Source organism: Lissotriton vulgaris, unplaced genomic scaffold (genome assembly GCF_964263255.1).
Source record: "Lissotriton vulgaris unplaced genomic scaffold, aLisVul1.2 SCAFFOLD_628, whole genome shotgun sequence".
Classification (NCBI taxonomy): Eukaryota; Metazoa; Chordata; class Amphibia; order Caudata; family Salamandridae; genus Lissotriton; species Lissotriton vulgaris.
Window position 1 is genome coordinate 943883 of NW_028249533.1, and position 72089 is coordinate 1015971.

A 72089-nucleotide genomic window follows, 5' to 3' on the forward strand; every position below is an offset into this window, starting at 1 on the left:
GTGCAATATGGCTTTAGGAAAGGCATGGGTACCTTAGAGCAATGCGTAAACTTGGATCTTTTAATTAATAAATACACAGTAGCCAAAAAGGGCAATTTATTTTTATGTTTTGCCGACCTGAGCAGCGCGTTTGATTTAGTTGATCACGGTATTCTTTGGCAGGTTTTACTGGAGTTAGGGGCACCGAAAGAAATAGTCCATTTTTTGGCAAGGCTCTACGAGAAACTTTCTTGTAAAGTCCGATACGGTACCCTAGGTGAATGTACACCGTTCTTCAAAGTGTCAAGGGGCATCCGTCAAGGATGCGTATTAGCCCCCCTTTTATTTTCTCTTTTCATTAATTGTGTTGATTGCACCTTAGCTACCATACCGGCAGACGCTCCGCTGATTGGAGGTAAACCTGTCACTATTTTATTATATGCGGATGACGCCGTCCTTTTATCCCGCACTCAGTTAGGTCTATAGCGTCTCATTGACAGCTTTATGCTGTTTATACAAAATAGGAGACTCTGTGTAAACAAATCTAAGACTTATGTCATGTCGTGTGGTCAGTCAGCCAATAAACTGAAGTCCAGTTTTTACCTAGATAGTGACAAAATGTTACAAGTTAAAACATTCTGTTACCTAGGAATCACCTATGCCAAAGATGGGTCCTGGAAATCCGAGCTTGATAACATCAGGATGAAAATGATGCGAACTACTAGCAGTGTATTTCGATTTGCTTCCAAGCTCGGATCGAGAAGCATCCGAGATATGATTCACATCTATAACATACGCTGTGTCCCCTCGGCATTGTACGGGGCGGGTGTGTGGGGTCACATAGATGGCACTCCCTTACAAAAAGATGAAAATAAGTTTTAAAAAAGAGTGTTATGTGTCCCCCAATCTGCTTCTGTTCAATTAATCCACGACGAGGTTGGGGTCGAGTTTATTTCCGACTTAGCAGCCGTTCGTCCACTCTTATTGTGGCGCTCTATTTGGGCTAAGTCGGAGACTCGATTCACTCAAGAAATTATTCTTGATTGTATAGGATTGGACTTCTCATCACGCATCCTATGGCTGAAATATATCCACTTCTGGTACAAAACTCTGTTCGATATTGATGTTCTTCTTAATCCTGAACTGGTGGTTGAAATCCCAAAAAAAGAAATCAAACAAACTTTCTTAATGTACAGAAAGAAAGGGCGAGATGAAATATATGGCAAGCTGGCTACTGTGAAGTTCTATAAGGAACTTAATTTAACATCGGGGTTCCAAGCTTACCTCTCAAATGTTAGCCGTCCATCTCATCAATTTGTCTTAACCCGTGTCAGGCTGGGTATCGTACATCATCTTGTTGCGTTTCCAGTACAGAAACTCAAATCAGAAATCCCCTGCCCCTGTGACAACGTTTCATGCCAGAGTTGCTGCCATTTTTTACTATTCTGTAAATTTTATCACTTTTTAAGATTAAGGTACTTAAAACCTATTTTTACTAAATACAATATAAGGTCTTTTAAGAATGCCCTTGTGTTACTATCAACCCTAGAAAATGTGGACATTTGTTTTTTTGTAAGCCACTTTTATTTTGAAATGTACAGCTGCCAGGAAATGTATCGTATTGCCATGATTTTATATATTCCTGTCTGTACTTATTGTCTCTTTTACAGCATGCGACAAATAACTTTGCAAAATGGCTTTTATTTTTGGTTTATTGTAAAATGTACAGCTGCCAGGAAGTGCACATTGTGCGATAATTTCTTTTAATCCTGTCTGTACATGTATGCTCCCCTGATTTTTAGCATTCCTAATGGTACAGCTGCCAGGTAGTGTTTAGTACTGTTATATTATTACACCACCCACCTGTTTTTAAATTTGCTTCGCAATTCATAATGTCCCATGCTTTTGGCTTTGGGTTATTTTAAAATGTACAGTCGTCAGGATAAGTACTTTATGTGATAACTTATTTATCCCTGTCCGTACGTGTATGATCCCCGCACTTTCTAGTTTACTCTTACTTCTCCACCCATGATTTGATGCCTAGTGTTTGTTAGTATATGTTCTTTGTCCATATGAAATATTCCGGATTTCCCTTGTATTTCCCATGAATAACTTTGCACTTTATAATAATTTTAATGTAATGAATTGTTTTATCAAATTTGCTTGTATGATTTGTATTCACAAATCGAATAAAAGCTTTGAAATTGAATTGAATTGACTGTGATATTTAGTTATTTCTTCTTTTTCCTTGTCACTCTATTATCATGTAATAAAGACCCTTGAAGCATATATTAGTGTTTTTATTCCCTGTGGAGGAAGGCCGGGCCCCTTTTTTACCAAGTGCTTAAGGAGGGATGGGCTAGTTCCCCTCTAATGGGTAATTGTCGATATGGGAGGGAAATCGGCTCTGAAACAGGAATATCCAAATTGTAAGTAAACCAGCCCAACATAGCGTAAGAGGTATGTACTGAATTTCACCGGGAGGGGTTGCTCGCGTAGATTTGCGTTTTTCGTCGGGAGACATTGCTGATTCTGATTTTGTTCGTCGGGAGACGTTGCTGATACTGATTCGTCGGAAGACGTTGCTATTCGTACTTAGGTGTGTTGCTTTGTTCGTCGGGAGACGTTGCTGATTCTGATTTTGTTCGTCGGGAGACGTTGCTGATACGGATTCATCGGAAGACGTTGCTTTGTTAGTCGGGAGACGTTGCTGATACTGATTCGTCGGAAGACGTTGCTATGCATACCCTTGGAGCTATGATTTGTTGTATCTTTAGCTGTTAGTGTTATTTTTTTCTTAGACAGGTATTCTAAAAGTGTGGTGTTTGTAGGTATCCTAAAAAGGGACTGTGATAAGTAATGACTCCATCGCTAACTAACTAAGACACCCGTATTTGAGAAAATAATGGTCATTACACACGTGCACCAGCAGCCACAGACACAGACCGTGCACCAGCAGCCGCAGGCAACGACAGAGACACAGGACGTGCACCAGCAGCCACAGCCACAGACTGTGCACCCACAGACACAGACCGAGCACCAGCAGCCACAGAGACACAGCACGTGCACCAGCAGCCACAGACACAGACCGTGCCCCCAACAGCCACAGGCAGCCACAGAGACACAGCACGTGTACCAGCAGCCACAGACACAGACCGTGCACCGGCAGCCACAGGCAGCCACAGAGACACAGCACGTGCACCAGCAGCCACAGACACAGACCGTGCACCAGCAGCCACAGGCAGCTGCAGACAAAGACCGTGCACCAGCAGCCATAGACACTGACCGTGCACCAGCAGCCACAGGCAGCTACAGAGACACAGCAGGTGCACCAGCAGCCACAGACACAGACCGTGCCCAACACAGCCACAGGCAGCCACAGAGACACAGCATGTGCACCAGCAGCCACAGACACAGACCATGCACCCACAAACACAGACCGTGCACCAGCAGCCACAGAGACACAGCACGTGCATGAGCAGCCACAGACACAGACCGTGCCCCCAACAGCCACAGGCAGCCACAGAGACACAGCACATGTACCAGCAGCCACAGACACAGACCGTGCACCGGCAGCCACAGAGACACAGCACGTGCACCAGCAGCCACAGACACAGACTGTGCACCCACAAACACAGACCGTGCACCAGCAGCCACAGAGACACAGCACGTGCATCAGCAGCCACAGACACAGACTGTGCCCCCAACAGCCACAGGCAGCCACAGAGACACAGCACATGTACCAGCAGCCACAGACACAGACCGTGCACCGGCAGCCACAGGCAGCCACAGAGACACAGCACGTGCACCAGCAGCCAAAGACACAGACCGTGCACCAGCAGCTACAGACACAGACCGTGCACCAGCAGCCACAGACACAGACTGTGCAACAGCAGCCACAGGCAGACACAGACTGTGCACCAGCAGCCACAGGCAGGCACACACACAGCACATGCACCAGCAGCCACAGGCAGGCACAGACGCAGCACGTGCACCAGCAGACACAGGCAGCCACAGACACAGACCGTGCACCAGCAGCCACAGGCAGCCACAGACACAGACCATGCACCAGCAACCAAATTCTTGGGTGTGACCAAATTGTGCTTTCACGAGTGCATCTCAGCACAAGGACAGTTGTGCACCTGCATCTATCACAAGTCCGCTGATCATCACTTGGCTCTCTGTGTGATCTTGGACCCCTTTGTCTTGCTATTTTACTCTGTGACTCAGCTGTCACCTTGGAGCATGGAAGACAACCACATTTGTACACGAATATCTCTTTTTAAAGAAAACTATTTAATAGTATAATAAAGCCTTCAAAATACGTATAACATTATCAATTAAAATCAAAACAAACACCAGGAAACACTCTTTGCTCTACAAGAAAAAAAGGCAGGTGCCAGATTGTGATGCAAGTTTAACTCACTGATTGATAGTCTCAGAGCAACAACTTCTATATCACCAGAGGTGAGCGGGAACCGCTTTTATGCTATAGGGCTGCCGCATCTCAGAAAAAAATACATAAAACTTCTTTACGTTTTACAATTCTGCACAGGCCCAAAACTGAAGGTGAGAACTAAGTTGTCTAAAATTCTCAATATTTATTGTGAACGCCACTTACCTGTCTTTGCTTTCCACAGCTTTCAAATACTTTTAAGTGATTTCTTCTGCATGAGTTTACTGTTTTGGGGGTACATTTCAAAAGAGAAAAGGTACCAGATTTCACAGTTCTTTCAATTTTTAAAAACAGAGGCCAGGCTTGTAAAATACTGTCCAGGTGGCAGCCCTGTTCCACCTCTGTCGGTTCTGCCTGGCTGGGCAGGAGGCACCTGCTTCTCCCCCTGGACACCAGCTGCCTATTACAAGTGCCAGGTTCGAGCCCTTCCAGGGGGGGCTTTCATTTCAGTACTTTCTTGTGGCAGACATATGTTTATTTTGAGAGAAATTGAAAACATTCAAGGCAACCGACCTAAATAACAGTCCCTCACTGGCACCAAATATCAAAATAATACAGACCATCAAAGTTTTTCAATTAATATTAAAAAAAAAACAGTCTGAGCCTTCTTGAGGGGTTCTTGTGCTCTGTAGTGAACCTCACCACTGTCATGTTCACCAGTACTTGTGCAGTAATCGCAGTGCCTGGAGTCAGCTTCAAGGCGCAGTTGTGCGCTAGGTGCTCGCGTCTTGTCCATCCGCTGAGGCCTGGTTGGAGCCGTGCAGCTGTTTCTGGAGCAGGTCTTCGTACACCCCCTTCCTGGCCAGCAGCTCCTCGTGTGTCCCCTGCTCCCTGATCTCCCCTCCCGCCATCACCAGGATGTTGTCGGCTCGCTCCACCGTGCTGAGCCGGTGTGTGATGACCAGCACCGTCCTCTTCCGCTCACGGCTGTAGATGGTGTTCTGCACCTGAGAGAACAAGATGCAAAATGTTATACAGGGGTTCAAATCCCTTCACTCTGTCAACAACCTGTGGCCCATGCCTGATGTCACAGGAAGTGACATCAAACAAACTTTGATCTGGTCACATCACAGGAAGTGACATCACCTACCCTTTGGCCCAAGCAGATGATGTCACAGGAAGTGACATCGCAAGGCATTTGACCTGAGGCCATCACAGGAAGGGACATCACATGACCTTTTGACCCCATGAAACCAAAGGAAGCGACATTGCATGACCTTTGGCTTGGTGCTATCACAGGAAGTGATACATCTAACTTTTGGTTAATTACACAACACACAGAGGATGGAAAATCTGTACAGATACAAGAGAAGAACCCTATAAACAGACATACTTCAAATCCTACTAAAAATGCAGGTGAACACATTGTTTCAGGTATTATCTTCATATGTACTATTAAGATAAGGTAGCAGTGATTAAAAACCCATCAAATAGTGTACAACAATGGAAAATATGCTGGTCAGCATGAAATCAGCCATTATCAATAACAAATAACTTATAAAAATGGGAAAGTTGATGGGTGTATAATGTTCAAAACAAGTTCACTTTATCATTTGTTTTAGAAAATAAGAGTACCGTGTAAATAAATCTCAGTCTTGGAACGTAGATAAGAGTGCTGTTTAATGCAGGTCAAGTTCTCCCAGCAACCTTAATTTCCATGGCATGGGGCCCGATTCACAGAACCAACTTAAGACAAAATCCTAAACGTACTACCATTTTGAAACTTACAGAAGGCACTTACTTATTTCAGTATTCACAGAAGTTAGGAGTCCCAACTTTAGGACTCCTAAATGCCTTCTGTGAATACCAAAAGTCTTAAAGTCAGGATTTTTCTCAGTTTAATGTAAATGTAGTAGTACTTGTATAGCGCACGAATCACCCGTGAGGCATCTCGGCGCTTGTACGCATACCGCTGTGGTACACTTCCTGGCTTTTCCCTGTGAAGTGCCCACTCCTGGGCACCGCCAAGGTGAAGCCAGGCATCCTAGCTTTGTTGGGGCCGTTGTGGAGATTAAGCAAGCTATTGCCCAGAGTTGCAGAGTGGGACCCATGATTAGAATAGGCACCAAGGAGAGAATTATCAGGTCCAAGGAAATTTAGCCCAAGACACGCCGAGGCGGGAATTGAACCCTGGTCCCGGGCTAGACCTCTGCATCAGGGTCTGCCACTCTAACCATTGAGCCACACTTCTCAACTTTACTAGTTTAGGACTAGTAAAGTTAGGACTCCTAACTTTAGGACTCCTAAAGGCCTTCTGCGAATACCGAAAGTCTTAAAGTCAGGATTTTTCTTAGTTTAGGAGTAGTAAAGTTAGGAGTCCTAACTTTAGGACTCCTAAACTGAGAAAACTGCAGAATATACAAGGAACTTTGTACAGCTTTTAAAACTGCTGCACCACTACAAAACCAGCCCCACTAACAAAACTCCCCACACCTCCGGCCTCCCTGGGAAACACTGCCCGATGCCCGTTGCCCCGTATAAGTATTCCGGCCTTGGTGGTGTTCAAAACAGACAATGTCATGTGTGCCAGTCCACCAGCACTGACCGGTGTGCGCAGGCTGTGGCTATATGGATGCAGTGTTGGACATAAAACAATGGCATTTAATGTGTTATTCACATTACCTAAACGATGGCTAGATCGCTAGAAGGGTTGAACCTGAAATGTGTGCTCTTTAACAATCATTTCTGAAGATTTGCAGCAGGGCATTTGAAAATCTTGTGTCAACTCCAAAAACAGATGATCTAATCTTACTTTACTTGTGGCTTCTGTTAGAGGTTTGCCCAGGGCCGCAGCTCACAGGAGTCATAACGACCAACACCACCACAAGGGGAGTCGGAGAGTCGAGAATCTAGTCGAGTGTTACTTTTATACATGTTGTCTTGAACATAGTAAAGCGCTCTGATTCCCACAAGGGTCATGTTCGCGCTATATAAAACTTTATAAATAACGAAATAAATAAATCAGTCTCACTCCCACGCAACCCGCCCCGCAGCTCGCCTGAGGTCAGAGTGTTCGACTCAATCAGAGAATGACAATTAAGTGAAGCAAGTCACTCGTGGCCCGGTCAAGACTAGGAGTCTGTTCCCGAGCTTACAATGAAGTCAGTCACTCTAGAGACTAGTGACACCCAACATCCATGCAGCAGGCACGAGTCTGACTCAACTCTGACTCGGAGGCCGCACCGTCAGCAGCTTTTTTACTGCCAAAGGGGCTGGAAAATAAGTTTTGTCAGGCCCATCCTCATTGGTAGTGCATTCGCGCGCTACCAGATTGACAGCCCTGGGACCCGGTCCCAAACACGGTGGTAGACGTACCGCACCAGGCACCAAATTCTCAGCTAGGGTAGGTATACAGCAGGTGCACGCTTGCAGTTACACACACGTGCTACTAGCTGCAGTATGTGTACTTAGTCACTCTCCAGTCACTGTCAGCCGTGCTTCGTGCTCATTCGCTCAGGTTATAACTCATCACCATTGGCTACTACCCCTGACCCAGGCCCTAAGCGGATACATACAATGTATCAAATCAAGGACTGCGCTGCTAGCCCGACCCGGGGTCGCCATAGCAACGAGGATTGAGGCGATTTCTTTCCCCACCCATGTAGGCCATCATGATGTCTCTGCCGGCGCAGCTTCAGCACCGCAGTGAAATCAAGCGCTGCTCGCACGAGCTGATTTTGTGCCACCAGAGCGCTTGCCAAGGCTGACAAACAGCCAGAGGTCGCAAGCAAGGTGGCAGGGGTCACAACGGGTGGCTGATTTGAAGTCTATGGTGTTATCTGCATCATCTCCGATGTCATTGGGCTACTTAAATATTGAAAGATACTGCGATTTGTACAATATAAAGAAGTTTCCGCAGCCTGGAGAGGTGGAGTTTATACAACTTGTTTACAAATAACAAAAGATTGCAACCTGCCCAATATCTTCACAAGTGTGAAGCCTGCAGTCATGGACCTGTGTGTCTAACCGACAGCGAGTGGGGGTGGGGGGGTTAAGGGGGGGAGGATTCTGTGTTTTGGGGGTGGAGAGGGTGGATTGCTACAACCTCTAAACTGATGAATTCCATGGCTTACCAGGTTTTCACCTTTGTGTTAGGTAACATGTAAACAGAATAGATACAGAGAAAACATTACAGAAATCTAACCTTGGCGTTCGATGGACAGCACAATCTTTACAGCCCACCACGTGCCTGTATGTAACGTCCTTTGCTACTCCTGACCTCTTGAAAGTCTTGTACTCACCCACACTCCAGGATTAAACTCACATGTAATAGCTGATACCAACTTGGTAGTTTTCATTGAACAAATCAGTGCATTGTGGGATGTGTAGTCTTTGCTAAACTTGCCCCATTTGGATTAAGACACTTGACAATAATTGGCCGTAGAAAAGCTCAGGACTGGATAACAAGCACTGTTCAGTGTAGATTGGAGTGATCTGGAAACCCTAAATGTGACATATGCTGGCCCTAGAGAGGAACAGGTACCGACCAGCGGTACTATATATGGATATATGAATATTCCAATGAGCCGAAGGATAGAAGTGCTGTGCAGTGCCCTGGCACTGAACCCACAGGCAGTACTATATACAGCTCCTCCCATAGCTTCCATAGCTCCTCTCATAGCTTCCACAGCTCTGCCCATAGCTTCCACAGCTACCCATAGCTTCCACAGCTCTGCCCATAGCTTCCATAGGTCTCGATCGCTTCCACAGCTCCCCATAGCTTCCATAGGTCTCGATCGCTTCCACAGCTCCCCATAGCTTCCATTGGTCTCGATCGCTTCCACAGCTCCCCATAGCTTCCGTAGGTCTCGATCGCTTCCACAGCTCCCCATAGCTTCCATAGGTCTCGATCGCTTCCACAGCTCCCCATAGCTTCCGTAGGTCTCGATCGCTTCCACAGCTCCCCATAGCTTCCATAGGTCTCGATCGCTTCCACAGCTCCCCATAGCTTCCGTAGGTCTCGATCGCTTCCACAGCTCCCCATAGCTTCCATAGGTCTCGATCGCTTCCACAGCTCCCCATAGCTTCCGTAGGTCTCGATCGCTTCCACAGCTCCCCATAGCTTCCATAGGTCTCGATCGCTTCCACAGCTCCCCATAGCTTCCGTAGGTCTCGATCGCTTCCACAGCTCCCCATAGCTTCCATAGGTCTCGATCGCTTCCACAGCTCCCCATAGCTTCCACAGCTCCTCCCATAGCTTACACAACGCCTCCCATAGTGTCCACAGTTGCCCATAGCTTCAACTGCTCCCCATAGCTTCCACAGCTCACCATTACTCCCAGGTTCACCCTTCACTTTGGGCAATTAACTCCCCCTGGGGGCTTCCCCCGTGGGCACTAATATCCAAAGTGAACTGTATAAGTGTTCAACCAAATCACCTGGTTCTCGGTCTCCGGGTCCAACGAGCTGGTGGCATCATCCAGGATGAGAATCTGAGGGTCCCGCATCAGGGCCCTGGCGATGGCTACTCGCTGCCTCTGGCCCCCCGACAGCTTCCCTCCCCTCTCGCCAGCGTCTGTGGAAGGAGGACAGGAAGGAATTAGATATCTAGAAATGTAGAGGTAAACGGGGGACACATGGGGCACAATGTTTCCAAGCGTGTGATACTCTGTGCAAATATGGAAGTTGTGCCCACATGGGGGTCCTAACATGGGTGCACACAAGCCTTGGACCTCCCTGTGCTAGGGAGAGCCCTCTGTTTACAAACCCTCCCCCCTACTGTTGAAATCAATCTCACAGCTCAGCTGAAGTTGCACCTTTGGTACCCAGGCACTTTCATTCATGCCCACAATACTCACCAGAATGCTACACATATGTATTAATATGATTGGTGGACAAGCCCACACCCGTTTACAGAAGACTTACTGTGTGCAACTACTGTGAGCTCACTAGTTCCTTGCTTGAGGTTCCTTGCTTGTGGAATGGTCCACACCACCCCATACTCTTCGTGTTCCCTGATTGTTCATGGCTTCCTAGCGCCTCTCAGTTCAATTACTTCCTTGCATCCCAGTTCAGCAAGTTTCACTCAGTATTTTTAGGTCTCGGCTACACAGTGCTTGCCCTTTCTTTTCGAAACATGTTTTATATTCTTTGTGGGCTTACTGCCCGCCCATTGCTTTTCATTTGTTTCTTTGAGTGTTCTAAAAAAAGCCTTGCTTGCATGTGGTTATTCTTCCCTTTAGGCCCCTCCTTTTCATGGCTGTTCACTCCCACCGAGCATAGCTCAATTACTTGTACCCTCCCACGGAGCATAGCTCAATTACTTGTACCCTTACACTTTTGTGCCTGTATGTTGGTTTTTGGGCACTATTTTTTCTTTTTGTAGAGCCACTCTACAGAGAGCATGTTTTGTAGCTGGCTCTGTCGTTTGCTCCCTCAGGCCATCTGTTTGCTTCTTTCTAAGGGGGGTGGGGGGCGATGAACTCTGCTCCGCCGGCAGAGTTCACAGAGTTTTGGAACTCCGCGCTCCACTTAGAGCCCGAAGATTTAAAAAAAAAACTCAGCTGACCACTGGCGGAACAGAGTTTACCAACGGCACACGCTCACTTGATACCCATGTCTAGTTATGCAAATAACGAACTAACAAAAAGGAGAGAGGAAAATCAGACACCCAGCCTATCTGAAACAAAATTCTTAGTACACTATGGCTGCTAATTTCACTTCTCTGTGGCCTATATGCAAAACCCTTTGCACTCCTGCTCTGTCTGGGGGCAGTCAGTGAGTCACCTCTTGGGCCCCACCTTTCTCAAGAGTCTGGGGACAGATCAGCCATTGTGTTGCTGCTTCGAGCAAACATGGAATCTGACGCTTTTAGCAGAGCACAAGGGAGCCTGGAGAAACCCAACACCAAATCCAGACATGCACCCCCTGTGCAGAGATGAGGAACGCCATGGCACACGCAGAGGTCGGAGATTATGTCTACGGGAGATCCAACTGTAAATGGTGAGGGTGCTCAGCAGCAACGCATTACTCTAATTTTATTGTGTGTGTGGGAAGAATAAGTATTCTAAAATATTTACGTAAGTCATTGTTAACATTTTATTACTTATTTTTCCTATAGTACCCAGGGCAGAATGGATTATGTTATTACCCAGTAAGCATCTGTTCTTGGCATGTAGAGCTGTAGATTCACATACTTCGCATACTCCTGCCATCTAGTGGAGAGTCTGGTTGTTTGTAAGTTGTTTTTCTTCGAAGAAGTCTTTCCACTTACGAGGTAAGGTGACTCCTCCTTTCGGTGATAGTACGCATGGGCATTGACTCCATTGTTAGATTATTTTCCCGCAAGAGGGTGAGAATGGAGTAAATAAGTGTAGTATAGAGATGTCCATGCGTAGATAATGTAAATAATGAGACCTGCAACAACTACAGGTGCCCGGGGAGGTGGGAGGGAGCATGTGAATCTACAGCTCTACATGCCAAGAACAGATGCTTACTGGGTAAGTAACAATCTGTTCAAGGCATGTGTGCTGTAGATACACATGCTTTACATAGACTTTATAGAAGTATTCTCCCAAAGCAGTGGCAAACCGGTACATGTTGTCTGAAAAAGTGTCTTTAGCACTGCTTGGCCTACATTGGCTTGTTTACGTGCTAACACATCCACACAATAGTGTTTGGTAAATGTGTGTGGTGTGGACCATGTTGCTGTCACACATATGTCAGCTATAGGAATGTTACATAAAAAGGCCATAGTTGCTCCTATTTTGCAAGTGCAATGCGCGCTAGGAGGAATAGATAAAGTTCTTTGAGCGTTAGAATAGCAAGTCTGAATGCCTTTAATAATCCATCTCGAAATACCAGATTTAGAGATAGCATTGCCCTTGTGAGGTGGAGAAAGTGCAAGAAACAGTTGCTTTGTTTTGCGAAAATCTTTTGTCCTTTCAATATAGTACAATAGTGCTCTTCTGACATCAAGAGTGTGAAGAGCTATTTGGGCTACTAAATCAAGTTGAGGGAAGAACACAGGTAACTCAACTGATTGGGTAAGATGAAAAGCAGAAACTACCCTTTCTTTGTGGAGTTGAAAGAAGGGTTCTGCTAAGGTTAATGCCTGTAGCTCACCAACTCTCCTTAATGAAGTGATAGCAATGAGGAAGGCAACCTTGCATGAAAGGAACTGTAAAGGACAATTGTATAATGGTTCAAAAGGTGGACCCATGAGCCTTGTAAGCATAATGGTGAGATCCATACTGGTACTGAAGGTATTCTGGGTGGTTTAACTCTTTTTAGGCCTTCCATAAAGGCCTTAATTACAGTAAATTTGAACAAAGATAAATGTTGTCTGTTTTGCAAATATGCGGCTACTGCTGCAAGGTTCAATCGAATAGATGTATAGGCTAAACCATTTTGCTGTAGTTGCAAAAAGTAACAAATTATGTTTTGTACAAAAGCATCAAGAGGATTCATTTTGTTGTTGTAACAAAAGACAACAAATCATTTCCATTTAGCTGCATAACAAGCTCTGGTGATAGGCTTTCTTGCTTCGTTAAGAATAGTTAAACAATCTTGTGATAAATTTAAGTATTTAAGTATCAAAACTCTATGACTTCAGGAGACAAATCACTAAGTTGAGCTCCTTGGGGTTTGGTGCCTAATTTCTCCATGGTTCTGAGTGAGAAGGCTGGAATTGAGATGCAGCTTTTGATGTGGCACCACTGATAGTTCCAAGAATGTGGTGAACCATGGTTGACGGGCCCATGTGGAAGCCATCAAAATGAGTGTGAGCAATGTTTGCCCGAGCTTCAAAATCAGAAACAAGAAGGAGCGTGAGAGGCGGAAAAGCTTAGGCAAATATCCTTGACCAGTTCATCCATAGGGGCATTGCCTTTGGATAGAAGGTTTAGGAACCTGGAGGCAAAGTTTGGGCACTATGTATTGTCCACTGGGGCGAAAAGATCTATTTGTGGGAATCCCCATTTCTGAAAGTATGGAAGGAGAACTTGGGGATGAAGTTCCCACTTGTGTATTTGCTGCCTCCTTCTGCTGAGGAGGTCTGTAATCTGGTTGTTTACCCCTGGAAGGTGCTCTGCCAGAAGATAAATCCTGTGATGGATTGCCCAACGCCAAATGGTCTGAGAGCGGCGTGACAGTTGTAGAGAGTGCCCCCCCCCCCCCCGTTTTTTTACATAGTACATAGCTGTCATGTGGTCTGTGAGGACTAGGACAACTGAGCCTGTGAGGTGAGACTGAAAGGCTTTCAGCGCTAGAAATAGTGCTCGAAGGTCTAGGTAGTTGATGTGAAGATGTTTGTGTTTGTTGTCCCAGAGCCCTTGAATTGTGTAGTTGTGGAGATGGGCACTCCAACCTCTGAGTGATGAGTAGGCTCTTAGTACGACTTGTGGAATAGGGTCGATGGACGGCCACCCTTATGATAGTTTTTGTGTGTTTCACCACTACAGAGAGTGAAGGGTGCGCTGTCTACCAACACTCGATCTGTTCATTGACCCTGTGACTGATTCCACTGACGTGCTAAGCATTCTTGTAGGAGACGCATGTGCAGTCTTGCATGAGGCACGATTGCGATGCATGATGCCAGCAGCTGCATGAAGATTCTGGCTGGTAGGTATTGGTTGGCCTGAAACTGTAATAACTGAGTTTGAATATTTCGAATTCTGGCTGCACTGGGAGAGGCTAGAGCTGTGTTAGTGTTGAGAGTCGCTCCCATATAGGACTGTATTTGTGATTGCTGAAGATGAGACTTTTTTGTATTGACTGTGAAACCCAATCGGTGGAGTAGGTCTAATGTAGTCTGAGTGTGTTGCAAACACTTTTGGTGTGTGCTGGCTTTGACGAGCCAATTGTCTAGATATAGGAAGACGTGAATTTGTTGTCTTCTGAGATGAACTGCCACTACTGCTAGACATTTTGTGAAAGCTCTGGGTGCAGTAGTTACTCCGAATGGAAGTACTTTGATCTGATAGTGTTTACCTGCTATCAAAAATATGAGATATTTGCGATGATCTGGGTGGCTCGGAATGAGAAAATATGTGTCAATTAAGTCTAGCGTGGACATAAAATCGCCTTGTTGCAGCCGTGGAAGTAATTGCAGAAGTGTTACCATATGGAAATGTTCTGACAGTATGTACCGGTTTAACTCTCTTAGATCCAAAATTGAACCATTCTTTTTTGGGGATTAGAAAGTACAAAGAGTAAACCCCTGAACACTGGTAATGTAACGGAAATGGTTCTATGGCTCCCTATGTCAAGAGAGATTTCACCTCTTGTTTGAGTAGCTGTAGGTGCTCTAACAAGAGTTTGTGAGAGTGGGGTGGAATATTTGGAGGATTGGTGGTAAGCGCCAGGCAATAACCATGAAATGAAATGAAAAATTGTATTTATATAGCGCGTAATCTACCCGGGGGCCTCGCAGCGCTTTAACTGATTACTGAGGCGAGTACAGGGTAGGTTAACACGCTTTTCCAAACAAGTGGGTTTTTAAAGCTTTCCTAAAAGCCATCCGGTTGTTGTTCTCTCTAAGATCCAGAGGGAGAGAATTCCAAATTTTCGCAGCAGTATGTGAAAATGAACGGCCGCCCCATCGGGCTTTATTGATTCTGGTTGTGGTGGCTAAGTGCAAGGCACTGGAGCGGAGCGCTCTGGAAGGAGTGTAGGGCACAACTAGAGGGAACAGGATGGCAGGACCTGTTCGATGGAAGGCTTTATGCACAATGCACATAGCCTTGAATTGTACTCTTGCCGCCACTGGGAGCCAGTGTAATTCTCTTAGGGCCTTCCTGGCTGACTGCCAACGGGGAATGTTAAATAGTAATCGGGCAGCGCAGTTTTGCGTAACCTGAAGTCTGTTGGTCACTGCTGCCGGGGCTCCCAGGTATAGGGCATTTCCGTAATCCAGGCGGGAGAGTATCAGGGCCTGAACCATGATTCTCCTCGCCTGGAATGGAAGCAGAGGGAGCACCTTTCGGAGCATTCTCATTAGCCCGACACACGTGGATGCCGTTTTGGTGGCCTGGACAGAAAAGTCGAGTGCTTTATCGAGCCAGACTCCAAGGCTCTTTATCTGAGGTTTAGGGGGAGGAGGAGAGCCTAGGGATGTGGGTCAGATGGAAACCAGAGTGGTCAGTGCAGGGTTGCCCAATAGCATAATCTCAGTCTTCTCCCCGTTTAGTCTGAGACAAGAGGAGTGCATCCACTTGGCTACTGCCTCTAGACAGGGGCTCAGTGTGTTGGACGACCCCTCAGTGTGGTCTAAAGAGGCCACCAGTTGGGTGTCATCCGCGTAGGTGACAATACGCACACCGAAGGGATGGACTATCTCTGCTAGAGGTTTCATGTAGACATTAAAAAGTGTGGGGCTTAGGGCAGAGCCCTGGGGGACCCCACAACTGAGTGGTTGCTTGGGGGAGACTACCTCACCCTCAAACACCTGAAAAAAGCGATCATCCAGGAAGGAGGTCAGGCATGCCAGAGCCGCGCCCGACACGCCCATGCCCTTCAGAGGATGTAATAGAGTGGCATGGTTAACCGTGTCGAACGCGGCGCTGAGGTCTAATAGTATGATAGCTGCTTTCCCTCCCTGGTCCAGCACAGGTCTTGTTTCTTCTGTCACTGCCAGCAGAGCTGTTTCGGTTCCGTGTTGAGGGCGGAATCCCGTCTGAGAGGCACATAGCAGATTGTTAGATTCTAAATAGTCTACTAAGATGTTATTAATGTGCCTCTCAAGCAGCTTACTCATCCAGGGAAGTAGGGAAATTGGGCGAAAGTTGGCCAAGTTGTTTTGATCTAAAGTAGGCTTTTTCTAAAGGGCTGTCACCATCGCACATTTCCAGGAAGCTGGAACAGAGCTCGAGGTGATGGAGGAGTTGAGAACATCCAGGATAACCGGTCGAATGGTATCAATGAGCTTGGTAAGGGCCTGCAGAGGTGCTGGGTCATTGGGAGATCCCAAGGTGACTTTGAGGATCATTCTGTCTAATGAGATGGAGTCTAAAAGAGGGAACTCATCAAGCGGACAGGGAACTGAAAGGTCAGAACTTGTGACGGCGGAAGTCTCGACCTCACTTCTATCAATAGCGAAGGAGGAGTAGATGGCCTGGATCTTCTGGGAAAAGAAGGTGGCTAGATTATTACAGCGGGCTTGCGCACCGTCAGACGACAGACGTTCAAAAGGGGGGGGAGATCAGTGACTTGGCAATTTTAAAATTTTCTTTGGGGGAATTAGCAGCGAGGTTGATTTTAGACTCATAAAATTGAGCTTGTGCGGATTTCAATTCATTTTTATATAGCTTAATTGCGGCTCTATACTCTGCTTATTTAGATTGTGAATCTTCTTGTCTCCAAGCTCTCTCCAATTTACGACAGGATTGTTTCAAAGTTCTCAAGGCGGGGGAGTACCAGGGGGCTACTTTAGACCTTTTTATCGAATGCAGAGATTCCTTCGGGAGAACCTGATCAAGGGAATTAAGAATCCAATTGTCGAGATTGGCAGTGGCTATGTTGGGGTTTGTCACCTTTGGAGGAATATGTTCGGCAAGAGCTGATTCCCAATTGGAAGAGGGGAGCGAGACCCATTTCCTCCCCCAATGTTTCTTATGATTGTGCAGGGTAGGGGGGGTACTTGTGGACCATATAAAGGGTATTAAGTGGTGGTCGGTCCAGGGCAGTGGTATAGGTGGCTTGACACTTAGGCTGTCAAGGTTACTGTAGATGTGATCTAGGAGATGCCCCTTAGTATGTGTCGAGAGAAAACCTTTCTGGAACAGATCAATGGCTTGGAGATTCAGTCGAAGACTGTTAGCTGCTGAATCAAGTGGATCGTCCAGATTCAGGTCGCCCAACATAGTAAAGTTTGCTGAGGTAAGCACTAGGTTAGCAACTACATCCGTCAGATTTGTGATGCAGTGGCTAGGGGTATCAGGCGGTCGATAGACTAACATGCCTGAGAAGGTGGTGGTGGGGGTGAACTCGAGGGTGAAGTTCAGGCTCTCGCAGACTGACATGGTGGAGGGAGTGACACGGCATCTGTAGTTGTCTCTGTAGATGATGGCCAGCCCTCCACCCCTGCCTGTCTTGCGATCCAGTCGCTTTAGAGTGTAGCCCTGAGGGGTGGCCCATACTGTAGCAGGGTCAATATCCATCCATGTTGGATAATGTTGATTACCCATTTATCTGATGCTTTGCCAAATGGGGAGAAACTGTTGAACGGGGGAATTGTGGGCAAGTCACGGTTTGTTGGGGGAAGGGGAGTTACGTGTTGTGGCGCCTTTACCCCTACCCTTGGGAGTTGTTTCCTCTGTACCCTCTGTAGGAGAGTAGGGTCTGCAATCCTATGATCACCCAGATTTTTTGCTTTTGTTTCACTGGTTTACGACTTTCTCTGGCTGTGGGCCTGCTAATCAGACCCACAGCCTAGCTGTTCTCTCACTAAATTACGACATGTACCTTAGGTGCATTACCAATTGGTACTGGGCCACCTTATCAGACTCTGTACACAGGGCCTAGGTGTACCCAGGGCCTACCAGGGGCTGAAGCATGTATTGTGCCACCCCTGGCTGGCCATCTAAATCTGACACAACTGGCTGTACGACAGCTGGGGCAAGGTGGTGTAATCACCCTTTGCTTTAGATATAGTATACCTATGTCTAAGCCTAAAATGGACACACAGATTCCTATCAGTCACTCCTATGGCAGGCCTTAACAATCCTGAAGGCAGAGTGCTTGGAATCATGTGAGATGGTGCTCTGGCATGAGCTGAGCCTGTCTGCAGCTTGCGGAACCAAGTCCTAATAGCTGTTCCATGATAACGCATACCATATACTCTTAAGTGCATTATAATCCTCGCGGTTAAATGCTAACTCTGGTATTGCTTTATCAAAACATGTCGAGTAAGGTGTCATACGAATTGGAATACTAACCCCTCGCCAATTCTGGCGACGGGGTTAGCATTCCACCCTTCTAGAGGGACACGACATGGATGTGACTGTGAACCCCGGTTAAAGTTAACTGAAGCCTCAGCTCCACAAAATGGATGCTGCCACCACAGACACGAGTCTGGCCTCCTGCTGCTGGGAGTCCTTCCAGCGAGGAGTGCTTGGACAAAGGGTTTCCTGTCCGGGGCGGTGCTAGCACCATCCCAGACAGGGTTTTGTGTATTCTGGGTAGGCAGGGCTTTACAGGAAGGTGACTGCAAGTGGCACCCCGGTGCTCACTGTGCATAGGCCGGCTAGAACCAGTTCCAGGGGCACACAGCCCCTGAGCTGGGGACAGCCCGGCATGGGAGAGGGGTGTAACCACCCCCCTTCCTGGTCCCACCCCTAGGGCAGGACCTAGTCGCGTACCCACCCCTTTCTTTAGGATAAAGGCAGGAGCGGGGACCCCTTCCAAATTAGATCATCTTTGAATCAAGAACTACTTTCTACGAAAGGAAACTCAAGACTCTTCTCAAGATTTCTCCCTTGTGACTAAGGATTAGTCACCCTGCATCAGCAGGCACCATCCAAGAACACTGCGGTTTGCTGCACGTCCTTCCTCCGGAATCCGACTGACCAGCACGACGAGACCCGGCTTCCCTGGCACCTCTGACCTCTACCCACCTCTACAGCTAAGCTGAGAACCGTGGGTGCGACGAGACCTCGAGGGACCGGCCATCATCAGAACTGCACGACTTCTATCCAGCACGACCGCCGAGGGATCCTCTGGTGAGTGCTTTGGGGTCCGAGAAGCCCCGACCCTGAGCAGCTCCAGCACCGAAGTCCAGCCTCCCAGCATCTCCACGATCTGCGTGGGGCCCTTCTGCTTTTTGCTGCTCACCGCGTTGTTTGGCTACTAGCCCGCTGGCTTGTGGCCTTCTTAACGACGCCCGACGACATCACTACTGCTGGTCTGGTTGCTCCAGACTGGCCCTTGCTCCCTTCCAAAAGAGGAGCACCCCGGACCCTCCTGGTCCACTCCAGACGCCATTTTAGGTCCACCGCGTGGGCTTGAATTTGCCAAGACTTGTTGCCCCAATCCTGGGTCCAGCGACGTCGACAGCATCATCCATCGTGGGACAGCTCGTACCTCCATCCTGGTCGCCGACAACGCCTCCTGGTCCGTGAGACTGCAGAGCCCAGCGTCGCCCACTCACCTAGTCGAGGTGACTACCATCCGGTGCCCTCCTGGTGCCACCTGACTACTGGCTAGTAGTCACGAACTTGGTCCCCTCTGCTTTCAGGTGTCATCCATCTTCGATCCAGGCTTGGATCACCCGAACAATCTTCACTGGTCGCCTGCCAGCAACTCCTTTTCTTCAGGCTCCTGGTTCGTCAACGAGGATTCCCGACGTCTTTTCAGACCTATGCAGCCGCAGCCCCTGGGCTAGGTAACTTCGGCATTTCGGTGCCCCAGCATAGCCTCACTATCCAAGGGTCCAGATCCACTTTCGTTTTTGACCTACCTAGTCGGGTTCGCCCGAGAACACTAACTTTGTCTTTACTAGCCTCCATAGACTTTGTCCCGCTTCCCGCGTGAGAGTGCACACTCTGCACCCGAGTCCCCTAGGCCTCCTATTAGTAATCTAAAGGTTCAGTAGTCAAGTCCTAGCGATTCCAAAGCCTAGTAGTCCAGTACTTACCTGCTAGTAATTTCGCATTCCACTTTCATAGTATATGGTTCTTCGTGCCCCTCGGACACTTGTGTAAATTGTGCGACTTAAAGTATTTTCGTAAGAGTTTTGTTGTGTGCTTAGTACCCTGTCCTCATAAAGAGTACAGGGCTGTTGTGATCTAAATAAATAACTGTTTATTTTCATAACACTTGTGTGGTGTCCTTTCACTTGGTGTTCAAGGGGTATATGTGATGGTAAAACAGCTGGCTTAACACGCCCTCTAGAGTCTTAGCCTTAGGCTGCTCGTATCCATGCTACTAGGATAGCTGGTCTATAAGGTTGACTTACAACCAATCATCAATAAGGGTTGTTTGGACTGATACAGAGTGTTCACTAGAATAGTGAACATTATATATCAGGCCAACTTCTCACATTGGTGAGCAGCGGTTGGGATTTGAGCTTGCTGTTGTTTTACCACACGTATCCTAAGAATATCTTGTGAAAGATCACATAAGTACTCAAGGTACATATAACTTAGCTTAGAATACTCTGAGTTCTACTGAACCAGCTGTTGTAGCTCCTCAAGGCTTAGCACACCTTGGCTACAACTCTTAGCAAGGGATCAGTAGGCAAACAAATAGTGTAGGTAGGTGCATCACTTACACCACACTAGAAGCATGTCTATCCACGGAGAGTCTACAGAGACCCCTCTGGTGGTTGAGGACCTTCCACAGGTCACATCCAGATATGCTGCTCTTAGCTTCCAGGAGATGAGACAAGTGTGTACCTCCAGGAAGCTAAAACAGGGGTCTAACCCCACAATCCCATTTCTGATTGGTCTCTTAGAGACTTATGATGCCAGAAAAGCTGAGAAACTTAGCTCTTCTCATCCAGAGGGGGACATGCCCGCCCTAGAGGGAACCACAGGTGACCCTGACCTCATCCATCTCTCAGCAGAGGAGGATGATGATCAAGAGGTATCTGGGGATGAGGCAGACAAAGGTTCAGGAGTAGTTAGCCAGCTAACTAGGGACAACTTAAGCAGGCATGAGAATGGTACTAGGAGACCCCTGGGACCCCTCTCAGGCCAGCTTAACATTGGGAGTGGACGAGTTAGGTCTCTATCTAGAGGCTCTAACAGATCCATTCAAACCAATGGCTCTCAGGCCTCTGCTCAGAGGGGGATGACATCCCCTCAGAGGAGAATCTTAGAAGCCAAAGAAAGGGAAGTCAATCTGAGGATTGAAAGGGAAGAACTTGCCCTGGCCAAAGAGAGACTTGCCTTTGCTAGAGAGCAAGAATTGAGTGGGTCAAAACCCACTGGTGGCAGCATTCTCCCAAGAGAAAAAGACAGGAGTTTAGACACTAGACACCTGAGTAAGATAGTGCCCCCCTTTAGAGATGGGGATGATATCCACAAATGGATAACTGCTTTGGAGAGGGCCTGCACTGTCCAGTGCGTCCCCCAGAGTCAGTGGGCAGCTGTCTTGTGGCTCTCCTTTGAAGGTAAAGGTAGAGATAAGCTCCTCACTACTAGAGCTGAGGATGCTAACAATTACCAAGTCCTGAAAAATACACTGATTGATGGGTTTGGCCTAACCACTGAGCAGTACAGGTTGCTGTTCAGGGATACCCAGAAAATTCAGTCTCAGGATTGGTCTGACTTTGTGGATTGTGCCACTAAGGCTTTGGAGGGCTGGTTGCTGGGCAGTAAGGTTACTGATTATACAGGATTGTACAATCTGATCATGAGGGAACAGATTTTAAACAATTGTCAGAACCAGTTGTTGCATCAGCACCTTGTTGACTCAGATCTGACCTCTCCCCAAGAATTGGGAAAGAAGGCAGACAGATGGGTCAGAACAAGGGTTAAGCAGAACCAGGGCCAGAACCAGGGTGGTCAGAAGAAAGCAGACCAGAAGGGTAAAGATACCAAAGGTGAACAAAATGACCAGAAGTCTTCGACAGGCCCCCAACAGAACAAAGAGGGTGGGGGTCAGGCTTCCCAGAAGAAGAAGAATCAAGAAGGCCAGTCCAAAAGGTGGTGCCAATACTGCAAAAGTAAAACTCACTGGTTTAGTGAGTGCACCAAGAAAGGAGGACAGACTCCTGCCACTACAGCCCCTAAGGCAACTGCACCCCCTAGTACAGTCAGTAGTGGTAGTGTACCTCCCAAGGGATTAGTTGGGTTAACCCTGGGTACTGAGGGAGGTGACAACTTAGTTGGCGCACTCACTCAAGCTGTCCTTGTCTGTACAGGGGATGTGGATATGTCCCCTGATGTCAGTCCCAATACTTTGGGCAAATACAGACAGACACCTTTTATCAATGGCAAAATGGCTCAGGCCTATAGGGACACTTGTGCCAGTGTCACAATGGTGACACCTAACTTTGTGGACCCTGGACAGATCATGCCAGGTACAGAATTCCTGGTGACCAATGCAAGCAATGTCACTACCAGTCATAGTATGGCAATTGTTGCTTTCTCCTGGGGAGGGGTAATTGGTCAAAAGAAGGTTGTAGTTAGTTCAGACCTCCCAGTGGATTGTTTGTTGGGCAATGATTTGGAGTCATCACAATGGTCAGAGGTGGAGCATAGGACTCACATGGAGATGTTAGGCTTGCCAGCACATGTGCTTGCTGTGACTAGGTCACAGGCCAGAAAATGCCCCACTGAACAGGTGCTGGATCCTGGAACAATGGACCAGACACCTCCCAAGAAGAAGAGCAGTAGGGTTAAGGCATTGCCTTCCCCCTTGCCCCAGGTTGAGGATCAAGTCTCAGAGGAGGCTGACCTACAGGAATTGAGGGAAACTGAGCCTAAAGAATTTGAACTTGATCAAGTTGAATTTCTGGGCTCAGGGGGACCCTCAAGAGAAGACCTGGGGAAGGAACAGTTAGACTGCCCTTCCCTTGAACCCCTCAGACAGCAGGCTGCTGCTGAGGCTGCTGGGAACGCCACAGGTACCCACAAGGTATACTGGGATGATGGACTCCTGTATACTGAGGCAAGAGACCCCAAGCCTGGCATGGCCAGGAGGCTGGTTATCCCCTTGTCTCAGAGAGGTTTCCTTCTTACCTTGGCCCATGAGATTCCCTTAGCAGGACACTTAGGCCAGACAAAGACTTGGGACAGACTTGTCTCACACTTTCACTGGCCTCACATGAATGAGGATACCAAGGAGTTTTGTCGCTCCTGTGTCACTTGCCAAGCCAGTGGTAAGTCAGGTGGCACAACAAAGGCCCCCCTTATACCAATGCCTGTGGTGGGGGTGCCCTTCGAAAGAGTGGGGATTGACATTGTTGGCCCAATGGAACCCCAGACAGCATCAAGGCACAAGTTTATACTGGTGGTAGTGGATCATGCCACCAGGTATCCTGAAGCTATTCCACTTAGGACCACTACAGCACCTGTAGTGGCCAAAGCCCTAGTTGGAGTATTCTCCAGAGTGGGCTTCCCTAAGGAGGTTGTTTCTGACAGAGGTACAAACTTCATGTCCAGTTACTTGACTGCTATGTGGAAGGAATGTGGTGTCAATTACAAATTCACTACACCCTATCATCCACAATGCAATGGGCTTGTTGAGAGATTCAACAGGACCCTGAAAGGGATGATTCATGGACTACCTGAAAAGCTCAGGCGTAGATGGGATGTCCTGATACCCTGCCTTCTGTTTGCTTACAGAGAGGTCCCACAAAAGGGGGTTGGCTACAGCCCTTTTGAACTTTTGTATGGGCATCCTGTAAGAGGGCCCCTGTGTTTGGTGAAGGAAGGATGGGAGAGACCTCTCAAAAAGCCTGCAACCAACATAGTGGACTATGTACTTGGTCTCCGCTCCAGGATGGCTGAGTATATGGAGAAGGCATCTGAAAACCTTAAGGCCAGCCAAGAACTCCAAAAAGCTTGGCATGACCAAAAGGCTGTCCTGACTGTATATCAGCCTGGACAGAAGGTGTGGGTGTTGGAGCCAGTGGCCCCAGCAGCACTCAAAGACAAATGGTCTGGGCCCCACACAATTCTTGAGCAAAAGGGAGAGGTCACCTACCTGGTGGACCTTGGAACTCCCAGGAGCCCCCACAGGGTGCTCCATGTAAACAGGCTCAAAGCATATATCGACAGGAAGGACATGAGCTTGCTCATGGCCATAGATGAGGGACAGAAGGAAGAGAGTGACCCTCTCCCAGACCTGCTCACTCAGAATCCTGATGATGGGTCAGTAGATGGTGTTGTCTTTTGTGGCAGCCTCTCTGAACATCAACAGAAGGATTGCAAACAAGTTCTTCAATCCTTCAGGCATATGTTCTCTCTAACCCCCAGTCAAACCAATTGGTGTACCCATGAGGTTGACACTGGTGACAGCTTGCCAGTCAAGAGTAAAATCTACAGGCAGCCTGATCATGTTAGAGACTGCATCAAAACTGAAGTGCAGAAAATGTTGGAGCTGGGAGTCATTGAGCCCTCAGATAGCCCTTGGGCTAGCCCAGTAGTTCTAGTGCCAAAGCCTCACACCCAGGGTGGTAAGAAAGAGATGAGGTTTTGCGTAGACTACAGAGGCCTCAATGCAGTCACTAAGACTGATGCCCACCCAATACCAAGGGCAGATGAGCTTATAGATAGATTGGCTTCTGCCAACTACTTGAGTACATTTGACCTGACAGCTGGGTATTGGCAAATCAGGTTAGCTGAGGATGCCAAGCCCAAGGCAGCATTTTCAACCCCTGGTGGGCATTATCAATTTGTGGTAATGCCCTTTGGTCTGAAAAATGCACCTGCCACCTTCCAAAGGTTGGTGAATCATGTTCTCACTGGGCTGGATGACTTCTGTGCAGCATATCTAGATGATATTGCTGTCTTTAGCTCCACCTGGGAGGATCACCTGGTCCACCTGAGGAAAGTGTTAGAGGCACTGCAAGCAGCAGGTCTCACTATCAAGGCCACCAAGTGCCAGATAGGGCAGACACAGGTTGTATACTTGGGCCACCTAGTAGGTGGAGGCCAAGTTCAGCCACTGGAGAGCAAAATACAGTCAATCAGGGACTGGGCTCCTCCAACCACCCAGACTCAGGTTCGAGCTTTCTTGGGCCTGACTGGTTACTACAGAAAGTTTGTCAGAAATTATGGATCAATTGTGACTCCACTTAATGAACTGACAAGTAAGAAAATGCCAAAAAAGGTTCAGTGGACAGCAGGCTGTCAAAAAGCATTCGATGACCTAAAGCAGGCCATGTGCACAGCACCTATCCTCAAGAGTCCAGACTACTCCAAACCATTCATTGTCCAAACAGATGCTTCTGAGTTGGGTGTGGGAGCTGTTCTATCTCAACTGAATTTTGATGGTCAAGACCAGCCCATTGCTTTTATAAGCAGAAGGCTGACCCCCAGAGAGAAAAATTGGTCAGCTATTGAGAGGGAGGCCTTTGCTGTGGTTTGGGCCCTGAAGAAACTGAGGCCATACTTGTTTGGCACTCATTTCAAGATTCAGACCGACCATAAGCCCCTCTTGTGGCTAAATCAGATGAAGGGTGAAAACCCCAAACTGCTTAGGTGGTCCATTTCCTTACAGGGGATGGATTTTACAGTGGAGCATAGACCTGGCACTGATCATGGCAATGCAGATGGGCTCTCCAGGTATTTCCACTTAGAGCAAGAAGACTCACCTGGTCAAGGTTAGTTTATTGTCCCAAAGTTTGGGGGGGGGGTCATGTAGGAGAGTAGGGTCTGCAATCCTATGATCACCCAGATTTTTTGCTTTTGTTTCACTGGTTTACGACTTTCTCTGGCTGTGGGCCTGCTAATCAGACCCACAGCCTAGCTGTTCTCTCACTAAATTACGACATGTACCTTAGGTGCATTACCAATTGGTACTGGGCCACCTTATCAGACTCTGTACACAGGGCCTAGGTGTACCCAGGGCCTACCAGGGGCTGAAGCATGTATTGTGCCACCCCTGGCTGGCCATCTAAATCTGACACAACTGGCTGTACGACAGCTGGGGCAAGGTGGTGTAATCACCCCTTGCTGTAGATATAGTATACCTATGTCTAACCCTAAAATGGACACACAGATTCCTATCAGTCACTCCTATGGCAGGCCTTAACAATCCTGAAGGCAGAGTGCTTGGAATCATGTGAGATGGTGCTCTGGCATGAGCTGAGCCTGTCTGCAGCTTGCGGAACCAAGTCCTAATAGCTGTTCCATGATAACGCATACCATATACTCTTAAGTGCATTATAATCCTCGCGGTTAAATGCTAACTCTGGTATTGCTTTATCAAAACATGTCGAGTAAGGTGTCATACGAATTGGAATACTAACCCCTCGCCAATTCTGGCGACGGGGTTAGCATTCCACCCTTCTAGAGGGACACGACATGGATGTGACTGTGAACCCCGGTTAAAGTTAACTGAAGCCTCAGCTCCACAAAATGGATGCTGCCACCACAGACACGAGTCTGGCCTCCTGCTGCTGGGAGTCCTTCCAGCGAGGAGTGCTTGGACAAAGGGTTTCCTGTCCGGGGCGGTGCTAGCACCATCCCAGACAGGGTTTTGTGTATTCTGGGTAGGCAGGGCTTTACAGGAAGGTGACTGCAAGTGGCACCCCGGTGCTCACTGTGCATAGGCCGGCTAGAACCAGTTCCAGGGGCACACAGCCCCTGAGCTGGGGACAGCCCGGCATGGGAGAGGGGTGTAACCACCCCCCTTCCTGGTCCCACCCCTAGGGCAGGACCTAGTCGCGTACCCACCCCTTTCTTTAGGATAAAGGCAGGAGCGGGGACCCCTTCCAAACTAGATCATCTTTGAATCAAGAACTACTTTCTACGAAAGGAAACTCAAGACTCTTCTCAAGATTTCTCCCTTGTGACTAAGGAGTAGTCACCCTGCATCAGCAGGCACCATCCAAGAACACTACGATTTGCTGCACGTCCTTCCTCCGGAATCCGACTGACCAGCACGACGAGACCCGGCTTCCCTGGCACCTCTGACCTCTACCCACCTCTGCAGCTAAGCTGAGAACCGTGGGTGCGACGAGACCTCGAGGGACCGGCCATCATCAGAACTGCACGACTTCTATCCAGCACGACCGCCGAGGGATCCTCTGGTGAGTGCTTTGGGGTCCGAGAAGCCCCGACCCTGAGCAGCTCCAGCACCGAAGTCCAGCCTCCCAGCATCTCCACGATCTGCGTGGGGCCCTTCTGCTTTTTGCTGCTCACCGCGTTGTTTGGCTACTAGCCCGCTGGCTTGTGGCCTTCTTAACGACGCCCGACGACATCACTACTGCTGGTCTGGTTGCTCCAGACTGGCCCTTGCTCCCTTCCAAAAGAGGAGCACCCCGGACCCTCCTGGTCCACTCCAGACGCCATTTTAGGTCCACCGCGTGGGCTTGAATTTGCCAAGACTTGTTGCCCCAATCCTGGGTCCAGCGACGTCGACAGCATCATCCATCGTGGGACAGCTCGTACCTCTATCCTGGTCACCGACAACGCCTCCTGGTCCGTGAGACTGCAGAGCCCAGCGTCGCCCACTCACCTAGTCGAGGTGACTACCATCCGGTGCCCTCCTGGTGCCACCTGACTACTGGCTAGTAGTCACGAACTTGGTCCCCTCTGCTTTCAGGTGTCATCCATCTTCGATCCAGGCTTGGATCACCCGAACAATCTTCACTGGTCGCCTGCCAGCAACTCCTTTTCTTCAGGCTCCTGGTTCGTCAACGAGGATTCCCGACGTCTTTTCAGACCTATGCAGCCGCAGCCCCTGGGCTAGGTAACTTCGGCATTTCGGTGCCCCAGCATAGCCTCACTATCCAAGGGTCCAGATCCACTTTCGTTTTTGACCTACCTAGTCGGGTTCGCCCGAGAACACTAACTTTGTCTTTACTAGCCTCCATAGACTTTGTCCCGCTTCCCACGTGAGAGTGCACACTCTGCACCCGAGTCCCCTAGGCCTCCTATTAGTAATCTGAAGGTTCAGTAGTCAAGTCCTAGCAATTCCAAAGCCTATTAGCCCAGTACTTACCTGCTAGTAATTTCGCATTCCACTTTCATAGTATATGGTTTTTCGTGCCCCACGGGCATTTGTGTAAATTGTGCGACTTAAAGTATTTTCGTAAGAGTTTTGTTGTGTGCTTAGTACCCTGTCCTCATAAAGAGTACAGGGCTGTTGTGATCTAAATAAATAACTGTTTATTTTCATAACACTTGTGTGGTGTCCTTTCACTGGGTGTTCAAGGGGTATATGTGTGGTAAACAGCTGGCTTAACACACCCTCTCGAGTCTTTAGCCTTAGACTGCTCGTATCCACGCTACTAGGATAGCTGGTCCATAAGGTTGACTTACAACCAATCATCAATAAGGGTTGTTTGGACTGATACAGAGTGTTCACTAGAATAGTGAACATTATATATCAGGCCAACTTCTCACACCCTCCGCTATAAAAACGTCTAAAGGGAGAGGGTTGTGTGAGGATTTTACAAGATGAAGCGTTTGGGTCTGATGATGTGGCTTTGGACCCTCTTTAAGATGAGCATCGAAAGGAGCCTCTATTTGATGGGGACTGGAGCGCTCCCATGGACTTCGCCCCTTCAATATCTTTCTTCATTTTTTCTAAAGCCTCATCGACTTGAAGGTTAAACAGTTCATGTTTGTCAAAAGGACTGTTTAAAATAGACTGCTGAGCTTCAGGTTCAAACCCTGAAATCCTGAGGCAGGCATGTCTTCTTAAGAGAACGCTGGTATTAATTCCCCCCGCTGCCGTGTCCGCAGCGTCTAAAGCGCTTCTAATGGAGGAGTTAGAAATGAGTTTACCCTCCTGCACCAACTGTTGTGCTTTAATTTTGTGTTCATCTGGGAGATATTGAAGTAGTTGTTCCATTTCATCAAAGTGGATCACAAAGATTTATTATATTTAATTAACAGCAGTGATTCATTGTTTCCTTGAAATTCATATCTCCAAAACCCTCTGGTGGATTTTTATCGTTGAGGTATTTATTTAAAGTTAAAATCACAACCTATTTTTTCATAAATTATTGTCAGATTTTTATTGAGTTGTGCTCTGCGAGTTTAGGACCGGGTGAGCCCACTGCTATTTGCTGTCTCTGGGAGAGCTGTTTTGAGACCCGCTCTCGCCGCGCTCTCTCCGCACCCGCATCGTGGATTTGGTCACCGATGGGAGCCGCTGTACATCGCTGGAGTCGTGACTGATGACTGGGGGGCGAGAGGGCTAGCCTGAAGAACGCGCCGAACGCTGCAGGGACTCCAAGTTCCAGGAATCCCTGCCTGACACAGCTGGTCACGCGTTCGGCTGCTAGCCCCGCCCGCACAACATTGCTCAAAATTCCCTCGCCTCTCCACCGCCTTTGGGATTCTCTGCGAGTTTAGGACCGGGTGAGCCCACTGCTATTTGCTGTCTCTGGGAGAGCTGTTTTGAGACCCGCACCTCGCCGCACCCGCTTCGCGGGTGCCGCACCGTGGATTTGGTCACCGGTGGGAGCCGCTGTACATCGCTGGAGTCGTGACTACTGATTGGGGGGCAAGAGGGCTAGCCTGAAGAACGCGCCGAACGCTGCAGGGACTCCAAGTTCCAGGAGTCCCTGCCTGACACAGCTGGTCACGCGTGTAGGAGAGTAGGGTCTGCAATCCTATGATCACCCAGATTTTTTGCTTTTGTTTCACTGGTTTACGACTTTCTCTGGCTGTGGGCCTGCCAATCAGACCCACAGCCTGGCTGTTCTCTTTCTAAACTACGATATGTACCCTAGGTGCATTTACCAATTGGTGCTGGGCCACCTTATCAGACCCCGTAACGCAGGGCATAGGTGTACCCAGGGCCGCCAGGGGCTGCCGCATGTATTATGCCACCCCTGGCTGGCCTCCTAAATTTGACACAACTGGCTGCATGACAGCTGGGGCAAAGTCGTGTAATCACCCTTTGCTTTAGGTATAGTAGCTCTATATCTAACCATACAACGGACACCCGAGTCCCTGTCAGTCACTCCTATGGCAGGCCTTGACAATCCTGAAGGCAGAGTGCGTGGGCTCGTGTGAACTAGGTTCTGGCCCGAGCCGAGCCCGGTTGCAGCTTGCGGAATCAAGACCCAATGGCTGTTCCATGATAACGCGTACCACATCGGTAACTTCGGTGTCGCGTTATCACGGCATGTCGAGTAAGGTGTCATACGAATCGGGATGCTGCCCCCTCACCAATTCTGGCGACGAGGTTAGCATTCCGCCCTTCTAGAGGGACACGACATGAACGTAACTGTGAACCCCGGTTAAAGTTAACTAAAGCCTCAGCTCCACAAAATGGATGCTGCCACCACAGACACGAGTCTGACCTCCTGCTGCTGGGAGACCTTCCAGCGAGGAGAGCTCGGACAAAGGGTTTCCTGTCGAGGGCGGTGTTCGCGCCGTCCCAGACAGGGTTTGTGTATTCTGGGCAGGTAGAGCTTTTGCGAGAAGGTGACTGCGGAGTGGCACCCCGGTGCTCACTACGCATCTGCCGGTCAGAACCAGTTACAGGGGCGCCAGCCCTGGCCTGGGGAAAGTCCGGCAGGGGAAAGGGGTGTAACTGCCCCCTTCCTGGTCCCACCCTTAGGGCAGGACCTAGTCATGTACCCACCCCTTTCTTTAGGATAAAGACCGGAGCGGGGACCCTTCCAAATTAGATCATCTTTGAATCAAGAACTACTTTCTACGAAAGGACATTCGAGACTCTTCTCAAGATTTCTCCCTTGTGACTAAGGAGTAGTCACCCCGCATCAGCGGGCACCATCTAAGAACTCTGCGGTTTGCTGTAAGTCCTTCCTCAAGGAATCCGACGGCCCAGCTCGACGAGAACCGGCTTCCCTGGCACCTCTGACCTCTATCCACGTCATCAGCTCAGCTGTGATCTGTGGGTGCGACGAGACCTCGAGGGACCGGCCATCATCAAAACCTGCACGCTTTCTTAACCAGCACGACCATCGAAGTAATTCTCTGGTGAGTGCTCTGGGGTCCGAGAAGCCCCGACCCTGAGCCGCTCCAGCACCGAAGTGCAGTCTCCCAGCATCTCCACGATCTGCGTGGGGCCCTTCTGCTCGCCGCTCAGCACGTTGTCTGGTCACTAGCCGCTGGCTTGTGCCCTTCTGTGACGACATCCGACAATCAACACTGCTGGTCTGGTTGCTCCAGACTGGCCCTAGCTTCCATCTTTGCGAGAAGCACCCCGGACCCTCCTGGTCCACTCAAGACGCCATCTTAGGCCCACCACGTGGCCCTGAGATCTGCCAAGGCTTGTTGCCCCATCCTGGGCCCAGCGACGCCGACAGCATCATCCTTCGTGGGACAGCTCGCACCTCCACCGTGGTCGCCGACAAACGCCTCCTGGTCCGTGAGACTGCAGAGCCTAGCATCGCCCACTCACCTGGTCGAGGTGACGGCCAACTGGTGCCTTCCTGGTACCCTCTGACTACTGGCTAGTAGTACGAACTTGGTCCCCTCTGCTTTCAGGTATCATCAATCTCTGATCCAGGCTTGGATCTCTACGAACTATTCATCACTGGTCGCCGGCCAGCAACTCCTTTTCTTCCGGCTCCTGGCTCGTCAGCGAAGACCCCGACGCCTGTAAGACTTGTGCAGCCGCAGCCCTCGTGGCTAGGTAACTCGGCATTTCGGTGCCTGCATAGCCTCTTTACTCTAGGGTCCCGAGTCCCTCGCTTCCGACTTGCCTTATCGGGTCCGCCCGAGACCTTAAACTTTCCGTGTCCTCGGACACTTGTTTTAATTGTGCACTTGAAGTATTTTCCTAAGAGATTTGGTTTGTGCTTAGTACCCTGTCCTCATAAAGAGTCCAGGGCTGTTGTGAATCTTAATAAATATCCTGTTTATTTTCATAACACTTGTGTGGTGTCCTTTCACTGGGTGTTCAAGGGGTACATGTGTGGTAAACAGCTGGCTTAACGCGCCCTCTCGAGTCTTTAGCCTTAGACTGCTCGTATCCACGCTACTAGGATAGCTGGTCTATAGGTTGACTTACAACCAAACACCATAAGGGTCGTTGGAACGATACATAGCGGTCGCTAGAATAGCGAACGGTGCATATCGGGCCAACTTCTCACATTGGTGAGCAGCGGTTGGGATTTGAGCTTGCTGTTGTTTTACCACACGTATCCTAAGAATATCTTGTTGAAAGATCACATAAGTACTGTTAGTACATATAACTAAAGCTTAGAATACTCTGAGTTCTACTGAACCAGCTGTTGCAGCTCCTCAAGGCTTAGCACACCTTGGCTGCAACTCTTAGCAAGGGAATAGTAGGTAAACACATAGTGTAGGTAGGTACATCACTTACACCACACTAGAAACAGTATGTCGGACAAAGGAGGAAACTCTGAGTCTCCCCTTGTGTCAGTTGACCCTCCACAGGTCATTCCTTCAAGATATACTGCGCTGAGCTTCAAGGAGTTAAGACAGGTGTGTCACTCCCGGAAGATCAAGCAGGGGTCTAACCCCACAACGTCCTTTCTGATTGGTCTCTTGGAGACTTATGATGCCAGAAAAGCTGAGACCCGTCTTAGCTCTTCTAATCCAGAAGGAGACATGCCTCCCCTCGAGGGAACCAGAGACGATCCTGACCTCATCCACCTCGCAACTGAGAACGAAGATGTGGAGGATGATGAGGATGAGGATCCCTCTGGGGATGAGGCAGATAAGGGACAGGTAGAAGTCGTTAGACTAAGCAGGTCCAACTTAAGCAAACATGATAGTGGTACCGGGGGACCCCCAGCGCTACTGTCAGGTCCGCTTAACATTGGGAACGGACGAGCCCGATCTCTGTCAAGAGACTCTGGCAGATCCCTTCAAACCAATGGCTCTCACAACTCTTCTCAAAGAGGGATGACGTCCCCTCAGAGGAGAGTGTACGAAGCTAAGGAAAGGGCAGCTAAACTGAGGATTGAGAGGGAAGAACTTGCCCTGGCCAAAGAAAGGCTTGCCTTTGCTAGAGAGCAACAGTTAAGTGGGGTAGTCCCCACTGGTGGCAGCAATATACCTAGCAATAGGGAAAGGAGTTTTGATACGAAACACCTTGGTAAGATAGTGCCCCCCTTTAAAAAAGGGGACGACATCCACAAGTGGATAACTGCTTTGGAGAGGGCCTGCACTGTGCAGGGTGTTCCCCAGAGTCAGTGGGCAGCTATCTTGTGGCTCTCCTTTGAAGGAAAAGGAAGAGACAAGCTCCTCACCACAAGGGTAGAGGACGCTAACGATTACCAAGTCTTGAAAAATACACTCGTTGAAGGGTTCGGCCTAACCACTGAGCAGTACAGGGTGCTGTTCAGGGATACCCAGAAAACGCAGTCTCAAGATTGGTCTGACTTTGTCGATTGTGCCACTAAGGCTTTTGAGGGCTGGTTGCTGGGCAGTAAGGTTACTGATTACAAAGGATTGTATAATTTGATGATGAGAGAACAAATTTTAAACAATTGTCAGAACCAGTTGTTGCATCAGCATCTTGTCGACTCGGATCTGACCTCTCCCCAAGAATTGGGAAAGAAGGCAGACAGATGGGTTCGTACAAGAGTTAAACAGAACCAGGGCCAGAATCAAGGTGGTCAGAAGAAAGCAGACCAGAAGGGTAAAGATTCTAAGGGGGAACAAAATGACCAGAAGTCTTCGACAGGTCCCCAACAACCCAAAGAGGGTGGGGGTCAGGCTCCCCAAAAGAAGAAAGAAGGCCAATCCAAAAGATGGTGCCAGTACTGCAAAAGTAAATCTCACTGGTTTAGTGAGTGCACCAAGAAAGGAGGAGGGCAGGCTCCTGCCACTGCAGCCCCTAAGGCACCTGTGCCCCCTAGTACAGCCAGCAGTGGTAGTGCACCTCCCAAGGGTTTGGTAGGGTTAACCCTGGGTTCTGAGGGGCGTGACAACTTAGTTGGCACACTCACTCAGGCTGTCCTTGTCAGTACAGGGGACGTGGACGTGTCCCCTGACGTAAGTCCCAATACCTTGGGCAAATACCGACAGACGCCTTTCATAAATGGAAAGATGGCTCAGGCCTATAGGGACACTTGTGCCAGCGTCACCATGGTGACGCCTAACTTTGTGGACCCTGGACAGATCATGCCAGGTACGGAATTCCTGGTGACCAATGCAAGCAATGTCACTACCAATCACAGTATGGCAATTGTAGCTTTCTCCTGGGGAGGGGTAACTGGCCAAAAGAAGGTTGTAGTTAGTTCAGACCTCCCAGTGGATTGTTTGTTGGGCAATGATTTGGAGTCATCACAATGGTCAGAAGTGGAGCACCGGACTCACATGGAAATGTTAGGCTTGCCAGCACATGTGTTCGCTGTGACCAGGTCACAGGTCAGGAAATGCCCCACTGAACAGGTGCTGGATCCTGGAACAACGGACCAGACACCTCCCAAGAAAAAGAGCGGTAGGGTTAAGGCTGTGCCTTCCCCCTTGCCCCAGGTCGTGGATCAAGTCTCAGAGGAGGCTGACCTACAGGAATTGAGGGAAACTGAGCCTAGGGAGTTCGAACTTGATCAAGTTGAATTCTTGGGTTCAGGGGGACCCTCAAGGGAAGACCTGGGGAAGGACCAGTTAGACTGCCCTTCTCTTGAACCCCTCAGACAGCAGGCTGCTGCTGAGGCTGCTGGGAACGCCACAGGTACCCACAAGGTATACTGGGAAAATGGACTCCTGTACACTGAGTCAAGAGACCCCAAGCCTGGCATGACCAGGAGGCTGGTTATACCCTTGTCTCAGCGTGGTTTCCTACTTACCTTGGCCCACGAGATTCCCTTAGCAGGTCACTTAGGCCAGACGAAAACGTGGGACAGGCTTGTCTCACACTTTCACTGGCCTCATATGAACGAAGATACCAAGGAGTTTTGCCGCTCCTGTGTCACTTGCCAAGCCAGTGGTAAGTCGGGTGGCACGACAAAGGCCCCCCTTATACCAATGCCTGTGGTGGGGGTGCCCTTTGAACGGGTGGGGATCGACATCGTCGGTCCCATGGAACCACCAACAGCATCAGGGCACAAGTTTATACTGGTGGTAGTGGATCATGCCACCAGGTATCCTGAAGCTATTCCCCTTAGGACCACTACAGCACCTGTTGTGGCAAGAGCCCTAGTTGGAGTATTCTCCAGAGTGGGCTTCCCTAAGGAGGTCGTCTCCGACAGAGGTGCAAACTTTATGTCGAGCTACTTAACTGCTATGTGGAAGGAATGTGGTGTCAACTACAAGTTCACTACACCCTATCATCCACAGTGCAATGGGCTTGTTGAGAGATTCAACAGGACCCTGAAAGGGATGATTCATGGACTACCGGAAACGCTTCGGCGTAGATGGGACGTCCTGATCCCCTGCCTCTTGTTCGCCTACAGAGAAGTCCCACAGAAGGGGGTTGGCTACAGCCCTTTTGAACTTTTGTACGGGCATCCTGTAAGAGGACCCCTGTGTTTGGTGAAGGAAGGATGGGAGAGACCTCTCAAAAAGCCTGCAGCCAACATAGTGGACTATGTGCTTGGCCTCCGCTCGCGGATGGCTGAATACATGGAGAAGGCATCTGAAAACCTTAAGGCCAGCCAAGAACTCCAAAAAGCTTGGCATGACCAAAAGGCTGTCTTGACTGTTTACCAGCCCGGACAGAAGGTGTGGGTGTTGGAGCCAGTGGCCCCAGCAGCACTCAAGGACAAATGGTCCGGGCCCTACACCATCCTGGAGAAAAAGGGAGAGGTCACCTACCTGGTCGACCTGGGAACTCCCCGGAGCCCCCACAGGGTGCTTCATGTCAACAGGCTCAAGGCATATGTCGACAGGAAGGACATGAGTTTGCTCATGGCCCTAGATGAGGGACAGGAGGAGGAGAGTGACCCTCTCCCCGACCTGCTCACTCAGAATCCTGACGATGGATCGGTAGATGGTGTTGTCTTTTGTGGCAGCCTCTCCGAACATCAACAGAAAGACTGTAAACAGGTTCTTCAGTCTTTCAGACATATGTTTTCTCTAACCCCCAGTCAGACCGATTGGTGCACCCATGAGGTTGACACTGGTGACAGCTTGCCCGTCAAGAGTAAAATCTACCGGCAGCCTGATCACGTTAGAGACTGCATCAAGAGTGAAGTGCAGAAAATGTTGGAGCTGGGAGTCATTGAACCCTCGGATAGCCCTTGGGCTAGTCCCGTAGTTCTAGTGCCGAAACCTCACACCCCGGGCGGTAAGAAAGAGATGAGGTTCTGCGTAGACTACAGGGGTCTCAATGCAGTCACTAAGACTGACGCCCACCCCATACCAAGGGCAGACGAGCTTATCGATAGATTGGCTTCGGCCAACTACTTAAGTACGTTTAACCTGACAGCTGGGTATTGGCAAATCAGGTTAGCTGAGGACGCCAAGCCTAAAACCGCATTTTCAACCCCTGGTGGGCATTATCAGTTCGTGGTGATGCCCTTTGGTCTGAAAAATGCACCTGCCACCTTCCAAAGGTTGGTGAATCAAGTCCTTACTGGGCTGGATGACTTCTGCGCGGCGTATCTTGACGATATTGCTGTCTTTAGCTCCACCTGGGAGGATCACCTGGTCCACCTGCGGAAAGCGTTAGAGGCTCTGCAAGCAGCAGGCCTCACTATCAAGGCCACCAAGTGCCAGATAGGGCAGACACAGGTTGTATACCTGGGCCACCTTGTAGGTGGAGGCCAGGTTCAGCCACTGGAGAGCAAGATACAGTCAATCAGGGACTGGGCTCCTCCAACCACCCAGACTCAGGTTCGAGCTTTCTTGGGCCTGACTGGTTACTATAGGAAGTTTGTCAGGAACTATGGTTCAATTGTGACACCATTAAATGAACTGACAAGTAAGAAAATGCCAAAGAAGGTTCAGTGGACAGCGAGCTGTCAAAAAGCATTCGATGACCTAAAGCAGGCCATGTGCACGGCGCCTATCCTCAAGAGTCCGGACTACTCCAAACCATTCATTGTCCAAACAGATGCTTCTGAGTTGGGTGTGGGAGCTGTTCTTTCTCAACTGAATTTTGATGGTCAAGACCAGCCCATTGCTTTTATAAGCAGAAGGCTGACCCCTAGAGAGAAGAATTGGTCAGCTATTGAGAGGGAGGCCTTTGCTGTGGTTTGGGCCCTGAAGAAGCTGAGGCCATACTTGTTTGGCACTCACTTCAAGATTCAGACCGACCATAAGCCCCTCTTATGGCTAAATCAGATGAAGGGTGAAAACCCCAAACTGCTTAGGTGGTCCATTTCCCTACAGGGGATGGACTTTACAGTGGAACATAGACCTGGTACTGATCATGGCAATGCCGATGGGCTCTCCAGATATTTCCACTTAGAACATGAAGACTCACCTGGTCAAGGTTAGCTTATTGTTCCGACGTTTGGGGGGGGGTCATGTAGGAGAGTAGGGTCTGCAATCCTATGATCACCCAGATTTTTTGCTTTTGTTTCACTGGTTTACGACTTTCTCTGGCTGTGGGCCTGCCAATCAGACCCACAGCCTGGCTGTTCTCTTTCTAAACTACGATATGTACCCTAGGTGCATTTACCAATTGGTGCTGGGCCACCTTATCAGACCCCGTAACGCAGGGCATAGGTGTACCCAGGGCCGCCAGGGGCTGCCGCATGTATTATGCCACCCCTGGCTGGCCTCCTAAATTTGACACAACTGGCTGCATGACAGCTGGGGCAAAGTCGTGTAATCACCCTTTGCTTTAGGTATAGTAGCTCTATATCTAACCATACAACGGACACCCGAGTCCCTGTCAGTCACTCCTATGGCAGGCCTTGACAATCCTGAAGGCAGAGTGCGTGGGCTCGTGTGAACTAGGTTCTGGCCCGAGCCGAGCCCGGTTGCAGCTTGCGGAATCAAGACCCAATGGCTGTTCCATGATAACGCGTACCACATCGGTAACTTCGGTGTCGCGTTATCACGGCATGTCGAGTAAGGTGTCATACGAATCGGGATGCTGCCCCCTCACCAATTCTGGCGACGAGGTTAGCATTCCGCCCTTCTAGAGGGACAGGACATGAACGTAACTGTGAACCCCGGTTAAAGTTAACTAAAGCCTCAGCTCCACAAAATGGATGCTGCCACCACAGACACGAGTCTGACCTCCTGCTGCTGGGAGACCTTCCAGCGAGGAGAGCTCGGACAAAGGGTTTCCTGTCGAGGGCGGTGTTCGCGCCGTCCCAGACAGGGTTTGTGTATTCTGGGCAGGTAGAGCTTTTGCGAGAAGGTGACTGCGGAGTGGCACCCCGGTGCTCACTACGCATCTGCCGGTCAGAACCAGTTCCAGGGGCGCCAGCCCTGGCCTGGGGAAAGTCCGGCAGGGGAAAGGGGTGTAACTGCCCCCTTCCTGGTCCCACCCTTAGGGCAGGACCTAGTCATGTACCCACCCCTTTCTTTAGGATAAAGACCGGAGCGGGGACCCTTCCAAATTAGATCATCTTTGAATCAAGAACTACTTTCTACGAAAGGACATTCGAGACTCTTCTCAAGATTTCTCCCTTGTGACTAAGGAGTAGTCACCCCGCATCAGCGGGCACCATCTAAGAACTCTGCGGTTTGCTGTAAGTCCTTCCTCAAGGAATCCGACGGCCCAGCTCGACGAGAACCGGCTTCCCTGGCACCTCTGACCTCTATCCACGTCATCAGCTCAGCTGTGATCTGTGGGTGCGACGAGACCTCGAGGGACCGGCCATCATCAAAACCTGCACGCTTTCTTAACCAGCACGACCATCGAAGTAATTCTCTGGTGAGTGCTCTGGGGTCCGAGAAGCCCCGACCCTGAGCCGCTCCAGCACCGAAGTGCAGTCTCCCAGCATCTCCACGATCTGCGTGGGGCCCTTCTGCTCGCCGCTCAGCACGTTGTCTGGTCACTAGCCGCTGGCTTGTGCCCTTCTGTGACGACATCCGACAATCAACACTGCTGGTCTGGTTGCTCCAGACTGGCCCTAGCTTCCATCTTTGCGAGAAGCACCCCGGACCCTCCTGGTCCACTCAAGACGCCATCTTAGGCCCACCACGTGGCCCTGAGATCTGCCAAGGCTTGTTGCCCCATCCTGGGCCCAGCGACGCCGACAGCATCATCCTTCGTGGGACAGCTCGCACCTCCACCGTGGTCGCCGACAAACGCCTCCTGGTCCGTGAGACTGCAGAGCCTAGCGTCGCCCACTCACCTGGTCGAGGTGACGGCCAACTGGTGCCTTCCTGGTACCCTCTGACTACTGGCTAGTAGTACGAACTTGGTCCCCTCTGCTTTCAGGTATCATCAATCTCTGATCCAGGCTTGGATCTCTACGAACTATTCATCACTGGTCGCCGGCCAGCAACTCCTTTTCTTCCGGCTCCTGGCTCGTCAGCGAAGACCCCGACGCCTGTAAGACTTGTGCAGCCGCAGCCCTCGTGGCTAGGTAACTCGGCATTTCGGTGCCTGCATAGCCTCTTTACTCTAGGGTCCCGAGTCCCTCGCTTCCGACTTGCCTTATCGGGTCTGCCCGAGACCTTAAACTTTCCGTGTCCTCGGACACTTGTTTTAATTGTGCACTTGAAGTATTTTCCTAAGAGATTTGGTTTGTGCTTAGTACCCTGTCCTCATAAAGAGTCCAGGGCTGTTGTGAATCTTAATAAATATCCTGTTTATTTTCATAACACTTGTGTGGTGTCCTTTCACTGGGTGTTCAAGGGGTACATGTGTGGTAAACAGCTGGCTTAACGCGCCCTCTCGAGTCTTTAGCCTTAGACTGCTCGTATCCACGCTACTAGGATAGCTGGTCTATAGGTTGACTTACAACCAAACACCATAAGGGTCGTTGGAACGATACATAGCGGTCGCTAGAATAGCGAACGGTGCATATTGGGCCAACTTCTCACAACGCGTTCGGCTGCTAGCCCCGCCCGCACAACATTGCTCAAAATTCCCTCGCCTCTCCACCGCCTTTGGGATTCTCTGCGAGTTTAGGACCGGGTGAGCCCACTGCTATTTGCTGTCTCTGGGAGAGCTGTTTTGAGACCCGCACCTCACCGCACCCGCTTCGCGGGTGCCGCATCGTGGATTTGGTCACCGGTGGGAGCCGCTGTACATCGCTGGAGTCGTGACTGCTGACTGGGGTGCGAGAGGGCTAGCCTGAAGAACGCACCGAACGCTGCAGGGACTCAGCTGGTCACGCGTTCGGCTGCTAGCCCCGCCCGTGGTATCCTCAGGTGCTATATCTTAAACCTCGACCTCCGCTACGCAGGAGCGTGCGGGAGCGTCGCCGGGAGAAGCCCGGGACAAGGGCGGGCCCTCTGAGGCCCTCAGAGGCCTGTGGAGACTGGACTGGGCCACAGGATTTGCTTTGATTCTGCGGGGAAGGACCCTATGTAACGCACTGTGAGTCTCTATTCGAACTTTTGGTATGGGCTAAGAGTGCCTATAGTTTTGGGGTTGTGTGCATAAACATTTGTTTATGTGATGTCTGAAAGTAATTGCGATAAATTTGTATCTGGTCAGGGTACCATGGATAATTACCTGATAAAGAAGGTAAATCAGATAAATATTGAAAGAAGGGCTTCATTAGGTCATGGGAGTCCTAAAACTATACAGGAAGAGGCGTCCCTCTTAGTGGCGGACACCTTGATGCCTAATAATCCCCCAATTGGAGTAAGGAAAATTGTGATGGCGTTGGCTCAGGTACATGCCGAAAGGCATGAAGATCGGCCAGACATCCCTATGGAGGTTAAAGAGCATGCTTCGTCACCCCCAAGATCGGTCAGAAAATATAAAAAAGCTCAACCGAGACGTAGGAGAAAACAGTATAATAAAATAGTAGACACTGCTAACCCTAAAAAGGGTCTTTCCCTGGATTCACTGATCGGAAGACGATCCTCCCTGGGACAAATAGGGACTGTAACACCGCTGAATTTAACAATCAGTAAACCAGCACAAAATGGTCTACTTAATACAATAGATACAGAGGATAAAGAAGGAATGTCAGCCAATCCTAGCCCTGATGTTTCCTTGTTGAGCACACTTCCTAATACCTGTGTGTCCTTGTTGAGTTCATACAATAGTAATGATGAAGGGTTATCTAATTCCCCTAGATTTTCTATTACATCTTCGCCTAATACAAACTACACGCCATCACCCAAGGCCAAAACTAAAAAAAGAAGGGGTTGTCCATTAAAGAATCGACATGGCAAAGTACAAAAGAGGGGTCCAACTCCAACACTGTTAGAGTCAAATGATTCACTGATTCCACCTAGGGTCCCCTTAATGACAACTGACTCTCCTATTAGTGACGGTGGCTTGCTGGAAAAATTGAAATTTTGGTCACAACATTAATGAAACCACTCATAGAAAAGACCAGCTTGATCAATGCTCACCTAGACTTGATTGATAAGAAGGTGGAAAAAAATACACTCCTATTATCGGAATTGACAAAGGGGTTAAATAACATGAACCCGAGTGTATAACCTGCAAAAATGAGGTTACCAACAAAAACAACTCCACCATGTCTCATTCCCCCTGTAATACCTAACCATGTTGGAATTGAGTCAACCTCTCTTCCCCCGAAAAAAGTACAGACACCCCCTTTGCTGAAGATGAAGTCAGCTTCCAAAGTTCAAACTACTAATAAAGTAAGTGAGCAAAGGGATGATAATGTGATTCTAGAAGAAAAGCCAGAATCCACGCAAAATAATGTCTCTAAAGATAATGGGGTTGGACATCCGTATAATACAAACTGGCAGTCGCATAGAATAGTTGATTTACCACCAGAAGCTGCCCCTTATGCGATTATCATGACGGGTGTCCCTGAGCTCCCTTTAGGCACCAGGGAAGACCATCGAGCCCTAAGAAACAAAGTCATTCACTGGCTATGTAACAACAGACCTCTGCCTGCCCATATTAACGGGGAAATTGTGAATGCTAGGCGTTCTATTTGGGTGGGCTCCAGACCCAAAGATAGGAAAGGGGATGTAATTATAGTCAACTTTAAAGATCAAAGAGCTGTTAGGCATATTGGGGACTGGTATGACTCAAGAAGTAGCGGTTCCATCTCTACACATTATTTTAGCTACTTCTATCCATACCACCCAGTTCAACATCTTAAAAATCGGGAAGTAGAAAAGCAACCCCTGAACAGGTTTGGATTTAACCATCAAGATCATGGTCAGATTCCTTTTTCTCAGCCACATAGAGTACTTAACTTCCATCCTAGGCAGTTTTATCCATCAACCCCAGGCCCTAGTTATGGAAATAATTATTTTTGGGATGGTAGAGGTATAGCCCTACCCGCCTATAATATTCCAACTAACAATAGATTTGGTGTTTTCTCAAATCTTGATTATGTGGATTGACACAAGAAGGATACTCGCCAAATAAAATATCAGGACTAGGGGAGTATATTGGTGAAGTTAAGGGAACTGAAAAAGATCAGAAGCTATGGGAAGGCAATGAGGCCATTATACCAGTAGAAACTGCCTGTATAGAGAACCCTGGTGAGTCTGAAGAAGTGTGTCCTCAGTACCCTTGATCTAAAAGAGGGGGATGAGCATAGAGGAGTGAGTTCCCCGCCACACGACAGGGTTCTGGGTAATGTGTCCCTGTCTGATCCCGTAGTAAATGAATATAGTAAATCCTGTTCATTGCTATTTTGGAATGTGGCAGGATTAAGGCAGAAAATTAAAAACCCATTGTGGGAAATTGTTATAAATGGTTGTGATATTTTAGCCCTTCAAGAAACCTGGTCTACTGTCCCTGTGTATATAAATGGTTATAGAACCTTCTTCACTCCGGCAGTGGGGGGGGGGGGTTTGGGGGGGCAACCGGGGAGAGCAAAGGGAGGCCTAATTCTGTTCCTCTCAAACCAGCTCAAGTATGAGCGGGTATGTTTTACGCCGAAATCCTGTTACTATCAATTAAAAACCTTGAGCAACAAGAGGGGAATTAAAGTTGTGGTTATCAACTTCTATAACAATATCCCGAAAAATGAAATTCCCAGCACCTTAAAAATGCTGAGGGAGGATATACAATACGAAATAGACAAAAACGACAAGGAAGTAATAATTTTATGGGGGGGGGGGGATTTTAATTGTCCGCTCTGTGCAAAGGGAAAAATAGGTATCTGTGGACTAATGTTAGACCAGGAGATTACCCTAACACATTTTGACCACTCCTTGATTGGGGACTTTTTAAATGAATTATTGTTCATGTATGATATGGGTTTTGACAATGAGATAGCCCATAAACCCACTCCCTTTATGCCTACTTTTATTGGTAGAGGAGCATCATCCACTATTGACTATATCATTTCCTCAAATAGTTTTAGTTATAGAATTATTAGGATAAAGTCTATGGAGTTACCAATAAGTGACCATTTACCCCAAATAATGGAGGTTGAAAACCCATTTTTGGGCCAGCATGAAGACGTGGATTCTTTATGCACAGCTCCTGATGTGGTCCTTGGGAGACAAAATGGGTACACTCTAAAATGGGGTAAGGTCGTCCCAGAAATGTTCCTAGGCAAATTGCTGTCGGAGTGTTCGGATAGTTTTGCGATTTGCCTGGGTGAGAAGTCCAATAGTGAGCAGATATTAGAGCATTTTAATAAAATTGCTTCAACAATTAAAAATAGTCTGCGGGTGGAGGTAAAGCTTCGGGCAAAGGGTAAGAAAACCTGGTTCGATAATGCATGTACTAGGGCCTTAACTACATTGAAACATGCTATCCACAGGACACCCCGAGACCCTTTGGAAATAAGAAGTTTTAGGAAATTATATAATGAGGCTTTAAAAAAGAGAAAACATGAGATTAAAAAGGAGGCCTTAGAAGCTCTATGCGAAGCTTCACTGTCCAAGGATGCATCCGCATTCTGGAGGGCAGTAAACACTCATTTCCTCTATGACAATCTCAAGGCGCGCATTGAGATTGCTATCACTGAGGAGGACTGGGTAGAGCACTTCTCAAACCTTTATAGGTCTCATGATGAAAGCCATATTTTAGACTCTACTAAAATGGGTGATTTTGAAGCAGGGGCCGAAAAATTGGTGATAACCCTAGAGGAAGTTACGATGGGCCTGAAAGCAACGAAGGGTGGCAAGGCCGCAGGTCCTGATGGGATTCCGGCAGATTTGTACAAAGCAAATATCGAGATCTGGGGCCCCATGCTGGTGCAGCTTTTTAACGCTGCACTAGCAAGGGGCCTAAATCCATCTTGGCTTACCTCGGTCATTGTGCCGCTATACAAGAAGGGAGACAGACAAAACTGTGTTTGTTATAGACCAATCTCCCTTCTAGACTCATCGATAAAAATCCTCGGGAGAATCATCTTGGCAAGACTTCAAAGCTGGGCTGAGGAGAAAGATAATGAGTGACCTACAGTATGGATTTCAGAAGGGCATTGGAACTGTTGAACAATGTTTAAATTTAATGACTATTCAGCAAAAGTACACGAGGGTAAAAGGTGAACGCTTGTTTCTCACGTTTGTAGACTTATCGTCGGCTTTCGACTGTGTGTCTCATGTCAAGCTGTGGGTAATCCTGAAAGGGTTGGGTGTGGAAGACTCCATCATTTGTTTCCTGAGAGAACTATATGCAGGAGCCACAGCATCTGTTCGTTACGGTAAGGGGGGCGAATGTACCAGAAAATTTGGCGTGGGACGTGGAGTACGCCAAGGGTGCGTCCTGGCACCATTCCTATTTCTGGTATACATAAACGGACTTGAGCGCCATCTGCTGCAGGAGTGCAGGGATATGCCCAGGGTTGGCAAGAGATCTATCCCCGCACTCCTGTATGCGGATGACGCAGTCCTAATGGCACGCACTCCCTTAGCCTTACAAAACTTGATAATATCTTTTGAGAATTTCATGTCGAGTTTAGATTTAAAAATCAATTGTAGTAAAACCTTCTCCATGAACTGTGGCATAAGATCTAGAAAGCACATGCAACGTATGTTTATAAATAAGGTTCCTCTGGAAAACACTCCCACTTTTCCCTATCTTGGTATTTTGTTCCACGAATCTGGGCTTTGGACAAGTGCTGTAAAGGCCAGAACTCTTTTGTTATTAAAAACAATAATGGCCTTAAAGAATTTCATATAAAAGCTGGGCAAGAAACCAATTCGAGAAACTTTAAGCATATATAATGCCACGTGTATATCAGTAGCGTGGTATGGCTCGGGTCTTTGGGGATATTCGAACATAGAATTAATTCAAACAGCCGAAAATAAAATTTTGAGGTATGTCCTGACAGTCCCACAAAGTGTGGCGACTTACATCATTCATACTGAACTGGGACAACCCCATATATCTGACACAATTAAAACACAACCCATCCTCTTGTGGCATAAGGTATGGACAACTAATGAGTGTGTCATGAATCGGACTATGTTGCAGGATGTATTAAAACTGGACAATGTGGGTAGATTTGAATGGCTAGATTACGTTAAACGTTTTCTTACTGATATTGGTTGCCAGCAATATTATGAGGACCCACTTTTAATGTGCAATATATCCAGAAAAGTGTTAAAAAAACTGTGTATGGAATACCTCAAGGAAAAGAGAAGGCGAGAGGAAATGAGAAAAAAGACTGTTACCTCGCATCTCTTGTTATTAACTGGTGACAAAGTACAGCCATACTTAACCCTGCTGATGCCAAATTATGATAGATTTCTCTTGTCCCATTTTAGATTAAATATTGTTTTTACACTCTTGTCCTTCCCAGTAATGAACTTATGGATGTGAAATTTGCCTACCTGCCCGTGTGATGATTCCTCGCCCCAATCTGACATCCACATTTTATTTTTCTGTAAATTTTATACTTTACCACGTAGAAAATTCATTGTCCCATTCCTCAAAGAAATTAATTTAAACAGATGTCGCCCAGCCTTTTTAGAATTCCAGAGAAGAGAATGGACACTGTTTTAACTGTTACTGTAGTTTTAAACTTTTTTAAAAATGTTTTTAAATTACGGAAAACAATTGGTGTTGATGAAATTTATTAGAATCATCATTATTAAATAACTTCCTTGTGTAAATGGTTATATCTATACTGTTGCTTTTATGGTTATTGTCTTTTAACCGAATAAAGTACTTTTTGAACTTTGAACTTGAGTTGTGCTTCCTTATTATTGAATTGTTTTGGTACTTTGTTATGCTTTAAACTTGTTCCTTTGATAAAGTCTGACAGCACAGTCCAGGGTAGCCCTGGCTCAGAGCAAAGATTTTCAAACAAACCTGACGGAACTGGATACGGGTTTGTGCAATTATTATGGTGATGTTACACAACCACATCAAGTAATAATCCACATTTCCTCACATTGGGGACTAATCTTGCCCTTTATTGGTCTTTAGACAGAATAACGGGAAAAAATATCCTCCCATCAAAATATCAAGTCTCAAATATTGTGATATGAAAATATCGTCCGCAAGAATATCGATGTCAAGAATATCAATGTCAATATCGATGTCAAGAATATCGATGTCAAGAATATCAATTGCAAGAATATCGATTTGAAGCGAAGTAATGGTGGATTTCAAAATATAAAAGTCAATAATATCGTCTGCAAAAATACAGTTGTTTAAAATATTGTTTTTTAATTAGTGTTATGTATTTTAGTATATATTTTAAGGAATGTGATTTAATTGTTTTGTATACGATTATGTTTTCCAATATATCTGTTACATTTTTAGTAGTTATTAAGTTTAATTTAATGAAATTTCGTGTTTTTTAGTTCTGCAGCGGGTCATGGGTTTCTAGGGGTATAGGGTGGAAAGTAATTTATTTATAATACATTAATGATTGTTTTGTATTTAATATTTATTTAGTTAATATTTATTTGTGCTTTTTTTGGGGGGGGTACATTTTATGTGTGGGGTGTGGGGTTTATAGGGGTAAAGGGTAGTCATTTATTTTTAATTTATTAATAATTAGTTGTTAATTAATATTAATTAATTATCTGGTAACTGATTATGTTAATTGTGTAATTGTTTTAGATGCAGGTTGTGGGATTATAGGGGTGCTGAGTGGGAAGTACTTACCATTAGAAGTATAGGATGACAATATTTTTGACATCCATATTTTGGTCATGATATTTGGGTATGGGGATATTTTAAGGGTCGATATTTTGTCAGTGAACCCGCTTTATTCTTTGATTCACAGTCTTTGTTTTAATACATCCTATTTCAGACTCAAGACTGTCAAGGCCACGATGAAGGTTTTTACCCTGAAAAGGAAGGTCTCCTGTATGCTTTCGCTGACCATGCTCTGTGACGATGAGGAAGACTTGCAAGATGGGGAGGAGGGGGCGTGTCAGGAAGTGTTTCATTTGACGAGTATTGAACTATCGTAAAGATGCTTGGGGCTGTCCTTGGGGTGGCACTAAAAGGCAGAAATGGGAAACCCCTGTGAATGCCTCGTGTGATGCGCATATAATGTACCCGCTCTGATACCCTAAAGGGTCATGTTCGCGCTATATAAAACTTTATAAATAAATAAACCCTTAACTGCGAGAGTCACTTGACTTTACTAGATAAGGGGGCCTCCAGCCGCGCAGCTGAGGTCAGGGGTCATGTCGGCAGCTGGAGGCTCCGGTCTAGGTATTTCTTACATCCACCTGGCTATAGCACAAATTCCTAGGGACGAGTCACTAATTCTAGAAGTTTCTAAAGTTGGGTCTACATGTTATGTTATGTTAATAAAAAATGTATTAAGCGCACTATCACCGGTTGGTTTCTTGGTGCTGAAATTGACAGTAACATAATCAGGAGTGTGGGGTGAAGAGTTATTGATATGCTTGTCTGTAAAGCCAGGTCTTTAAAGCTTTCCGAAATGAAAGGAGGTCCTGACCCAAGTCAGATGGCCAGTAGTGGGGGCCCCAGTGTTTGACGCTGTCTCCGGTAAGGACTAGCTCAGTTTTGCCCGGGTTGAATTTCAGCTGGTTTTGGTCCATCCAGGATTTGATGTTCCTCATGGTCGATTGAAAATTCAAGATGGAGGTTTCAGAATTATCAATCGTGAACAACAGCTGTAAATCGTCTGCGTAGTTAAATACCATCACCTGCTCATCTCTAAGGGCCTGAATCAATGGGAGGATATAGAGGTTGAACAGGTGAGGTGACAGGGAGGAACCCTGTGGAACTCCGCATGTGATGGACTGTTTGGTATCGACTGGTTCTCCAAGCCGTACTGCCTGAGAGCGGTTCTCCAAAAAAGACATCAGCCAGTGGGCCGCCGTGCCCCGGATGCCGGCCTGTCTGACACGGTCGATTAAAATGGTATGATCGACCGTGTCAAATGCGGCCGACAAATCCAGGAGCACCAGTGCCTGGGGAGAACGCCTATCTGCACAGTCCCAGAGTTTCCAGGACTGTGGTTACCACTGCCTCCGTTGAATGTGCAGGCCGGAACCTGGCTTGATGGGGTTCAAAGCAGCCGGATTCCTCTAGGAAGTTTGAAAGGCATTTAGCTATGTGAGCCTCCAGCACCTTTGCCAGGTAGGGAAGTAAGGATATGGGCCGGTAGTTTGCCTTGCAAGACGGGTCAGCCCCAGGTTTTTTTAGGAGCGGTATGACCGTCACTTCCTTAAAGGCCAGTGGAACTAGGCCGGAGGTCAAAGAGTCGTTCAGGAGAGTAAAGGCAGGGGCCGGGAGGGCGGAGAAACACTCTTTTAAGATGTACGGGTGGCAGCTGTCTGATGGAGCGCCGGATTTAACTCTTGCCAAAAGTTCCTGAAATTGATCCGGGGTGATAAGCGGAAAACTGCTAAGAATGCCAGAACTATTGTTGATTGCCATACCAATAGTAGTTGGAGTCACAGACTGTGGGATGCGGGCTTTGATGTCCACAATTTTCTCATTGAAATAGATATTAAGTGAGTCACAAAGGGACTGAGTCGGAGTTATCCTGGGGCGTACGCTATCCAGATTCGTTAATTCGTTAAGAATAGCGAAAATGTCCTTAGATCTGTTTGAAGATTTAAGGACACGAGAGGAAAAGTAAGCCGCTTTCGCTGCGGAAATTGTAGAACAACAAAGGCTGTGGATCCTACGTCTACCCAGCCCGGATCTCAACAATGTGATCAACAGAACAAGGATGGCTGGATAGGAAAAGTCATTATCATTAGTGATAGTGACGTAGTCAAAATGTACTACGTAACCAAGGCCTTCTGTACCAAAAACAAATTTATTTAGTTTTTTTGGTTTTTAGATTCATCAAAACGTATGGACAAACTAAAGACTGTCACGACAGTGAATACATGAATACAGTATTTACATTTATGCACAACTACCAATATACATTATTTACAAAGTGAGAGACACACAATTTGAATGAATACAGTTGTAAAAGACACACCAAAAGAAAAATGACATTAATCAATATCCAAACATAAATTGTATTTATATACAGTGAAAAAGTTCCTACAAACAAAAATAACCAGTCCTTAGGGGTATGAAACCAAGGGACAGGCGGGGACAGATGGAGTGGTACGCCTGCCTGCCTGACACCACTGTGGTTGCGATTTGTATTGGGTTACACCACTAGGGTTCCAGATGGTATTGTACTTTTACTTCCTAGGTGCACCCTTTTTGAATGACCACAGGGTAGGTATGTCGACGCGTTTCGAACCAGGTTGTTGGTGGTTCTCTTCAGGACGGGGACTGGGAACAATGCGTCTGCACGTGGCAAAGAATGTGCCTTGGTGTCGGTAATTCGCCGGTGTGGGGATAAATTCTGCAATTTGCCGGTTAGGATTCTTTCAGGTGTAGTTGTCCGCCACGCGGTACACACACGGGAAGGGAACTGCTCACATAATGACAGTGTTTCTATTCACAGGCTGGGCAAGTAGCTTGTATAGCGTGTGGCTATAGATATCACTTCAGGACCGATATATAATAGGCCGGTACTTGCTCGGGAGGATTCAATCACTCGAAGTCTCGCAGACTGGAACACGCACGGTCTGACAGCTGCGGAAATGGCATTCATATATTCCTTCCTGGCCTTAGTGAACCCAATCTTTAAATCAGGGTCATAGTTGCGTCGCCATTGACGTTCCAACTGGCGCCCATCTTTGGGCGTCAGCGCGCCGTGCCAGTCTGACTTTTTTATAGGGGGCATGCAAATCACTGTAGCCAGCCAGAAAGATTGGATTCTGAGGAATTAATGTCACAATGAGGGTTGGCTAGTGTCTGTAGGAATGCTGCTCTATCCAGAGTATTCCATTTCCTAGCTAGGCCGCCTGTGGCTGTTGTGATTGTCCTAGCAGAGGGAAAGATTAGATTGAATTTAAGAAGAAAATGATCTGACCATAGGCAGGGCAGAGTTATCGGGGTTGTTACAAATGGAGTGTTGGTCCACGCCTGGTCTAAAATGTGGCCCTTGCAATGAGTCGGGGAGAGCACTAGTTGTGAAAAATGTAGGTTTGTCGTAAGTTCTGTAAGTTCGCTCGATTGGGGGCTTTCCATGGGGTCATTAAACCAGTAATTTAGGTCGCCTACTAAGAAAATCCTGGCGTGATCCAATGCTTGGTTGGCGACTTGATCGCTTAGTACAAGAGGAAATGTTGGCATCAAGTTAGGAGGTCTGTATAGGAGGACACATGCCATCGTCATATGGGAAGAGTCAATCTTTAGCACTAAGTTGTCCGTGTTTGATAGTGTTAGGCAGGTCAGAGTGGTAACTTTCAGACTTGTGTGAATAACTGCCGCTACCCCCCCGCCCGCTTTCCCTGCATCCCGATCTGCATGAATAATATAGTAATTAGGTGGAAGGGCTGCTATTATATCGGGGGCGGAATCAGGGGTCAGCCAAGTTTCTGTGAGTAGGAGGATGTCCGGTTTCTCCATGTCCAACAGAAGGAAGATATCCATCTGGTGTTTCACCAGGGAACGAGTGTTTAAATAGAGGATTACCAGTGAGTGGGGGTGCAGGTCGGGATAAACCTGGCTGTTTACAGGAACTACCGGAGAACAGCACTTAGTCAATATGCCATATCTACTGACCCGTCTGAGTGTCTCCTTTGGCAGATAGCCCTGACCTTTGTTGTATTCCATAAGATCATCCCTGGAATAATGAATAAGACAGGCAGCATGCCCTGTCCCTGGTCCCGGCTGGTCGCGGACGGGTGCAGACGGGCTTGTCTTTGGCGCGTCTTCGGTGGGACGCCGGCGCGCCCGCTGCGCTTCCTGGGCGGGAAAATCATTTTATGGACCTAGAGGTGGGAGGGGCCGAGCACTGCACCGCTCGCCTGCTCCTCACCTAAGATGGTGGATTCAGCTCTGGACCCCGGCAGCGCCTAATCGGCTGCGATGGGGACGAGCAGGATCGGAGGAGCAAAAGGACAGTAGGTAGACTTTAAAAATAATGCCCAAAATGAACAATGGGTCAGTTAAAAAATGAACTGAAGTGCAAATAAACACAAGTGCGCTTTTAAAATACAGTTCTGCTGCTCACTCACATACAATCAGTCCCGGCTTCCACCTTAGGGCACTCACATCCGCGTGCACACTGTCAATCGGTGCACGCGGTCCAAATCGGCGTTTTTATGGAGACCGAGGTGGGAGGGGCCGAGCACTGCACCGCTCGCCTGCTCCTCACCTAAGATGGTGGATTCAGCTCTGGACCCCGGTAGCGCCTAATCGGCTGCGATGGGGACGAGCAGGATCGGAGGAGCAAAAGGACAGTAGGTAGACTTTAAAAATAATGCCCAAAATGAACAATGGGTCAGTTAAAAAATGAACTGAAGTGCAAATAAACACAAGTGCGCTTTTAAAATACAGTTCTGCTGCTCACTCACATACAATCAGTCCCGGCTTCCGCCTCAGGACACTCACATCCGCGTGCACACTGTCACACATGTCTGTACTGCCTTTACTCTGGGAGCTACTCTGGTTGGCAGATGCCGGGTGACCTCTGTCGAGGACTTTGTACGTGAAATACAGAATTGTTATCATGTTTTTTGTATTTGGAGACCGGTGCACTCGGTCCTCGGTGACTTCTTTGAGGGCCAGAGAGGATAGAGATGGGGTTCAACCCCACTTTACTGTCCACATGAGGTCACTGTGGGGATGCTGACCCCTTCGTTACCTGTTCATGGAGGGTGAGGGGTCTTACCTGTCTTATACTGGTCCTTGAAAGACGTGATGAACTCATGAGCGTTGGCGTCTCTGGCCACCTTCTCAACAGCATCCATGGGCTGTAGCCCTAACCCGTAAGAGATGTTCTCCTGCAGAGAGCGGGCGAACAGCACCGGCTCCTGGCTCACCAGCGCCACCTGCAGAACAGACAAGGTAAAACATGGACACGCTGTGCTAAATCTCTAGCGCCACCTGCAGAACAGACAAGGTAGCACATGGGCATATAGTGCTAACTCTCTAGCATTACCTGCCGAAGAGACAAGGTAACACATGGACCACCAGTGCTAACTCTCTAGCGCCACCTGTAGAAGAGACAAGGTAACACATGTACACACAGTGCTAACTCTCTAGCGCCACCTGCAGAACAGACAAGGTAGCACATGGGCATATAGTGCTAACTCTCTAGCATTACCTGCCGAAGAGACAAGGTAACACATGGACCACCAGTGCTAACTCTCTAGCGCCACCTGTAGAAGAGACAAGGTAACACATGTACACACAGTGCTAACTCTCTAGCGCCACCTGCAGAACAGACAAGGTAACACATGGACCACCAGTGCTAACTCTCTAGAGCCACCTGCAGAAGAGACAAGGTGACACATGGACCACCAGTGCTAACTCTCTAGCGCCACCTGTAGAAGAGACAAGGTAACACATGTACACACAGTGCTAACTCTCTAGCGCCACCTGCAGAACAGACAAGGTAGCACATGGGCATATAGTGCTAACTCTCTAGCGTTACCTGCCGAAGAGACAAGGTAACACATGGACCACCAGTGATAACTCTCTAGCGCCACCTGTAAGAGAGACAAGGTAACACATGTACACACAGTGCTAACTCTCTAGAGCCACCTGCAGAAGAGACAAGGTGACACATGGACCACCAGTGCTAACTCTCTAGCGCCACCTGTAGAAGAGACAAGGTAACACATGTACACACAGTGCTAACTCTCTAGCGCCACCTGCAGAAGAGACAAGGTGACACGTGTACACAGTGCTAACTCTCTAGCGCCACCTGTAGAAGAGACAAGGTAACACATGTACACACAGTGAAAACTTTCTAGCACCAACTGCTGAAGACACAAGGTGACACATGGACACACAGTGCTAAATCTCTAGCGCCACCTACAGAAGAGACAAGGTAACAACACCTAGGCACATAGTGCTAACTCTCTAGTGTCGCCTGCAGCAGAGAAAAGTTGACACATGGGCACAAAGTGCTAACTCTCTAGCGCTATCTGCAGAAGAGACACGGACACATGGACACACTATAATGGCGCACCATTGCCACCTGCAGAAGAGACAAGGACACACTATAATGACTCAACATTGCCACTTGCAGGAAGGGACTGAGCACTCCTGGGGATGCAAACCTAACTCTGCAAGGTCCAATAAGGGACAGGGTGGCACATGGGCAGCTAATCCCGGCTGTACACTACCTGCTACAGTACGGGGCCGGGGAATAGACGGGCACATAATCCTGACCCTATACCACCTGCTACAGTAAAGGGCAGGGTGACATATGGGCATATAATCCCGACTCTATAACACCTGCTACAGTAAGGGACAGGGTGACACACAGGCACATAATCTGGACTCTATATCACTTGCCACAATATAGCACAGGGAGACACGGGCACATAATACCGGGTTTGTACTACAGGGTGCCACACGGATGCACAATACTGGCTCTATATCACTTTCCACAGTAAGAGACCGTAATAAGGGTACATAATCCCAGCTCTATATCACCAGCTACAGTAAGGGACAGGGAGACATATGGAAATATAATACTGGCTCTCTTCCTGTGCTTAATTTGAGCCAGTGCCGGTGCTCCGCACTGCACTTAATGGTCAACACTGGCACTTATAACAGCCTGTCAGATGCTGATAATCAAAGGTAAAGTGCCTTTGCTCCTCCTTTTAACAATAAATTTGGTTTACTCTTAATGGCACATTTATTTTACCTGCAAAACCCTAGTATCGGGTAGCAAGGTGTACTTAGGACCCTTAAGTTCAGTGTCACTAGTGGACTATAGCATCCAGTGTGCCGCCCTCTACAGTGACAAAGTAAACATGACTGCAGCTCAGCCACCAGTAGCCTGGCTGTGCATGTTTTAAATACAACTTCGGCCTGTCAAAACACCCCTCTTGACATGCTTAAACTTTTAAATATTTATAGGTCACTCTTGAGTAGGCCTTGTTGCATATAAAGGCAGGGTGCATGGTACAAAAATGTAGAACATGTCAAGGTTTAATGATAAACATGCCATTACAGTCAAAATGCTGTCATAACTATTTTCACTGTAGAAGGTTTGACTGAACCATAGGAAAGCACTGTGATTCAAATTTGTGCTAAATGTTACAGAAAGGTAACTTAAAATGTTACCTTTGCCCTGCCTGAAGCCACTGGATCTGTATTTTGTTTTCCCACTTCGGCCTGTGAGGTTCCGTGAATTCTGACCCTGGGTCATAATGGTCGTGGTTCTGTTACGATTTCGGTAACAGCGAACCGTAAACAGTGAGCTCAGCAAGCATGAGTGTTTCCGTCATGTTACATTGATGGATTCACCGTGTATTTGACGATTTCGTTCTGAAACTCTTGGGTTCCATTTTGTGAATGGCAGCCATTTTGTGGTTGCCCTCACATAGGCCTATGACTGTGGCTGAACAAGTCTCTGGGACACGTGCACCTTAGCTTGAGTTTGTGCTGACTCTTGTTTGACCTGAGTGAATTGACCCTGTTGCCTGAAGCTGACCTTGCCAAACCAGTTCTTGCCCTTTAGCTGATCAAGATAGAGATCAAAGAGCCGGACATTGCTGAGTTTATGGTACATGCACACACCCTTCTATCTTGCTTCTCATCTGTTTCTGTTCCTTCTTTTATGGCCTATTTATGGTTTGGGTTGAGGTCTTTTATTATGGGTTTTTGTCCGGCTTGTTCAAAAGAAGAATGTTTATTATGGGTTTGTTTGATGATTAATTTTGGGCTGGACAAACTGAAAAATGGGCTTGTCATCATGCAATGCTTTTTGTCGTGGAAACAAGTGAGTGGTCAACTGTAAATAAGGAATGTTTGCCTGAAGCACAATTTTTGGCATAAAAAGGGACGACCTGCTTTGTAAAGTTGAGCAGTCTCCTGAGAACATACACCGTGTTGTACTTCTAGGACCTCTGTTACTGGCTGCAGCTAATAAATTTGATCTTTGACGCCACCAAGAAGTATCCCGTGTCTCTGTATTCTAAGACAGGTGGACCCGAAGACTTTGGGCGTGCCCCTGGCGCCGCTGGGTTTAAATCCCGGTTCTTCAGTTGGCGCTTCCAACGTGAGGCGACTTCAGCGGTACCGGTCCAAGCCTGAAGATCGTGAGGAGCTTCGTGTGAAAATTCTGGAGGAAGGCCTACCACTTCATCGACCCCTGTATGTCGTCGTGGTCCGAAAGTCTTTGCTGCGAGGTTCCCCGCTTTCCGACGGCTACGAAGGACTGCTGCCCTGACTGTCGCCCTGTCTTGGAGCCCTTTGATGATTTGTAGAGCGAGACGATAGACGGGTCTTCTGGCGACGTCATCGATACTTCAGTAAAGTATGAGTGGAGCGTCTCCCAGTCCTTAGTTTTTGGGTATCCCTTGGGATCTTTGATTTGGGACTTGCAAGCTCCAAAGCCGAGGGACTCGTGTATTCACGAGGCTATTGTGTGCGATATTCCCTTGAAGTTTGAAGCTAGACTAGTGAGCGAAGATGCCTGGTCTTAGCAGACTTGGAAAGATATTTTGTTGTGGTTGTAAGAAGGATTCCCGATTGGAGGACTCGTGTCCAGTGCCTCCGATTGGAACTCCGACCTATGAGCTCTATTTGAAACATGGCGTGGGCCCCATCACGTATAATGAAGTGTGGATTCGCTACACTAGAAAGAGCAGTGTCCTAAAATGGCCCCAATAAGGTAGTTATGACACGGAGATCTTAGATAATTTAGAAGTTAAACTCTTCAAGAAGAAAGCCCGACCGGCGATGTTTGACTCTTTCCGCCTCTGGCGAAAGGAAGCCAAACAGAAAGAAATTAAATTAGCGAAGAGAAATAAAAGAGAGAAGGGTATATCGATAATGCAGGCTGCTATACAGTTTAAAGATAACGAAGAAGAACAAGCGAGTGAGCAGTTGCATAGACAACGTAAAATGGCGATTGATAAATGTTATCCAGCTTTGCCACCTCTTCAGCAAGGTGCGACGAAGGAACTTGAGAAAGATCCTTTGATGTCACATTTGTTGAATTTGCCACCCCCTTATGTGCAGAATGCTACAGCACCTCCACAACCTTTAGTTCCGCAACCTCCGGTTGCTTTGCCTCCTGTTATTGCACAGCCGCCAGCTCCTCTTCAGTTTGCTCCTATTCTACTGGTGCAGCCTTCTCAAGGGCCGCCGACTTTGCTACCTGCTCCGTCTCCAATTCTTACGACTTTGTCTCCTGTTCTTGCTACTTCTTCTGCTACTGCTCCTATATTGGTTTCCTCTCAGTCTGCTTTGTCTCCTGTCCTTCTGTCAACTTCTCCTTCTGTTCGACAGAGGATGACTGATACTGTTATTGGTCTCTTTTCTCCTCTCTTTGGGTCACTAGGTATGACCCCTGTTTCAGAGCGTAAACAATTACGTAGCCAATTTCCTGGTCCCGATGAGCGGACAGTGCTGGATCATTTAGCACGTAAATGGGTTACTAATACTTTGAGATATGATTTAGAGTCTGTTATGGATGTCTTCCGTCAATGGGAAGCACCGAAGCAGAGGTATGTTTTTGAAGAAATGTGTACTTTCCTTCGTGAAGAATGGGAAGATGGTGATTTGGGACAGACTCCATCTGAGTTGTTCTGTGTACAGTCCGAGTTTGCAAAGGGAACTGTAGTGGGTCTCGACGTTGAGAGAGCAGTTGCGACATTGTTGTCGTTTAGGAGTAAGTCTCCTTCTCAGTCATTGTTTGAGCCTGATCCTTCTGTTAGGAGAAAAGTGCGGCAATATCCAATGAGAGAGGTTCCTCCGGTGTGGAAAGAGGCCGTTCAGGCCAATGCTCAGGCTGGTATTGTAGCTGCGCCGGCTCATTTTCAGCGTGTTTGGGTACATGTTCCATGGAAGCGAGCTGAAGTTTTGGCTCTTAAACAGACTTTGCCTGATCCTCATAAAAATCCTGCAGGGTACTATAAGGAATTATCACAGACTGCAGATTCATGTGTTATGAATTTAGCCGATATAGATATGTTGTTTGGAAATGTAGTTCCACAGCCCTTATGGGGATTGATTCGTCATACGGATCATGCGCAAGAGTTAGGTGATACATGGAATAATATTGGTGCTGCGGATGGTCGACAAATTGGTGGTGCCAAACCTGAGCCTTTAGTTGCAGAACTTCCTGGTAAGATCATTACTTACATGAAGACTTTAATGCCTGCTATACGAGTAAACTGGGACAAATTGTCTGCGTGTAAGCAGAAGAAAGATGAAAGTGTGTCTGATTTCTTCACTAGACTTGAAGAAACGTTTATCGACCATAGTGGTCAGGACATGAGTACGGAAGGTGGTCAACGGTTGTTCGTAGATAAGTTTGTACATAATTTGCTTCCCGAGTTGTGTACTAAGTTGAAGGATTCAGAGAGTTCCTGGGCGGTTTCTTCCTCGGCACAGATATTGGCTACGGCACAGTACTACGAAAATAGGGATAAGGATGAGAAGGATAGAGCAGACAGAAAGACTAAAGATCTGAAGACGAAGGTTCTTTTGCAGCAAGCGTATTCGCCTCGTAGTAATCAGCGTGATTATCAGCAACCTCAGCAGTTTCAGAGAAACTCGCAAAGGTTCGAGTCTTCTCAACCGCGTTTTCCTGTAGGCCCTAATCAGTGTGCATATTGCAAAGAAGAGGGTCATTTCAAGAACAGTTGTCAGGTTTTGTTGCAGCGCACGAATGGTGTTTCTGGTGTGAGAGGTCGAGGTGTTCAGCAAGCTCCTAGAGGTAGGGGACGTGGTGTGTTTCCCCAGAATGCGCGTTCCTTTCCTCCACAGACTTCTATAAATTGTTTTGATCAGCAGAATTTTTTTTTTTTTGCAGAGTTTTATATAGCGCGAACTAGACCCGAACCGAATCAGGTATCAGAGCGCTTTACATAGCACCAGTTACGTTACATGAGGACGGACACACATTCATTTTAGGCACGGGGAGATTAAGTGGTTTGCCCAGAATCACGAGCGCCCTAGCCGTTAGGCCAACTCCTCTCCACATGGGCAGTCTGGTAGGACGACTCAGTACTATGCTGACGACTACTATGTCGAAGGTGAGAATATCGACGGTAATGATTGCTAGGACAGCCACAGACAAAGAGAGGGAGTGATTTCAGTTCCAGTAGATCAGAGTGGACCTTATGTTGAAGTAATTACATCAGATGTGTCAGAGCCTTTTCTGTTGGATACTGGTGCTGCGAAGAGTTCTATCATGCACTCTAAACTCCCTGGTGCACCTTTGTCTGGCTTAACGAATGTTTCAGTAGGTTTTTCTGGCGCCCCAGTTAGTAATCCGATTTCTAGTCCTTTGTCTCTTTCTGTTGGACCTTGTGAATTTGAAGCACCCCTCATTCTGACGACGGGTTGCGGTGAGAACTTGTTGGGATTGGATTTGTTGAAAAGATTGTATGCGACACTACATTGTTCTCCTTCAGGAGTACAGCTTACATTGGGTAAGAGAGTGATCTCTCCGATGTATTTATCTAAGGATCGACTTCCAGCAGAATTGTCTTCTCTTCCTGATTCTCTTTGGGCTACTGGTCCCGCCTCCCAGCTGACCCTCCCACCCACAGAGGTAGAGCCTGCGCTTGCCCTCGTGGAGAGCTGTGACCGTCCTGCTCCATGCAGAAGCGGTCGCTCCCTTCACCTCCCCCTCCTGGTGGTATTGTATGATTTACTGTTACTCTTTAAAAACAATCTGCGAAGCGTTCGAGAACGGTGTGCTTATTTGTGCCACTGATTCAATTTTGGAAAATCATTCTGTGCAGCGCTCGTGACCTGTGCGCTTTTTGTAGTACTGCATTTGATTTTAAAAGGCATTCTGTGCAGCGCTCGTGACCTGTGCGCTTTTTGTAGCACTGCATTTGATTTTAAAAGGCATTCTGTGCAGCGCTCGTGACCTGTTTGTAGATTTGGGCAACTGCTATTGTTAATTGATAGCTACCTGAGCAGCGCTCTATAACGCTACTTGCCTCGCTCTTATTTTCGCTAGCGCTTTCATTGTGGTGCACCTCGAGGTGTGTAGCGCTTTGTAATATTTATTTAAGCAGCGCTCTACAAGTGCAGCCATGTTAATATATCTGCCCCATAGCGCTTCCTCATAGATTGAGCTCTCGTTGTCGGAGCATTTGTTTACCTTTCAGCCATTTTGTTGTGACCCCTTGGCCCGTCCCAGACCCTCCCTGCACCTAGATCCCGCCTCCCAGCTGACCCTCCCACCCACAGAGGTAGAGCCTGCGCTTGCCCTCGTGGAGAGCTGTGACCGTCCTGCTCCACACAGAAGCGGTCGCTCCCTTCACCTCCCCCTCCTGGTGGTATTGTATGATTTACTGTTACTCTTTAAAAACAATCTGCGAAGCGTTCGAGAACGGTGTGCTTATTTGTGCCACTGATTCAATTTTGGAAAATCATTCTGTGCAGCGCTCGTGACCTGTGCGCTTTTTGTAGTACTGCATTTGATTTTAAAAGGCATTCTGTGCAGCGCTCGTGACCTGTTTGTAGATTTGGGCAACTGCTATTGTTAATTGATAGCTACCTGAGCAGCGCTCTATAACGCTACTTGCCTCGCTCTTATTTTCGCTAGCGCTTTCATTGTGGTGCACCTCGAGGTGTGTAGCGCTTTGTAATATTTATTTAAGCAGCGCTCTACAAGTGCAGCCGTGTTAATATATCTGCCCCATAGCGCTTCCTCATAGATTGAGCTCTCGTTGTCGGAGCATTTATTTACCTTTCAGCCATTTTATTGTGACCCCTTGGCCCGTCCCAGACCCTCCCTGCACCTAGATCCCGCCTCCCAGCTGACCCTCCCACGCTTCGCCCCCCTCCTCTCTCCATTTAAAGCAGATGAACCAACGCGCAGCGTCCACGCGCTGCGGCCGCGCCGAAGGTGCGCCAAAGGTAAGCCCGTCTATGCCCGTCTGCGCCTGGACCGCGCCCAGCGCCAGACCCCCTGGTCCCCGCATCACCCACCCCTCCCGCATCACATACGACGCCTCCACCCTCTTAGCACTCAACCCCGGCCGACTCCCTAACTGCGCCCAAGCAGCACCAGGACACACCCATGGACCCTTCACCTGCCACTCCTGCAAATTCACCTGCATCAAGACCCACACCAAACCCACAAACACCAAACAGAGATCCAACACCAACCACCTTAAATGCATCCTTCTCAACACCCGCTCGGTTCACAAACACGCCATCGACCTTTGGAATCTACTCAACACCATTTCTCCGGACATCGCCTTCCTAACAGAAACCTGGATGAATGCCTCTTCAGCTCCTGACATCACCATAGCCATCCCGGACGGCTACAAGATCATCCGTAAGGACCGCACCATCCAAACAGGAGGAGGCATCGCCATCGTCCACAAGAACACCATCCGCGTCTCAACCAGCTCAGAAGACAACCTTGCTATCGCCGAACACCTTCACTTCCAGATCCACACCGACCCCAAGACCACACTCAGAGGCACCCTCCTCTACAGGCCACCAGGACCCCGTACAAAATTCAGCGAAGACATCACTGACTTCATCACCCCACACGCCCTCCCCTCGGAAGAATACATTCTACTGGGAGACCTCAATTTCCATCTGGAAAAGAGCAACGACAGTAACACTACCACCCTTCTGGACAATCTCGCCAATCTCGGACTCAAACAACTTGTTAACACCCCCACACACTATGCAGGACACACACTCGACCCTATCTTCACTTCCAGCAAGCATATCTCCTTCACTCACACCACACCCCTCCACTGGACGGACCACAGTTGCATCCACTTCATTTACAATAAGACCACGATCCACAACCACCCTCAACCAACTCTGCGAAGAAATTGGAACAAAATCACCATCGACCAGATCTCCACATCGCTTCTTCAAAAACCCCCTGCCTATTCAACGAACCCTAACCAAGCCGCCATCAACCTCACACAATGGCTAACCCAAACCGCCGACAAACTAGCACCCTTGAAAAAACATCAAATCAAGCAAGGAAGCAAGAACGCCCCCTGGTTCAACGATGACCTTAAGAAATCCAAGAAGCTCTGTCGTTCCCTTGAGAAAACTTGGAAAAAATACCCAAACACTATCACCCAAGCCGCCTTCAAAAACGCCACCCGCAAACACCACCAACTACTCCGAACGGTGTGTTACCGTTACATCGCATTTTTTACATCGTAATGCTGTTACAACGCAGGATCCATTACATCGGATGCCATTACAACGCATGGCATTACATAGCAGATGCTATTACAACGCATACCATTACATCGTAAGTATTGGTAAGTATATAATTTTTTTTTATTTTATTTAATATTAGATAATTAATTTAATTATTTTTAATTATAAATAAATATATTTATTTATGTTTTTTAATATTATAAATTAAATATATTAATTTAATTAATTTTTATAATAAGTATGAGTATAGGAGTATATGTTTTGGGGTACTGAGGTATATGTTTTGGGGTGTTTGGTTATTTTTAGGTTTTAGGGCTAGGTTTGGGTTTTGGGGTACAGGGGTATTTTTAGGTTTCAGGGCTAGGTTTGGGTTTTGGGGTACAGGGGTGTTTTTAGGTTTCAGGGCAGGGTTTGGGTTTTGGGGTACAGGGGTATTTGTGTAGGAAGGTACATCCTGACTATGGTTGCCCCCAACTTTTTGCCCTGTGTTTTAGCTGGTTTTGGACATAGTCGACCTGGGACCCTGCCAATCAGGACCCCAGGCCTACTGCTCTCTCTTTAAAATGGATTCCATGTACCCTAGGTACATTTCCAATTGGTACTGGGCCACCCTATCAGACCCTGTAACTCAGGGCATAGGTGTACCCAGGGCTGCCAGGGGCTGCAGCATGTATTATGCCACCCCTGGCTGGCCTCCTAAATTTGACACAACTGGCTGCATGACAGCTGGGGCAAAGTCGTGTAATCACCCTTTGCTGTAGGTGTAGTATACCTATACCTAACCCTAAAATGGACACACAGATTCCTATCAGTCACTCCTATGGCAGGCCTTGACAATCCTGAAGGCAGAGTGCTTGGAATCGTGTGAGATGGTGCTCTGGCATGAGCTGAGCCTGTCTGCAGCTTGCGGAATCAAGTCCTAATAGCTGTTCCATGATATCGCATACCATATACTCTTAAGTGCATTATAATCCTCGCGGTTAAATGCTATCTTTGGTATTGCTTTATCAAAACATGTCGAGTAAGGTGTCATACGAATTGGAATACTAACCCCTCGCCAATTCTGGCGACGGGGTTAGCATTCCACCCTTCTAGAGGGACACGACATGTATGTAACTGTGAACCCCGGTTAAAGTTAACTGAAGCCTCAGCTCCACAAAATGGATGCTGCCACCACAGACACGAGTCTGACCCCCTACAGCTGGGAGTCCTTCCAGCGAGGGGAGCCTGGACAAAGGGTTTCCTGTCAGGGGCGGTGCTAGCACCGTCCCAGACATGGTTTTGTGTATCCTGGGTAGGCAGGGCTTTACAGGAAGGTGACTGCTGAGTGGCACCCCGGTGCTCACTACGCATAGGCCGGTCTGAACCAGTTCCAGGGGCACACCAGCCCCTGGCCTGGGGAAGTCCGGCATGGCTGAGGGGTGTAACCACCCCCCACCTAGTCCCACCCATAGGCAGGACCTAGTCACCGGGTCAGCCCCCTTTTTTAGTATAAAGATGGGAGCGGGCCCCCTGTTAAAATTAGATCATCTTTGGAATCAAGATACCACTTTCTTCGAAAGGACTTCACGATTTCTTCTTCAAGATTCTCCCTTGTGGCTAAGGAGTAGTCACCCTGCATCCGCAGGCACCATCCTAAAGAACACTGCGGTCTGCTGCAAGTCCTTCATCACGAATCCGACGACCCAGCTCGACGAGACCCGGCTTCCCTGGCACCTCTGACCTCTACTCACCTCTACAGCCCAGCTGAGAACCGTGAGTGCGACGAGACCTCAAGGGACCGACGATCGCCAAGACTGCACGACATCTTTACTGCAAGCCCACCGTGTCCTCCACTGGTGAGTGCTTTGGGGTCCGAGAAGCCCCGACCCTGCGCAGCTCCAGCACCCAAGATCAGCCCCCCTGCATCTCCACGATCTGCGTGGGGCCCTTCTGCTGTTTGCTGTGCACCGCGTTGTTTGGCTACTAGCCGGCTGGCTTGTGGCCCTCTGAACGACGCCCAACGACTTCACGACTGCTGGTCTGGTTGCTCCAGGCTGGCCTTTGCTTCCTTCTTCAAGAGAAGCACCCCGGACCCTCCTGGTCCACTCCAGACGCCATTTTAGGTCCACCGCGTGGGCTTGAATTTGCCAAGGCTTTGTTGCCCAATCCTGGGTCCAGCGACGCCGACAGCTTCTATCTTCGTGGGACAGCTCGATCCTCCATCCTGGTCGCCGACAACGCCTCCTGGTCCGTGAGATCTTCGAGTCAAGCGTCACCCACTCACCTAGTCGAGGTGGCTACCATCCGGTGCCCTCCTGGTGCCCACTGACTACTGGCTAGTAGTCTCGAACTTGGTCCCCTCTGCTTTCAGGTGTCATCTATCTTCAAGATCCAGGCTTGGATCCGACTGAACTTTCTTCACTGGTCACCGGCCAGCATCTTTTCTTCCGGCTCCTGGTCCGTCTACGAGGATTCCCGACGTCTTTTCAGACCTATGCAGCTGCAGCCCCTGGGCTAGGTAACTTCGGCATTTCGGTGCCCCAGCATAGCCTCACTATCCAAGGGTCAGAATCTACTTTCGTTTTCTCCCTACCAGGTCGGGTTCGCCCGAGAACACTAACTTTCTAATTCCTAGCTACCATAGACTTTTGTCCCGCATCTCGCGTGAGAGTGCACACACTGCACCCGAGTCCCCTAGGCCTCCTAGACATAATCTAACGATTCCCTAGTCAAGTCCTAGCGATTCCAAAAACTATTAGTACTGTACTTACCTGCTAGGAATTTCGCATTCCACTTTCAGAGTATATGGTTTTCCGTGCCCCTCGGGCATTTGTATATACTGTGCTAACTTAAGTATTTTTGTAAGAGTTTTGGTTTGTGCTTAGTACCCTGTCCTCATAAAGAGTACAGGGCTGTTGTGATCTTTAAATAAATAACTGTTTATTTTCATAACACTTGTGTGGTGTCCTTTCACTTGGTATTCAAGGGGTATATGTGTGGTAAACAGCTGGCTTAACGCGCCCTCTCGAGTCTTTAGCCTTAGACTGCTCGTATCCACGCTACTAGGATAGCTGGTCTATAAGGTTGACTTACAACCAATCATCAATAAGGGTTGCTGGACTGATACATAGTGTTCACTAGAATAGTGAGCACTGCATATCAGGCCACCTTCTCACATTGGTGAGCAGCGGTTGGGATTTGAGCTTGCTGTTGTTTTACCACACGTATCCTAAGAATATCTTGTTGAAAGATCACATAAGTACTGTTAGGTACATATAACTAAAACTTAGAATACTCTGAGTTCTACTGAACCAGCTGTTGTAGCTCCTCAAGGCTTAGCACACCTTGGCTGCAACTCTAGCAAGGGACCAGTAGGTAACACATAGTGTAGGTAGGTGCATCACTTACACCACACTAGAAGCAGTATGTCGGTCACAGGAGGAAACACTGAGTCTCCCCTTGTGTCAGTTGACCCTCCACAGGTCATCCCTTCAAAATATACTGCTCTTAGCTTCCATGAGATGAGACAAGTGTGTACTCTCAGGAAACTAAAACAGGGGTCTAACCCCACCACTTCCTTTCTGATTGGTCTCTTAGAGGCCTATGATGCCAGTAGGGCTGGTAACCCAGACCCTTCTAATCCAGAAGGAAGTATGCCCTCCTTACAGGGTCCCTTTGATATCCATCCCCTCCATGAGGCAGATGATGCTGAGGAGGAGGATGAGTTGTCTGGGGATGAGGCAGATAAGGGACAGGTAGAAGTCAATAGACTAACCAGGTCCAACTTAAGCAGACATGAGCTTGGTACTGGGGGACTCCTGGGCCCACTCTCAGGTCAGCTTAACATTGGGAATGGACGAGTTAGGTCTCTATCAAGAGGCTCTAGCATATCCTTTCGAACCAATGGCTCTCTCAACTCTTCTCACAGAGGAATGTCTTCCCCTAAGAGGAGAGTGTATGAAGCTGAAGAAAGGGCAGTCAAACTGAGGATTGAAAGGGAAGAACTTGCCCTGGCCAAAGAGAGACTTGCCCTTGCTAGAGAGCAAGAATTATGTGGGCTAGTTCCCACTGGTGGCAGCAATAAACCTAGCAATAGGGAAAGGAGTTTTGATAAAAAGCACCTGAATAAGATAGTGCCCCCCTTTAGGGAAGGGGATGACATCCACAAATGGATTACTGCTTTGGAGAGAGCCTGCACTGTGCAGGGTGTTCCCCAAAGTCAGTGGGCAGCTATCTTGTGGCTCTCCTTTGATGGTAAAGGTAGAGATAAGCTCCTCACCACAAGGGTGGAGGATGCTAACAATTACCAAGTCTTGAAGAATGTACTGGTTGATGGGTTTGGTTTAACCACTGAACAATACAGGATGCTGTTCAGAGACACCCAGAAAACTCAGTCTCAAGATTGGACTGACTTTGTTGATTGTGCCACTAGGGCTTTTGAAGGCTGGCTACTGGGTAGTAAGGTTACTGATTTTAAAGGATTGTATAATCTAATTATGAGGGAGCAAATCTTAAATAATTGTCAGAACCAGCTATTACATCAGCACCTGGTAGACTCTGAGTTGACCTCTCCACAGGAATTGGGTAAGAGGGCAGACAAATGGGTCAGAACTAGGGTTAGGCCTAAAAACCAGGGTGGTGACCAGAAAAAGGAATCAACCAAGCCTCAAGAGAAGGGTGGGGATAAATCCACAGAGAAGACTTCCCAAGGGCCCCAAAACTCCAACAAGGGTGGTGGGTCCCAGAACACTCCTTCTGAACAAAAGAAACCTTATTGCCATACCTGTAAACAGGTGGGCCATTACAAAAGTGATGCCAGTTGCCCTAAAAATGGTAATAAGGGAAATATGCCCCCAGGTAATACTCCTAAACCTCCTGTTACCACTAGTGGTAATCCCCCAGGTGGTGGGAGTGCCCCCAAGAATGTGGTGGGCATTACTTTGGGCAATCAGGAGGACTATGGCTTAGCCAGGTTCCCTGACCACACTCTTGTCTGTGAGACTGGCATGGGGTTTGCCAACTTCACTACTGGACCCCACATTTTGGGCAAGTATAGACAAGAAGTTCTAGTGAATGGTCAGAAAGTTGAGGCATTCAGAGACACAGGGGCCAGCCTCACCATGGTGAGTGACCATCTGGTCCCCTCTGCTCAACTGACCCCTGGTTTTACTTATCAGGTGACAGACATTCATGGAATGAAGAGAAGGCATCCCATGGCAGTAGTCAAGCTCAGCTGGGGTAATGTCACAGGGCCCATGAGAGTGGCAGTGACAGATAACCTACCTGTAGATTGCTTACTGGGGAATGACCTGGAACTCTCAGCATGGGCTGAGGTGGAACAAGAAACTCATTCCAGAATGATAGGCCTATCCAGACAGGTTAGTGGGGCAGTAATAGCTACAGCCCCAGTCCAAGCACCATTCCTCCCTGAAAAGGTTGGAAGGGCAGTGGTAGCCACTGCCCAGGCTCAGACAGACTTTTCAGAACAGGATAGGAGGGCTGTGACAGTCACAGCCCAAACACAGACTGAGTGCCCTCCTGAAAAGGTTGGCAAGGTTGAAATGGTCTCAGCCTCTACTCAGACAGATAGTGAGGTTGTGAAGCCTGAAACAATGGATCACTCCACTCAAACAGAGAGCATTGAGGAGGAAGAAGAGTCTTCCCCCTCCCAGACACTAGGTGAGAGCCAGCCTCCTCAGGGAACTGACTCTACCCCTGTTGAAGGAACTGCCCCAGAGGTAGTCAGGCCTAGCCTGGCAGAGCCCCTGATGGCAGTGGACCCTTCCCAGGTGGGACCCAGTCTGGAGCAGGTAACCTGCACCTCTCTACCCTGCCTCAGTCAGCCCAGGGCTGAAGAGACCAGGGAGGCCAGTGGTGGACCCCAAAGGGCCCCCTGTCCAAAAGAACCCCTTAATCAGCAGATTAGGATCACTGAAGCTGGTAAACCTAGCCAAGTGAAAATAGAGCAGACTCCTGAGGGATCCCCCTTAAAAGTAGTTAGGGAACTCCCACAGCTGGACACTGTTGGGCACAGCCAAACATGGGGCCTAAAAACCCCAGACCTGACCTGTCCCTCCAGTAAGCCAAACAGAGGGACTCAGCCTCCAGCTTTAGGTAGCCAGAGGCTGACCCTGAGAGCTCAGTGCATCTCAGCTAAAGAAAGAAAGGCACACATGATGAATGGTGATTGGAGGAAGTTGAGCCCAAAGGTAGAGGAGCCTCACTTCAGTACTCCATCCCAGCATCAGCCTTCTTCTTTCCCAAGACACACCAGAGACAGAGATTCCCTATGGTGGAGACCCTCAGATACCCTTAGGGTGAGGGGTTGCCTAGTGGACCATGACACAGGGGGAAACCAAGCCAGAGCTGGTCCTTCCTTATATGGCCACTTAGGTAATAGAGGCTTACCTGGACAAGGATAGCCTTATCTCCTTTCGTTTGGGGGGGGGTTGTGTAGGAAGGTACATCCTGACTATGGTTGCCCCCAACTTTTTGCCCTGTGTTTTAGCTGGTTTTGGACATAGTCGACCTGGGACCCTGCCAATCAGGACCCCAGGCCTACTGCTCTCTCTTTAAAATGGATTCCATGTACCCTAGGTACATTTCCAATTGGTACTGGGCCACCCTATCAGACCCTGTAACTCAGGGCATAGGTGTACCCAGGGCTGCCAGGGGCTGCAGCATGTATTATGCCACCCCTGGCTGGCCTCCTAAATTTGACACAACTGGCTGCATGACAGCTGGGGCAAAGTCGTGTAATCACCCTTTGCTGTAGGTGTAGTATACCTATACCTAACCCTAAAATGGACACACAGATTCCTATCAGTCACTCCTATGGCAGGCCTTGACAATCCTGAAGGCAGAGTGCTTGGAATCGTGTGAGATGGTGCTCTGGCATGAGCTGAGCCTGTCTGCAGCTTGCGGAATCAAGTCCTAATAGCTGTTCCATGATATCGCATACCATATACTCTTAAGTGCATTATAATCCTCGCGGTTAAATGCTATCTTTGGTATTGCTTTATCAAAACATGTCGAGTAAGGTGTCATACGAATTGGAATACTAACCCCTCGCCAATTCTGGCGACGGGGTTAGCATTCCACCCTTCTAGAGGGACACGACATGTATGTAACTGTGAACCCCGGTTAAAGTTAACTGAAGCCTCAGCTCCACAAAATGGATGCTGCCACCACAGACACGAGTCTGACCCCCTACAGCTGGGAGTCCTTCCAGCGAGGGGAGCCTGGACAAAGGGTTTCCTGTCAGGGGCGGTGCTAGCACCGTCCCAGACATGGTTTTGTGTATCCTGGGTAGGCAGGGCTTTACAGGAAGGTGACTGCTGAGTGGCACCCCGGTGCTCACTACGCATAGGCCGGTCTGAACCAGTTCCAGGGGCACACCAGCCCCTGGCCTGGGGAAGTCCGGCATGGCTGAGGGGTGTAACCACCCCCCACCTAGTCCCACCCATAGGCAGGACCTAGTCACCGGGTCAGCCCCCTTTTTTAGTATAAAGATGGGAGCGGGCCCCCTGTTAAAATTAGATCATCTTTGGAATCAAGATACCACTTTCTTCGAAAGGACTTCACGATTTCTTCTTCAAGATTCTCCCTTGTGGCTAAGGAGTAGTCACCCTGCATCCGCAGGCACCATCCTAAAGAACACTGCGGTCTGCTGCAAGTCCTTCATCACGAATCCGACGACCCAGCTCGACGAGACCCGGCTTCCCTGGCACCTCTGACCTCTACTCACCTCTACAGCCCAGCTGAGAACCGTGAGTGCGACGAGACCTCAAGGGACCGACGATCGCCAAGACTGCACGACATCTTTACTGCAAGCCCACCGTGTCCTCCACTGGTGAGTGCTTTGGGGTCCGAGAAGCCCCGACCCTGCGCAGCTCCAGCACCCAAGATCAGCCCCCCTGCATCTCCACGATCTGCGTGGGGCCCTTCTGCTGTTTGCTGTGCACCGCGTTGTTTGGCTACTAGCCGGCTGGCTTGTGGCCCTCTGAACGACGCCCAACGACTTCACGACTGCTGGTCTGGTTGCTCCAGGCTGGCCTTTGCTTCCTTCTTCAAGAGAAGCACCCCGGACCCTCCTGGTCCACTCCAGACGCCATTTTAGGTCCACCGCGTGGGCTTGAATTTGCCAAGGCTTTGTTGCCCAATCCTGGGTCCAGCGACGCCGACAGCTTCTATCTTCGTGGGACAGCTCGATCCTCCATCCTGGTCGCCGACAACGCCTCCTGGTCCGTGAGATCTTCGAGTCAAGCGTCACCCACTCACCTAGTCGAGGTGGCTACCATCCGGTGCCCTCCTGGTGCCCACTGACTACTGGCTAGTAGTCTCGAACTTGGTCCCCTCTGCTTTCAGGTGTCATCTATCTTCAAGATCCAGGCTTGGATCCGACTGAACTTTCTTCACTGGTCACCGGCCAGCATCTTTTCTTCCGGCTCCTGGTCCGTCTACGAGGATTCCCGACGTCTTTTCAGACCTATGCAGCTGCAGCCCCTGGGCTAGGTAACTTCGGCATTTCGGTGCCCCAGCATAGCCTCACTATCCAAGGGTCAGAATCTACTTTCGTTTTCTCCCTACCAGGTCGGGTTCGCCCGAGAACACTAACTTTCTAATTCCTAGCTACCATAGACTTTTGTCCCGCATCTCGCGTGAGAGTGCACACACTGCACCCGAGTCCCCTAGGCCTCCTAGACATAATCTAACGATTCCCTAGTCAAGTCCTAGCGATTCCAAAAACTATTAGTACTGTACTTACCTGCTAGGAATTTCGCATTCCACTTTCAGAGTATATGGTTTTCCGTGCCCCTCGGGCATTTGTATATACTGTGCTAACTTAAGTATTTTTGTAAGAGTTTTGGTTTGTGCTTAGTACCCTGTCCTCATAAAGAGTACAGGGCTGTTGTGATCTTTAAATAAATAACTGTTTATTTTCATAACACTTGTGTGGTGTCCTTTCACTTGGTATTCAAGGGGTATATGTGTGGTAAACAGCTGGCTTAACGCGCCCTCTCGAGTCTTTAGCCTTAGACTGCTCGTATCCACGCTACTAGGATAGCTGGTCTATAAGGTTGACTTACAACCAATCATCAATAAGGGTTGCTGGACTGATACATAGTGTTCACTAGAATAGTGAGCACTGCATATCAGGCCACCTTCTCACAGGGTACAGGGGTGTTTTTAGGTTTCAGGGCAGGGTTTGGGTTTTGGGGTACAGGGGTATTTTTAGGTTTCAGGGCAGGGTTTGGGTTTTGGGGTACAGGGGTGTTTTTAGGTTTTAGGGCAGGGTTTGGGTTTTGGGGTACAGGGGTGTTTTTAGGTTTCAGGGCAGGGTTTGGGTTTTGGGGTACAGGGGTGTTTTTAGGTTTCAGGGCAGGGTTTGGGTTTTGGGGTACAGGGGTGTTTTTAGGTTTCAGGGCAGGGTTTGGGTTTTGGGGTACAGGGGTGTTTTTAGGTTTTAGGGCTGGGTTTGGGTTTTGGGGTACAGGGGTGTTTTTAGGTTTTAGGGCAGGGTTTGGGTTTTGGGGTACAGGGGTGTTTTTAGGTTTCAGGGCAGGGTTTGGGTTTTGGGGTACAGGGGTGTTTTTAGGTTTTAGGGCTGGATTTGGGTTTTGGGGTACAGGGGTATTTTAGGGTTCAGGGGTAGGTTTGTGTTTAGGGCTGATTAAATTATATATACCATTTATAAATTAATTAAAATATATTTATTAAATTAAATTAATTATATTATATTAATTATATTTTTTAATTAAATTAATTAAATTAAATAAATTATTTTAATTAATTTAATGTAATTACAATTTAAAAAATATTTAAATCAAATTAATTTCATTATATTATTTAAATTAAATTAATTATAATTTGTATTCAAATTAAATTAAATAAATTGATTTTAATTTATTAAATTAAATTAACTACTATTTTAAAATGTATTTTAATTAAAATAATTACATTAAATTAATTAAATTAACTTAATTACATTTTTTTTTAAAAGTTATACTTACCTATACTTACGATGTAATGCCATGCGTTGTAATAGCATATGCTATGTAATGCCATGCGTTGTAATGGCATCCGATGTAATGGATCCTGCGTTGTAAAAATTCCGATGTAACGGAATGCGATGCAAAAAACCGCGTTGTAGTGACACCAATCCCTCCGAACTGCCAAGAAATCAGCACTCAAAGACCGACTAGACAACAACGCCCACAACAGCAAGGAACTTTTCAACATCATCAAAGAATTCACCAACCCCACCGCCAGCTCAAACGACATCACCCCCTCTCAAGCCCTCTGCGACTCCCTCGCCTCATTCTTCCATGACAAAATCGCCGACATTCATAACAGCTTTGACAACCAACCCGTAAACCAGTCCACCCCTCTCACCTCCGAACCTGTACCTCCTCCGAATAACCTTTTCGACTGGAACCCAATCACCACAGAAGACACCATTCGCCTGATGAACTCCATCCACTCTGGATCCCCTACAGACCCATGCCCCCATCACAACTTCAACAAAGCAGACTCCATTATCGCACCCCATCTCCGAGACGTCATCAACTGCTCCCTCAACTCC

General features: G+C 48.1%; 1 protein-coding gene across 1 annotated transcript; it reads right to left on the bottom strand.

Annotated features, from left to right (window-relative positions):
• Positions 1-4263: 4263 nt before the first annotated feature.
• Positions 4264-52604, bottom strand: LOC147663553 (uncharacterized). Its single transcript, XM_086950367.1, has 3 exons — positions 52062-52604; positions 9814-9950; positions 4264-5382 (listed from the first exon to the last, which is right to left on the bottom strand). Exons 1-3 carry the CDS (start codon positions 52138-52140, stop codon positions 5149-5151), a joined length of 450 nt encoding a protein of 149 aa, XP_086806493.1. The 5' UTR covers positions 52141-52604; the 3' UTR covers positions 4264-5148.
• Positions 52605-72089: the final 19485 nt, after the last annotated feature.

Coding starts and splice junctions, on each gene's coding strand:
- LOC147663553 (XM_086950367.1), bottom strand. CDS start 52,140: ATGGATGCTGTTGAGAAGGTGGCCAGAGACGCCAACGCTCATGAGTTC. Junction 9,951..52,061: donor CAAGGACCAGTATAAGACAG/GTAAGACCCCTC, acceptor CTCCTTCCACAG/ACGCTGGCGAGAGGGGAGGG. Junction 5,383..9,813: donor ACCCGGAGACCGAGAACCAG/GTGATTTGGTTG, acceptor TTGTTCTCTCAG/GTGCAGAACACCATCTACAG.